General features: G+C 39.4%; 1 long non-coding RNA gene across 1 annotated transcript; it reads left to right on the top strand.

Annotated features, from left to right (window-relative positions):
* Positions 1–13,180: 13,180 nt before the first annotated feature.
* On the top strand, positions 13,181–31,653 carry LOC102010136. The gene is made up of 2 exons (XR_259928.1): positions 13,181–14,037; positions 31,337–31,653. It is a non-coding gene; the product is annotated as an uncharacterized LOC102010136 (long non-coding RNA).
* Positions 31,654–72,089: the final 40,436 nt, after the last annotated feature.

Genomic DNA, 72,089 nt, shown 5'->3' with positions numbered 1-72,089 from the left:
ATGATGGTTGACTCCATAGTGACCTCTTCCTGTAAACCTACAATAAACCTGTGAATAGCTAGGATGGCTGCAATAAAAAGTGTTCTGAACCACAGTCATCCACTCTCTTAAAATTGTGCTATGTGTTTTTTAGTTTAACCATAGCCTTCGTGGCAATGGTTTCACAAAGTTATTTCTAGCTTTTAACTGATAGTATTTATGGTTGGAACAATCAGACCTAGTCTATCCTCACTGATTTTTCCTCCAGGTATCATTATAGGATTAACAGTAAATTCTCCTAAATGATTGTACCTTCAGGAAAGAAGAGGGGGAAAAAGAAAGCATGAATTATACCACATTTCTATTCTAAACCCTCTCTTCTGGAAAATTTTAATTCTAACTTAGAACGTGTGAGGCTCTGAGCTCTGTATTCTATGAAAAATGTTATTTAATATGAAACTAATTAAAAATTGAAAACCAAAAGGAAAGTCTTCTTCCAAACAAATATGACATTGAGTAAGTATAGCATGCATGCCAAGCCATTAAAAAGCTATTTATGCCCATAGTTTACAAAGAACCCCAAGCAGAAGATGAACAAAATCTGAGAGAAGGAGAATTTCACTTGGGTATTTTTTCTGAGCTCCACTTTTATTCATTTACTCACAGTAATGATTCTACAAACTTACTTCAGTGCTCAGCCCTTAGGATAACACTCTTTACTGCTGGCTTTTCTACACTTCTGAGATGAAAGGAAGTGGGTCACAGGGAAATGAAGTCCACTTTCACAGCTAGGACAGCTGACCTGAGGTCCCTATAACTGCATATCAGATACTAGCTCTCTTATGAACAGGTTCAGTGATTCTTTTTCATGTAGCTTCTTTGCAATGACAAGTTACATGTGGGGGTGGTACTGTTCCTTCTTTCTGAAGATGTTTGCAGCACCCATAAATCTCAAAGTGAGAGAATTGTAGAAAACCACTGTATCACAGCTCCAAACTTTCACATCCAGTGATTAATGATCTTTCTTTTGCCAGTGACTTGTATGTGTCACTTTGAGAATAGTCAACACTCAAACCAACAGAGCCGTCTTCCATTTATTTAAAGAAAGAAATATTGCATAAAGTAGAAATTTTTAGTTCATACCCATGATTTTTCTTCCTATTCCTGAGTTGATGGCATTATTGATTTGCCCATAAATGACTTAAATCTGAGAAATTTAGGTTAACTATTGGGAAACAAGTGTCACATGACATGATCTCATACTAAGACTCAAAACTGACTTAATTTACAAAAGGAGTTATAGAACAAGGATTGAAAACTACAGCACATTGACCAAATCTGGTTGTTATCTCTTTTTATTTACCTGTAAACTAAGAATGACCTTTACTTTTAAAAAACCACCAGGATATCAACTATGGATTGCCGTTTGGCTGTCAACCATATAGGAAGGAAGCAGGATTGGGCAGCGTGAGAGGTTGAACTATGATACAATTCATATGAAGGCTTTATTGATCCCAAGGGAAGATCTGGAGCTGGGAAGAGAAGGAAGGGAAGAGCTCTTTGGAGTTTCCTTGGGTAGGAAAAGAGGAGCCAGGTCTCCGTACTCCCACCTTGACACGTGAATGTAATCTGTCTCAGGAAGATGGTGTAACATTGATCAATGCAATTTTCTCCAGCTAAGGCTGCCTTCAAAGATGGCTGATGATTAAAGATCATCTTCTACCAGTTTTCTGAGAAGCCCAGGGAACAATTCTTACTTCCAAAGCAGCTTCAGATTGGCCTCCAGTCTTTGGTGGCCTCTGGTCTTTGGTGAGCAGCTCAGCACACAGCTGCACACACTTTTCTAGCTCTACCCTGCAGTTATCTGATCTTATGACCTGGCCTAGCACAGGAAGAAGGTTCAAAGGAAAAACAGCTATAGGGAAGTATATTTCTTTTTGAGAGCTGGAGCTGAAGCTAAGCTCTTCACCTCATATCTACTCATGGTGGAACCCTCTCAATAGAGAAAAGAGAACAAATAATGAGGTGTTATCTATCTCAAGGGTGGAAGAGTTCAAAAAGGAACAGACCCCCAAGGGCACAGTGTAGCACTCATGTTCCACTGATCATGTCAAGCGTCCATCCTCAGCAGAAGGGCACTGTGAGCGCCTCACCCTGTAACCCAGAAGGTACTGTGACTGAAGAGGGAATTTCCAATTCCTCTTTAAAGCTGACTGCCTTTCCTTCTCTGTAACACTGAATTTCTGGGTAACCCTATAACCTCTTCTGCTAGAACAGAGATCCTTTCTTGTCTGCTGACAAACTGTTCTTTCCTGTACTACTCACTTCAGAGGTCACCTCTTCTAGCAAGCAGTCTAGATTAAGACTAGTCCTGCACTCATCCTGAACTGATTGTCCTTACCCTCCTACCCCCTTGTGGGTAGTCTGTGGATGTAGGCTGACAAAGAGAGAACACATTCTGAGGTGGCTTTTCTTTCTCACCTGTGGCAACTATACTTTGTGTGTATCAAAAGTCAGAGAATATTCAACCAGCACAAAAAAATATGAGTCAAAGAAAGGTGAACACTTTATGCAGAATTACATGAAGAGAGGAATTCATAAAAGTGGACCAGAGATCTTGGTTCCAGCCTACAACAGCACTTAGTTATTTATTTAATTTTAGTCTTTTTATTTGTTGTTTACTTCAAGTGTGTGAGTGTGTAAAGTCTAAGGCAGTCCCTTATTGGAACATAAGTGTTGTTACTAATTTTATCTAGAAAACTTGTGTGATACTACTTATGTTTCTCTTTATTCTTAGAGTTTAAAATCTAGCATTTTAAAGGACTTTCTGATCCATCAAATGTGTTTTTGTAGGAGAAGTTATCGTGTGTATATGGGTAAGTATTCTAAAAGCAAGGTCGATATGAAGGTCTTGATTTCATTTCCTGAACTATGGAAGCAACTTGGTTCAAGGCTTGAATAAAAAAATGTACTTGAAAGAGTTTTTTAAACTGTTGAGGAACTAAGAAAATATATTACCAATATAGAAAAAAGTTTCCTTAATAGATTATTTCTAATAATACTTTTAAAATGTACCACAATATATTGGTTAGGTTTAAGAAAAATACTTAGCAGATACTGTGAATTCCAAACAATTGTTTCTTAATCTGTTCAAATTTAAGCAGGATGTGCATGCATACCACAGAACACTTTATTTTTCCATAATTTCCATTTTTGGAAAAGTTGCAAAAATTTATGGAAAATTAGAAGGGGGTCACATGTGGAGTCTCAAACTACAATTTATGACAAGAATCAAATAAATGTAAAACAGTTGTGAAATCACATGGTTCAGATAGAAACTTACCTCAACACTGGTATGGAATTGAAAAGCATTATTTTTCTTAATAATACATAGTCATCACTCAGTACAGTTTTATGTAGTTGGCTTATTGAATAGTTTAAAATGAATATGTGTTTGAAATAGTTTGGATATAGTCAGAGTATTTCTTCCACAAAGGTATGTGTTGGAGGTTCAGCCCTTAGGGTGGCAATATTGGGAGATGCCTTGGACCTTTTAGAGGTGAGACCTTGTGGGAGATCCTTAGGTATGTCTTTCAGAAGAAATTAAAGAAATTCTTGTGAGACCCAAGTTAGTTTCTGTGAGATCAGACTGTCATAAGAGTGAGTTCAACTCCTGTAGAGCTGTCTGTCTGGCTATGTGATTTTATCTTCTCCACACACTCCAATTTTTTTGTGGGGAAAATGAGGGTACCATGAGGTCATTACCAGAGCTGGCCCTATGCTTTTGAATCTCTAAATGTGAGTGGTAAATAACCTCTTTACAAAATAGCCTACATCAGGTATTTCATTATAGTAATGACAAACAGACTAATAAAGGATGCATGTACCATTTAAAAATAACATTTCAAAAGCCCTCTAGATTGTTATATGCAATATATTTTTCCCATCTCATAATACCATCTTATCTTTACTTCATCATTTTTTGTCATTCATAGTTATTTTAAAACTCAGTCTGGTCCTATATGAAGTGAAATCCAGTTTTAAATCTGATTCAAATTTTACCTTCTTCCATATCTAGTATCAGAAGCTCTAACTCCAACTCCTCATCTTGGTCTGTCAAGAAAACCTCTCAGCCTTCTGTTACTAGGTCTTTTTACCATGGGTAACCCTCATTTGTGTAACACTGGAAACACATTTACTCCTGCCATCTTTTGTGTTTTCTATGTAACTACCAGATAAGGTTGGGCCTAAAGATAAAGGAATGCAATGATCCAGACAGTTTCCTGTTAATATTGGTAAAAGTCAGTGTCTTTAGGCCAGTGATATAGCTCAGTGGCACAAGTGCTTGCCTGGCAAGTGCAAGGTCCTGAGTTCGATTTCTGGTACCAAAAAAAAAAAAAAAAAAAAAAAAAAAAGAAGACATAGTGTCAGGCTATGTCTAAAGTCAGTGTCTTTAGTCAGGTTCCCCAGAAAGCCAATTCTGAGGCTGAGCTAATGTTTAGAATATTTATTATGGTGGGGGTTGAAGGGAAGACTACTTAGGCTGAAGGAGAAGTTGGGTAGAAGAGCTGTCACGCAGAAGTTGGCACAGTCCTTTAGCAGTAATGCCCTGACCAGGACTGAAAGAACTGGACATTCATACTACACTGAGCGCTCATTGTGTGTAGTCCTTGCAGAAAGGAATATATCTTCTAGCAGGGATCCTTCTTCAGCTGAGGCAGTTACCAAGGAGGGCTGACAGAAACCTTCCCACAAGGTGGAGGAATAAATCGTTTGATCTTTAACTGTGGTGTATTCATGATGCTCCATTCTTCGTGCGGCTTGGATCCATGGGGGCTAGCCCCTTAACATTCCCAGTGGGCCTCTTTTCCTGAAGGAAATTATTATGATTGGGACAAATGACTGCTTCCACTGTAGCTGATAGCCTCAAGGGCACAAATGATATGCATCCTTTCCAACCATTCCAACTTTGCCTGCTCCTTGGGTGGTCTATGGGGCTTTCTCTGTGGGAAATCTAAACTCATCCCTGAATTCAATCCCTGTTTTTAGGAGTGGCTGTTTCCTTTATCATTGGTAACATCAATGGGCCAGGAACTATGTTTTTTTGTTTTTTTTTTGGTTTTTCTCCTGTACCGGGAACTGAACTCACGACCTTGCACTTGCCAGGCAGGCGCTTTTGCCGCTGAGCTAAATCCCCAGCCCCTGGGCCAGGAACTATGAAGAGAAGTCCAGGTGAGTCACCTGAGTGCCAGACTTTCTTTCTGATATTCTCTGTGTTACCATAATTCTGCCTCTTCCTAATTGATAGTCAGGGTCTATTATCCTAGCCAAAATGATGATTTACTTATAACTACTAGTCCTTGGCATGACCTGCCCTAGGGGCTGACAGCAGGGCAAGCTTAGAATTCAGAACATTCTTTTTTCTTTAAATTTATTTTAAAAATAAAAGAAGGTAAACATATTAATAAACAGACATCCATTTACAAAACAGCATAAGAACAATACAAACAATACAGTTACAGACAAAGTTGTAGGAAATTAACAATGGTTGTTGTATTATGTATTGATATCTTCAAAGTGGTTTCTCAGGAAAACAAATAGATACATGCAATATTGATCAAACAAGTCATCATTAACTGTAAGGAACATTCTTACAAGTTCTCTTGATTGGCCTCTCCTCAGCTAGGACTCCTAATTTGCAACTCACAGAGGTTAAACTTGATGGGATCAAAGAACAATTTTTCAAAACAAATTTTAGGACAATTTTTTAGCCTCAGATTAATTAATTAACCCCTAGCCTGACGTCTTTTTGTGTGTCGCTGTGCTAGGAATAAGAAAAGATGGAATTTTACTCTCTATGAGATGACAAGTAAAATATATGAACAAGATCTAGACCCTAAACATTTGTAGATAGTGAGATAATAAAATATAAAATAAAGTAAATGAACCCACTATGCAGTGGCTTAATGCGGGGTTTATCATAAATAGATCTTAGAATAGACAAATTCGCATCACTTTAATTCCAGCACACTGAGACTTAGCTCTTCCATTACCTTAGGTCCCTTCCTGTGTGAGTAACCATTTTGCCCTGTATGAGATAAAAAGAGCCTGGAAGAATGTAATTAGTAGAACATAGGGTGTATTTGTTGATGTGTGTAACAAACACGGTTTTAATTATCATTAGTTTTTTAATTTGTAATTCCCTCTTGCTCACCTTACCATACTTTTCTTCTTTTTCTTTTTGGTTCTGCTGAGAGACCAACAGCATCTGCCCATACACTACAACCACCTTTGCATGCCAGAATCGACTCCCATTAATAGTGTACTGATAATAGTAAATGTCACTGTGGGCTGCCCTGAGCAATCTCTATACAAAATGTTCTTGAACCCACACGACACTGTGAGGAAAATTTCATTATAATTTTTCCTTTACAAAAAGATCACAATGTAACACAAAGGATATGAGGGATGCTTACTACCAGGAGAGAAAAAGGAGGCACTACAACATTTCTTTTGTAGCCCATAGCTGTTTCTCATTAGCTGAATTGCTTGAGTTCTTTCACATCAGTGTTTATTTTGTGTTCTTGTTTTTTTTTGACAAGTAGGCCTTGTGATGGTTTAGATCTAAAATGTCTCCCAACAGCCTCAAGTGGGGCTTTGGGAACGTGACTGGATAATGCACTGTATGCACCAGTGGACTGATGGCCGAGGAGTTCTCAGCTAAATGTGCTGTCAGGAGGCAGCCTGTTGGAAGAGGTGTGCCCTTAGTTGGCCGATCGTTGGGTGCCCATGGACACGTGACTCCTTCCTCACTCCTCTCTTCTCTCTCTGCTTCCTGTTGCTATGCCTTGAGTAGCTTTGCTCCACGGCGCCCCTCCTCCCTGCCATTTCTGCCTGGCGCCAGATGACTATAGACTGAAACCCTAAAACTATGAACCAAATTGAACCTCTTCGCTTTTAACTTGTGGTCTTCAGGTATTGTGCCGCAGTGACCAGAAAGCTGACTAATGCAGCCCTGTTACCCCATACAAAACACTTAACCCAAGGGCTCAATTATACAGTTATGGGTAGGTTTTGAGTTTTGTAACCTTTTGAGGATGACATATGAACTCTGGAAAAACACAGACAGTTTGATTGTTTGTTTAAATTTACCTCCAGGGAGCAACTCATTCAAGTCCCCTCCTGTCTCTCAGAAGCTATCTCTCTCTTAATACATTTTCCTACTGTTAAAAAAAATTACCTCCAGGGTTTTGCCACATATGTAGGACCAGCTCTGCGTGTGATCAGTGTGGTCTCTATACTTAGAATGTACTATGTAATATAGTTGCTATCTTGATAGTCTCAATAATTATCTTAATTTTATTTCGAGACAGGTTTTCTCTTAAGTTGCCCAGGCTGGTCTTGAACTTGTGATCCTCCTGCCTTAGCCAGGATTATAGACATTCCTGATGGTTTTATTGTTCAATTTGTGTGTAGTAAGTGAAGTCTGGGAGCCCATAGGATGTGCAGGGGCTTGCAATCTGCTTCACACACAGTCGCTCCTGCTGCCATATGCATGGGATAGGCCTCGGCTGCCCGTTCTTTTGTCTCTCCCTTGAGATCTGTCTCCCTTTCCCGGAAGGGATGGAACTGGTGCAGACTTGAGGAGTCAGAGGCAGCCTCAGAGGCTATTTGCAAATTTGGGGAGATTAAGAGGGGCCAAGGACTCCATTACTACAAAGATGTGCATTTTCCCAAATTGCACCCTGGTGTCCAAGGAGATGTGACATTAAACAGTAATTTAAAACGAAGAAGGGAGCAAAATATACGTCGACAGGATGACAGAGGGAACTCAGAAGACAATTTTCCTTGTCTTTTGAAAACAAAGTCCCACATTTTCATTTTTCACAGGGCTCTTTAAATTCTGTAGCCAACCCTACAGGTATTCTAAAGGAATTTGTTCACTTGTTTAACATGTTGTAGACAGGGTGACAACACCTTTGTGTGATTGTCCTCCAAGCAGAACTGAAGTGCTGGTCAGGGGTCTCAGCACCCCTGGAGGCTGTGGCTGGCCAGGATCTCCTGTGCCTCTGGAAAGCAGCAGCCTGTCCAATTTTAGGCCCTTCGACTCCCGTGACCAGGGCCCTCCCTGCTTCCTCCCAGCCCCGTGCACACTTTCCATGAACTTGAACTGTGTGTTGGTTACACCTACTCATTTTCCATGCAGGAAGGTATAAACAAGTCTTCACAGACTTTACCTGGGTAAGGCAAACTCCAAGAAAATTCCCAATGTCACAACCGAGAGGTGAAAACTCTAGCGAAATCAGTGCTGGCTTGTTCTAAGGATATGTTTTCTCCTTTTGTGTATAGTGTTTATTCAGCTCTAACTTGGTGCACCGATTTGACATTTCAGTCACAGTCTTTGGCATGGTCACTGCGTCCGCGTTGTGACTGCCCAGCCCTTTGGGGCAGGTTGGTAACCCACACCCGGAAGCAGTCTTAAATCTTTTTCAAGTCCATCTAGGTAAATATTTGTGCTCAATCTGACGCACGTTCTCCCTAGGGAAGTTAAGCTGGGTGGCTCAGTTGGATGCTGTTAGGAGGGGGTTATCATGAACTCTGGGTTGTTTCTCCTTAAGAAAATAGTCGCTTTGGACAGAACCATCGAGGTTGCTTATGCTCACTGTTCACATGAAAAGTCTCATTGTGTTCCATGGAGGAACTTCTAATTCCACACAATCTCTCTCAGAGAAATGAAAAGCAAACTGTTCTAGTTCTCAGTTTTACCAAATTGGTTTGTCTTACAAAACATATTACATAATGTCTACCAAACAGCGCTCAGAATGATTCCTAAATAAGGCCACAAGGCCGGTGTGGCACCTCCGTACTCCGTGTTTGCTTTGAAAGCCTGGGTTCTAACTTCTGCTTTGTTATTGAAAGCTGTGGGTGTAAAGAGATGATGTCTGAAGCAGAGTAAGATGTTTAGCAAATGCTTATTTTTAAAATGTATTAAAATATCTCATTGTTAATTTTTAAATTGACAAAGAAAAATCACATATTTTTGGTGTACAACATCTTTTGAAACATCTATACATTGTGGATGGGCTCATTCAAGCTCATAAACATATATATTATCTCACATGCTTTTTCTGTGGTGAGAACACAAAATATCTCTTGGTGATTTTCAAAAGTACAAGACAAAATTAATTATGCTGTACACAAGGTATATTGAGGTATATTTTTTTGTTTAGTGGAGATTTTGTGTTCTTTGACCAACATTTCCCCAAATTTCCTCTCCCTCCTCTTGCCTCAGATAGCTGCCATTCCATTCTCTGCTGCGGTGGTTTTGACACTTTTAGATTTCATATGTAAGTAAGGTCATGTGGTTATTTGCCTTTTTGTGCCTGGTTAAAAACTTTTATATGTGCTTGTGCTATAAAATAACCTCACTTAAATTCTTGTTGTCTACCAGAATGGAAAAAGCATATCCTTTACATTATGATATGATTAATGCCATATTAGATCAATAATTTGAGGGAGTCTAACTGCATACACACTTGCATAATGGATTCCCATTTTGCCACTCTCTACAAATTTCACAGACAGCTACTATGGAGGCAGATTTCCTGCTGGTACGTTCCAGGCTGTGGTGTAGCTTAGAGCCTTGCTCTGGAAAAGCCGCATGACTATGGATTCTCTGTGCTCCTAGGGGTGCTCAGCATGAAGGCTAATAGGCCTTCTCCTCAGATACACTCAGCTGCTGCCACAAGAAGACCCAGAAGCTGTAAGCCTGGAGAGCAAAATGTCACCTCTTCAGGGAAATCACAAAAGTGACTGCAGGAAAGTAAACATAGCTTTTTTCTAGTGAAGCCATTAGGGGTTCCAGGGCTTATGGTTCCAAATGGGTCTGCATGATTGAAGTATTAAGGGAAATGTTCACGAGTTAATTTGAATGACAATATGGCAAAGGTTCCATATGTTAAAGAAATCTCTGTTAATTTATAGTAGTTTGGTCCATACAAATTTGCCAGGATTCAGCTGTTTCTTATATAAAATATAGTAGGTTCACAGGATTCTAATATCTGTAAGCATTTACCGTCTAATAACTTGTTTTGTTTATCCTGTGTATCAGCTGTGTTCTGAAAGCATACATTATTCTAGCATAATTTTGGTATTGATTATGTCTCTGGACAGACTGTGCCACTGAATTTTGTGTAATACTATATAGCACGTAGTGCCTTTTGTCTGGAAGAGGTGTTAAAATCATTCTAGTTATTGGTTACTAGTGACTTGCAGTCAGAAGTCCTCTTATGGAATATGTCATTATTCACTATTATATTCAGAATACTATCTATAATTTGACCAGAACTCTTAATGCCTGGCCTTGGCAAATAGGGATTATTTTGAATACTGGGAATTTTCAGGCTTTAAGTCTTTGAAATGTTCCCAGAATGATGCTTATTTAACCAAGGACCACCTGATTTGAGGCTGTGCGTTACAAAGCTAGTTCTACTTGATTTTGCTTCTGATTCATGAGCCAGGAAAGATGATACCCATCTCAGAGAATCATTACACCATTAACCAGAAAAATGCAGGTACTCTTATCAGGATATTGGCTTATCAGGATAAGGGCCTTTATTTGATGCCATAGGCTAGGGACTCAAAGCCTCTTTGTGTTTTCTGTCCTGGACTTTTTTTTAGAGACAGTAATGCTTAAAGTTCCGCCCTGTGTATAAGCGCATGTCATCAGCATTCCAAATACTGGCCTGACGTTACCGGCAAGGTCTAAGGACAAACTGACGGGTGGTTTAGCTTCAATTGCAGCACTGTCGTAATCACCAGGTTACGTAAAGATAACAACTGTGATGTGCCATCTGGGCGCATGAATGCTGCATTGTTATTCGCATTGGGAAGCCCTTGATAAAAGCTTCATTATTTTATGCGGTTGCCGTCTGCTAGCTCGAAAGGAAATGGGTCCTCTAGTCTTTTCTTTCTGTGGCCCAATTTTTATTACATGTTTGATAGTGGCCATTTGTATCCTGGCCGGGAAAATGCGGAAGTTAGGGGCTGAGAAGGCTTATGAAGGTTTGGTAACAGGAGCAAAGGCAAAGCTACACCCAGACCGTCTCCTGTGACGTAGGTTTCAGCACGCTTCCACCCTCCCAGTGTCCGGGTGTCAGAAAGCAGGCTTGTGTAACAAAGGGTCCTTCTCATTAGTCTGTCTCTGAGCGGTCAGCCTAGAGTGGCTAAGATCAGGAGGGGAGGGATCTGGGCACGTTATTTGCATACTCAACATGCTCAGCAAGTTCAGCCCAGCCCCTCGATGAAGCAGGCCAGTTAGCTGCTATATAAACAGCACTCCTCAGCCACTTCTGGGCTGAAGTACAGGGTCTGTTAAAGTAAAGACTCGCGTTAGTGTTACAAGTTTTGAAAGAAAAAGGAAAAAATGTACATAAAGAAAATAATTTCCACTCTACTAGTCCCTATTATTTACTCTATACTAATAGAACATAGCTGTCTGATTCCAGAAAGCAGCTTAACCTCTCCTTGCTGCAATTTCCTTTGTCTTAAAATAGTGATATAATAGTACTACTTGATAGGCGGTTGAAAGATTAAATGAGTTAATATGTGTAACGTGCTTAGAACAGGCATCAGCAGACCGTAGTTCATGGGCCAAATTTAGTTAGAAGCCTGTTTTTCATGACTTATGAGCTAAAAAATATTCTTTATGCTTTTAAAATTAAACTCTGAGGTAGTTGCCTCAGTACCTAGATATATTTCAACTTTGTCTCTTGGTCCACAATGTCTAATACTATTTACTATCTGACCCTTTAAGAAAAAATTTTCTGACCTCCGTCATAGAACAGAACCTAAAATATGGTGAGTGCTCTTAAAATACTAGCTATTACAAGCAGCATTATTTACTACATTATATTATACCATACCAAAGTATACTCATATGTCTTAAATTAATTGCTAAAGCTGAAGAAAAGGGTAAAAGTTTCAGAATAACACTGCATCCGACTTATGCTGTAGGCTCAAGAGACACCTAGCTTTTGATCTCTCAAAAGATGCTCTGACACCATAGCTAAGGGCTACACTTGCAGAGCTCTCGTGAACAGGGTGGTGATGAGAGATGTAAATATCTACTTGTGTGTATGTGTATTTACATGAATTTATAAAATTGGCTTGTCTTGAATCTGTGCCGTATGCCAGATACCATGTAAACAGGTTATTTAATTAAACAGATGATTTTATTTCTGTAAGATAGCTTTTATTACTGTTCCTATTTTATAGAGGTGAAGTATTTCACTACAAGAAATCAAAGAACTGCCTCTTACATCAGAATGACTTCAGATCTCAGTCTCTTCTTCAAATAATTTACTAGTGCACATTAATAACAGAATAATGGGCTTTGTTTTAGCACATTGGTGTGTGCATATAAGTACTTTTATTATTTTCACTCCATGCCCCCTACATATTCCCTCCTCTCCCCGATCCCCTTCCTCATCTCTCTCTAATATTCTGCCTTCTACTTTTATGTCCTCGCTCCTTATTTAAAAATGTTTTTAAATTTACTTTCTTTTTTTTTTTTTTTTTTTTTCTCCGGTACCAGGAACCAAACTCATGACCTTGCGCTTGCCAGGCAGGCGCTTTTGCCGCTGAGCTAAATCCCCAGCCCCTTAAATTTACTTTCAATTTTTCTTCTTATTAGCATATCACATGGATCTGTTACAGCTGCGAAGATGTAAGGAGGGGTGAATAGTACACAGTAATCAGGCATCAATTCGAGACTTTAGAGAGATAGAGTCTGTCTTATTTGCCAACCTGTGATAGACATTATAGATTTCAGCATCAATACTAGCCTGAAAATAATAGCCAAAAACCTCAGTTAGTTGTTTGGACAGCTTTAAACTTTATTAGGGGATTTGATTATTATTTTTTTTAAAAAACCAACCTCCTCCAACATTGTGCTCAATAAAATAATGGTATTATAATTTCTGCTGCTTTTATTCAAGTTGTGTGTGTGCGTGCGCACATGTGTGTATGTGTGTGAATTAAATAGGGTTTTAGAAACACTGCATCTTGAAATTTTGATTGAAACATGTTGCTTTTTCCTTCCCAGTTTTATTCGTCACCACTAATGCCTTTTGAACTTGATTACAACACAGCTAACTTCTCTTATTTTCTGTATTCGAGCTTTGACTCCTGAGGGCCTTGCTGGTGCTGCGGGAACTGTCCCTTCAAACATCTGCCAGCTCCTAGAGACAGCGAATAACCCTCGCCAGTGAACAGAACTTCCAAACGCAAACCGACCAAGCCAGCCCGTACCGCCAACCACCTTCTTTATGGGACTCTACTCTGCGAGCCACTACTCCAGATGCTCCAATCACCCCAGGGCCAGCAATATCAGCCTGCTAACACTACTCAAAAAAGCCAGTCTTAAGTCTGCTTACTCTGCCTTTCCTGTTCTTTCTCACAGAACCCACAAGAAAATCTCTTGCTCAAGGCTCGCTGCCTTTCCCTCTGCCTCCCGACTGACCCTGATCTTCCTTGCTTGGTCCAGGGTACGGCACGCCCATTTTGCTTGGGTTCTCTGAGTAACAAACTACCTTTTCAATTCAGTCTTCTCAGCCATACCTAAATAATAATGAAATCTCTATTCTAAAATGCCCCAGTTGTCTAACCCAAACAAAGAGTAAATGTGCTGGGGGAAAATAACCTCCCCTGGAGCTTCCGTAACCGACAGTTTCCAGACAGCACAAGTAGCTGGCAGCCTGAAGAGGCGTGGAGACCTGACTCCTACGGTGCTACGCTCGGGAGTAACGATGCGCTGGATGAGATGAGCAGCAGGTTGGACTCACAAGAAAGAAGAACAAATGAAATTGAAGACAGCGTCACAGAAAATACCCGACTGAAGCACACAGAGAAAAAATAAGGGAAGAAATGGCACAGTCTAGAGACACCTGGGACCCAATCTAAAGATTAATCAGCAAATAACTGGAATCTCAGGGCACGGATGAAAAAGTCAAGAGAGGCAATATTTGAAAAGACAATGGCCACAACTTTTAAAAACCGGTCAGTATCTCATTAGTGAGATTCAACAAACAACAAGTGTAACTGTGAAATGGGTTGATTAATGGTGATATAGTAATACAGCAAAACAAGAGAATACATTGCATTATACACAATAACAGGGGTAAATTGCACCTAAATAACAAGTGAAATATAACTCAAATTCTATTTTTATGAATCACAAGAGTGGCCAAAATTATCATGCTGTAAGTCAGATTACTTTTTGAGAAATCTCAACACTGATTTCCATAGTGATTAGGCCAGTTTACATTCCCACCAATAGTGTGGAAGGGTTCCTTTTCCCCTACAGCCTCACCAGCATTTGTCATTTTTTTTTCTCGATAATAGCCACTCTTTCTGGGGTGAGACAGAATCTCAGTGTTGTTTTGGTTTGCATTTTTCCAGTGGCCAAAGATACTGAACTTATTTTGTGCACTTACAGGCCATTTGCACTTCTGAAAACGTCTATTCATTTCAGTTGACTGTTTTGTGACTGAGTCTTTAATTTGGGAAGTCTAGTTTTGTGTTCTTCATATATTCTAGGTATTAGCACTCTCTCTGAGGAGTAGCTAGAAAATTCGTTTGCCCGTTCTGTAGGTTGTCTCTGTACTCTGTTGGTTGTATCCTTTGCTATGTAGAAGCAGCTTTTTAACATGATCTGATCCCATTTGTTGGTTGTTGGTGTTACTCCTGTGCATCTGAGGTTCTGTTCAGAAATTCCTTGCTTATGCCTTTGTGTTCAAGAGTTTACCCATTTCATTTTCCAGATTAAGGGTTTCCACTTTAACATCTAGGTCTTCGATCCATTTTGATTTTGTTTTAGTACGGGGTGAGAAATAAGGGTCTAGATTCATTCTTCTGGACATGGATAACCAGTTTCTCCAGCACGATTTGTTAAAGAGGCTATCTTTGCCCCACTTCAACCCGGCTATATTAGGGTAGCTCCCCGAAAGAATTAAAGACATCATAGTACAGTGATACATGGATACTCATGTTTACAGTGACAGCACTCCCAATAACTAAGCCTCAGAAATGGCTTATATGCTCATCAACAGGTAAACAGATGAAGGGAAAGTTTATATACACAACGGGTACTCCTCAGTCATAAAGACAAATAAATTTGACTCATTTCTAGGAAAATGGGTGCCTCTTGAGACCATAATGCTAAGTAAAATAACTTGGACACGGAAGTTTAACTATCTCATATTTTCCTTATATAAGAAAGCCAAAGTATAAATGATTTTAACAGCAAAATAAAAGATAGATGGCAGGACACAGGGATGTAGACCTTATGCAGAAAGGGGTGGATCTACGCATGGAGGAAGAGGGGAGAGAAGAGAAACAAGCAAAAAAGATTAAGGTGTCATAGGTATAAGGGTCAACTCCTTACAGCAAATGTATTAATTATGGATTACTTACATGTACTAATTTTGCAAAAAAGAAATCAATTTAGTGGCTTACTCTGAGGAAGTAATGAATAAGAATGTTATAAAACATCTTTCTGAGGTGTTGGAAATATTTTACATCTTGATCTGGGTGGTGGTTCCATTTATGTATGTGCGTGTACATGTGTACATATATACATAACTATGTAAACATGTATATATGCATGCACTCTTAAAATTTTTATCTCAATTAAATGAGAAACTAAACTACATGGTCTGCATTGTTCTAAAATTGTGATGTAAAGCTGCTTATAATAATGCAAAGATATATACAAGTGATATGTTCTTAGTGAAAACAAGGGGAGTTAGCTGAGCAAATGTGATGCACGCCTATAATCACAGCACTTGGGAGGCTGAGGCAGGAGAATCCTTGTAAGTTTGAGACCATTGTGGACTATAAAGTGATACTGGGGATGGGTTCATTTCAAAATAACTTCTGGAGGTAAATTAAGCACTGTTTGTTGGGTCGAGGACTTTCATTTTTAAGACAGAAGGTATATGAATTATGAATAATTTCAGCAAAATCAAACCTGATTTGTCTATTCATTGATAGGCAATAGTGTAAACCGTATGGGACTAGAATGTAACCAAAGGATCACGCGAGCCTTAGGTGTTATTGCTTAAGATTCTAAGTAGGAAGAAAGTTGTTTTAGGAGACTGAGACTAAAAATTGTATGTTTTGGCAAATGATTTTATGTGTCTGTTTAAAAGATTTATTTTTATAAAGATAATCCTAGAAAATATTTAGAAGTATGCGGCATACGGCACTGGAAGATATTTTCATAGGTAGGTGTGAGGAAGAATCCGCAGAAGGCCAAGAGTCACAGTCAATAAGCCGGTTTCCTCCTTCCACACTGTGGTCAGCTGTGATCTTTCAGAAATTTTTCCTCCTCCTTTGGAGCCTTGCTGATATGCTAGTGTAGTGACTGCGTAGAGCCAGCTCTGTTTCTTAACTTTACATTTGAACCCTCTGTGACTATGCCACTGGCAAGCTTTGCAGTCTCAACATGTACTTTCCTCCCACACTCTAACTACACCACTTGGCTTGCAGAAGAGATGACATTCCTGTTGATTCATCAGTCCGCGTCTTCGTGCATACAGTTTATTTTCATCCCGGGAAGCCGCACACCACCTCATCTGTCTGGTGTCTTTCACTCGTGTTGTTCTCTAACTCCCCCGAGTTACCCCTTTCTTCCTCGAGCCGTGTCTGACCTGGTGAAATTCCTCTTATTATACTTTAGATATTTTGTTGAACACTTGTGTGTCTTCTCAGATGTGAGTTCATTCAGAAACTGTGCTTTGTTTATATCACTGCCTTGCACAGAGAAGATACTTAATAAACATTTATTTGTAAATGAACAATGGAATAAAATTCTCAAGATACAGAAGGGAGAAAGGTGAGGTGTTTTTAAAATTATAAACGTAACTATTTTTTTTGAAATAATGTATAACTTTTAAAGAAAGAAATGCAAAAAGTAAGTGTGTTCCATTTTTTCTGTTCTTTTAATCTCCTATTTAATGAAACTTCAACACTTCTGAGATTCAGGTTGGTAAAGCAGTGTGGCCTCATTCTTACAGTCTGGTTTTGTTTCATATATCTTACGTTTTCATTTTTGTCTTTGGTGCTAGGATTAGTAAGTCTACTTCGTATAAATAAGATGACCAAAGGAGTAATGTTTTGGAATAAATTTTTCCCAGAGATTATTATATCCTGAATGAATAAATGAACCAGCGACTAAATGCTACTAGTAGCTAGACTAGTAATGATTGCCTTCCCTAATTTTTTATATACAGGGTATTTTTTTTATTTCTATTTCCATGCACCCTTGCCAAATTCTTTCTTGTTTCTTCACAATAATTTCCACCCGCTGCTGGGAAGTTAACAGGTACGAGCTGAAATATAAACTGCAGTTTCTCTAGAGTTTTGTCCTGCCTTTTCACTCAGTGAGACATTACTTTCCAGCCCCAAGGGTCAAGATCATGAATCATTTTATTTCCTTTTTTTTTTTTTTTAAGAAGAAGCAATTCATCTGCGAAGGCAGCATACTCTGGGTAGTATAAAAAAGTACTGTTTAACAGCGGGCAAGAGAAGAAGGGAGGAGACGCTCTCAGCTGAGCAAGGATAGACTGAGGAGCTTTTTGGCCCGGACTGTAGTCTGGAAGAAAACAGCGACAGAAGCGAGTGGAAATCTAATGAGGAGGAGGCAGCAGTCAGACAGCGGCAGTCTGGAGGAAGGATGGTCACACGGGTAGCCATAGTCCTCATGGCAAGCCCGCTTCAAACTGTATTTGTTGAACACCCAGTTTCAGAAGCCCTGGACTCTTACCTGTCGGGCCTAACTCCTAAGAAAACAGCAGAAGGACAGAGTGACTGTTGCATGATGTCTTTTCACATCTCCTCCACTCTCCTTCCTAGGCTTGGAAAACACACTAATCATGACTGTGATGGGGAGGGGGCTACTGCTGCTTTCAACTTAATCAGTATAAAGTGCTTGAGAGCACTGAGGTGGTTTTTGATGAAAAAGAAGCCCGAGAGATTTATACCAAGAGTAGTAGATGACACAGAAAAATTAATAGAGTTCAGGAAAGGTGAAAGTTACTAAAGTGAATACATTTTTGTTTTCTGATATAATATTTGTTGTGTTCAGCTCGCATGATGTTCGTGTATAAGCCAGTATTAGAAGAGGAAATTTAACAATGCAATGAAGGAAGTGGGGGGGGGGGAGAAGGAAGGGGGGAAGGAAGGGAAGTGAAAAAGAGTTAGGATATGTTATATACATGTGTCAACTCCCCACAGCCCACGATAAATGGAATCATTGTATACTGCAAACCTATACTAATAAAAATTTAAAATTATAAAAAAGATTGAAATAGAGGGAAATAGTGTAAGGGGAAAGATGGCCTGTAAATAGAGTAGGACAAGTAATATTCATTCATTCATTCATTATCATTTATTCATTCATACTGTTTACCAGGCAAAGTACTCTATCTTGTTGACTTGTTTTCTTACCTTTCTCTAGTGTAAAGGCAAGACAATGGAGCTGTACCTACCCTTCGTTCTGCAGCTACCATCTTACTGGTGTCTCTGCTGATTTACATCTCATTTATTCCAATCAATTCCTCTATAACTTACAGGTTGGGAATAGAAAAAAAAATATGAAATACAAAATTAAAAGAACATGATAGAAAAGTGTGCCATATAATATGTAACCTGTTACATGCTTATAATAAATAACACATAATTAACATTGTATAATGAAATTTATATGTGTATATTGAGGAATAAAAGGCAAAGTAAAATATTCGATTATTTTCATCAAGTTTTCTAAGTCATATAAGTATCTGGGTGATTAAGTTCCCACAGAACTTAGGAGAATCTATTTAAAAATGTAAAAGACTCCTATTTACACTTGGAAGCAGCATAATTATTAATGGCATAATGATACTAGCAAACATATATTGTGTGTTTACTATATGCCAGGTATTATCCCAAGTACTTTAGAAGTATTAATTAACTTAATCCATGGAGCTTCATGAGGGAAGAATTATTACTAATCCTATGTTCTAGATGAGGAAACAGACTCCTGGTACTTAAATTACTTGCCAGAGTTCATAGACAGAGGTTCGCGTCTAGTTATATATAGCTGGCTGCTCAGAGAAGCAAATCCTTCACTCCTGCCCTCCACTGCATGCACGGAATTAGTGAGTTAGCAATAATGCTTAACACATGTGTAACTTTGCCGGCTTGTAACGCTACTTCATGTCAACCTGTCACTAGTACTTTGGGGGCAGATAGAGCCAGCTTATACAGTACCACAGGAAGAGCTGGAAAACCACCAAGTTTTTACACTGTTTTTGATCTTTCAACTCTAGTCATTTAGGAATTTCACCATTTCCTTCTCTGGCTTGTGCACCATTGTTATTTTTCATACTTATAATTCAAATTCCCACAAGAACAATATTAAGAGGTTTTTGTTTTCCCTGGTAGATAGCCAGACAGCTGACAGGAAATGCTAGAAGGAAGCGTAAGAATTTGAAGAAACAGTTTACACAGTTACCTACCCTTCTTTTCGGACAGTTCACTTGTTTACCTCTACAATTCTTCTGCTTCCCCGGCTCCTTCTCTCCTCTCGCCCTTTCTCCTCTACCCCTCTCCCTAAGTGGTGACGCAAGCTTCTATTTTCATTTCTGCAGTCTCCTGTAGACTCATCTCCTTAGTTTATCCTGAATATCATATTTCTATACTAGTTTTTCCTCTTTTCGAAATTTCTTATTTGTACCCGTTTGCAGTAATACTGATCACATTCCTTGTGGAGAGTTGGAACATGTAACTAACACGTCTTAATTCTTCCTTGGTCTCCCCTCCCACTCCTTCACTCCACCTCTTCCCCTTTGCAAAAGATCTATCTCCCTATTTTCTATTATCCGTCTTTTATTTTGCTCTTTATTTATAATTTGGGTTTCTTATATAAGAGAGAGAGCGAGCAATATTTTAATATAAGAACAATATTTAAGCTTGTGTGTCTGATTTATTTCACTTAACATTACGGTCTCAAGGTGTATCTATTTTCCTAAAAATAACTCAGCTGTCTACGATTCTGACAGAAACCAAAAAGTACTTAGTCTGTGTAGTGTAAATGCCAGGGCCATATTTTCTTTCAAATATCAGATGAGTTTATGAGATAGCCAAGCAGCCTCAGAGCGCGTGGAACTTTAATTGTGCTGGAGCCAGTCCTTAGCTAGGCATTTCTCCAATAGGCACCATGGACGTTGTTGTAGGCAGGGCCGGTGGGTGCCAGATGAGAGCTGGCTGCTTCTATGATGTGCATCCTTACTTCTGCTGGTAAAAGTCATCAGCGCAAAACATGCCTCACATTCACTGGACTGAAATATTCTTTCAGCTGTGAATTCCTTTGGATATTTCATTTGCACAGTGGGCTATCTACCTCTGTATCATCACCCACTTCCTCGTTTGCTAATTTCTGCACAAGCTGGCAGTCTGTCTTGAAGGGTAAAAGTGCAGACAGGAGAAGACACCTATTGCAAGTGAAAGGTCGAGGAGGAACAGCTACAGCGCGTTAGTGGCTTTCTCAGAAACAGAGCAAATATGAGCTCCATGTTTGGACAGAAGCCACGTGGGTAGCTTGAAGGCCCTCTGCATTCAGATTAAAAAACTAGATTCACAAGTCAATCGTTCTGCAATAGGAGGCTGTAGGTCAAATGATTTTAAAATTCTTAAATACTAGTTTTGATGTTGTCAGAGGGTCATCTGTTGTGGACTTTCCAGTGAATGGGATTTACTTCCAAAGTCGTATGAGGGCAACAATACTTTCTGTCACTTCTGCTCCAGGTTACTTTAGTTGTGTAGTTATAGACTTCATAAAGTCTCAGCCATAGCTTATATGATTTTTGCTTGGGGTGTAAATCCACCGTGTGTGTGTGTGTGTGTGTGTGTGTGTGTGTGTGTACAGTCAGTGCCTTGGACACAGGCTGCAGATTTTGTCTGAGAGCATTTCAAAGAAGTGTGCCAGGAGTTATTGCTGAGGAATTATCTCATTTATAATGTGGATGGGAAATGGAAATTCCAGTTCAGTTTTCACTTCAGGATATTTCTGCATTTTGGGGTTTCTATTTAAATGCTAAAGCTTTAAAATTCAAAACACAAGTAGATTCCTCTCTCCAGCAAACTTTATTTCATAGTTAGTTATTTTATTGCTGAATTATCTCTCCTCAGTAATATGATTGGATAAAGATAACACCTATGAGCTTGGATCAGATTTTATTGCCTGCTGAGATTTTACTGGGGTCAGGTGCATAGTATGAAGCTGAGCATTCAGAATAAAGTTTTGCCAATTTCACTTATTTATAATTTGTTTTTTAAAAGAACACGTTAGTGGTCAATATTGATGCCCACTAGTGAAATGTTATACTAGCATTTAGTTTCCCTCAAGGATTCTTCATGTCCTTAAAGAGCTGTATTTAGGAAGGGCTTCATGCAGCGTCTAGGTAGGTGTGCAGTGCTGGGTAACAGCACATGAGGAACTTGATTTAGAGCTCAGAGCGGTAATTGAGAAAGAGCCTGGTGTTCTGTTCTGAACTGAACGGGAAAGCGATGTGGGAGGCAATTACCCACTTTTGGATATTGTTTGGTTAAAAGAATTCCTGTGTTAATAAAAATGTAACCAGATCTGCTCCTCTGCTGCTTTTTATTTTTGTATATCTCCCCCAGGAGATACTTCCCATACAGCATGGCTCAGTGAGACCAGGCTTTCTCCTTGGCATTGTCTCAGGTAGAAGGTGGGCTTCTACTTCCTGCAAAATCCCGAAGCCAATGTTGAAGACAGTCAGCGTTGTACAAGAATCACAGGATAATCCCCCTACTACTTTTGGGATGGATGGGATACTTATGTCATATTCTGGTTTAACCATTACATTTTAATCTTAAGAGAGATTTGTGATTAGAGAACAACAAGAAAATAAAGGTTTTGAAATGAGATATAGGAAGGAAGCTTAAAGTACACAGTAGCTAGTTGGGGGGAAATCTTGTATACTTTTTGGGCATAAAATAAAAATGTATTGTGTAGGAATCACTTCACAAGACAGAACAATTGGAAATTAAACTGGAAAAAGTATGCACTTCCTGCTCTACAAACTTCAGCAAATAAGATAGCTTTATAGTAAAAGGTATTTTTAAGGCATAATGGATAAGGAAGTTGTTTTTGGTCAATTTAAAAAATTCTCTTTTTCTCTGAAGATGATTGGGAAGACTTCTGCCCTGGTTTCCAGTACTATAACACCATGATTCCTTGGGTTTTAAAAAAAATGTTTGCAGCTTATTACCCCCAGCACTACTAATTCCTCCTCCTCTTCCATCTCCTTCTCCTCCTTTTTCTCCTCCTCCTCCTCCCCCTCCTCCTGCCCCTTCTCCTCCTTCTTCATCTTCTACTTCTTCTTCTTCTCCTCCTCCTCCTCCTCCTCCTCCTCCTCCACAGGGTATTACTGTGCAGTTCAGGCTGGCCTTGAGCTCACTTTGTAGCCCAGGCTGGTCTTCATCTTGCAACAATCCTCCTGCCTCAGTCTCCTGAGTGCTGGGATTACAGGTGTGCACTACCACGAGCTGGCCTCCTTTGGCACTTCTAACAGTCCTTCACTGGTCTCCTATCCTAGCTTTCTCCTGATTGGTCCCACCATCCTTTTGCCATCCTCCTTCCCTGTGGACCACAGTCTCTTCCTTACCAGTTGACCATGGTTCCAGGGTCAGTTATCAAATTTCCTCATTCTTCCCAAGTGCAAACCCAACATACATGTATGTTGCTTTTTCTTTCAGTGTTAGAAATTTTTTCCCTGCAGTTAACATTTCATATTTTTGACACATTTTGTGTTAAGTCTTTTCTAAAGACATACTGTTTGCAAGTAGTTATTCCTCACGCTCTCTTAGGTCTACTTCTTTCAGGCTTTTCCTCCAAATAGTTCATCAGGAGAGCCCCTACCAAAGTCACCAGTGGCCTCTGCTCTGCTAAATGCTCTGAATAATCCCAGTCCTCACTGTATTTGTTCTTCCAGGAATTTGGCACATTTTTAATCTTTGTCATACTTTCTTCACAAGTCCTAGGAAAACACACTTTCTCTTTTTACTTTTTTCCTCTTATCAGTTAGACCTTTTTGGTTTTGTTTTTTACTTGTTTTTGTATTCCTCATTCCTCCTAATACTGCAGTACTCTGGATTCCTTCTAACACTGGAGACTTCTTTCCTCCTTTGCAGTTACTCTGCTCTTGATTTCATCCAGCTGTTAGTTTTAAATATTTCCTGTGAACTGAAATACCCTCATTAAGCCACAAGCCTACTCCCTCTTGACCTTCAGATCTCTCTGTAGAACTGCACACCTGACTTCCTTACTTGGAGGTTTCTTAGAAATCTCAAATTCAATATGATCCAAATGGATTCCCCTTAATCTTTCCTCTCAAATATGTTTTGTTTTCAACCTTTCCCATCTTTGTCAATGGTAACTCCATTATTCTATTTGTTCACATCCAAAGCTTTGGAGTCATTTTTTACTATTTCGTTTTCCTCATATTCTATGTCCAATCTATTAAGGAATTCTACCCTCTCTACCTTGAGAACATATCTAGAACCTATTTCTACGCCCCAAATTGCTGCAGAATTGTTCTGTGCTGCAACTTCCTTTCGCCTTCCAGGGTGCCACCTGGCTTCTACTTCCAGAGTTTAGGATTTATTTGCAATCTCAGTGAATTATTTTTTTAAAAAATTATCATTTAGATCATATTAATTGTCTGCTCTGACCCTGCAGTAGCTCCCATCTCTCATCAGTTATATAAAAACCTCATGAAGTCCTAGAGAGGCTGTATCAGTTTCTTAGCTGTAACAAATCACCAGGAACTTGGTGAGCTATCAGAATGGGAACTTATCCATTCATAGTCCTACAAGTCAAAAGTACAAAGTCAAGGTGTGACCATGCTACCTCTGAAGGCCCTAGGGGAGAATCTTCTCGGTTTTTTCCAACTCCTGGAGAGTCCAGATGTTCCTTGGCTCATTGCAGCACCACTCAAACATCTGCGTTCCACTTTAAATGCTCTGTTCTCTCTCGTATAAGGACACATCATTGTACTTATGCGCCCCAGGTAACCCAGGATGGTCTCAGTCTGACATCATTAGGTTGTTTGACTCTACAAAGTTTCTTTTTCCAAACAAGTCACATTTATGGCTCCCAGAGGTTAGAGTTTGGATATATTTTTTGGGGTCACCATTTATTATATTCCAGAGCCCCACCTATTACAGATCTCCATTATCTCTGGGATCGTTTTCTGCCACTCTCACTCTTGATCACCTTGTGAAGCCGTACTGGACTCCTCAATTTGTTCTTGTGAATACCAGGCACTCTTGCATTAGGGCCTTGGCACTGGGTTTGCTCTCTGCTGGGACCCTCTTCCTCCAGGTCCTGACATGGCTCACTCCTTCATGTTACATTCTAACGAGGTCTCCCCTTGACACTGCATGGAGAATGTCTTGCTTACCTTCCTTCTTATGCTGCTCTTATTTGTCACTTTTGTCCTGTTTTGGCCGAGTGGCCAATTCTTTTGCTTCATGTGACGCTGCCTGGGGTGCTAGTACGGCTTGAAGCTCCAGCTGGCTCAGATGCAAGACTGCGAGTTGACTCTGACTGCCAAGATGGGAGCATAGTTGGAGCTGTTGGCCGGGCACCTCAGTCCTCCATGTGAGTCTCTCTCTGAAGCTGTTTGGGCTTCTTCACTGGCTGGTGGCTGAGTTCCAAGAAAAAACATTCTAAGAGGAAAGAAGTCCAAAGGCGCCTCAGTTTACAAGGCGGTTACTACCCAATAAACTCGTCATAAGTTTAAAATATTGTTAAGTCAGAAATGTATGTAATATACCTAACCTGCTGGACACACCTTAGCAACACAATCGCTGGAGAGGACTGAATGTTTACCCGCGTGACTCTGTGGCTGACCGGGGGCTGTGCTCATGGCCGCCGCGGAGCACTGTGAGAGAGAAGCCCGCTGCTAGTCTGGGTGAAGATTAAAATTGAAAATTTGATGTTGAGTGCATACTAGATGCATATAATTCTCACACTATGATAAAGTCACAGAATCATAAGATAAACCACATATATTGGAAACTGTCTGGGCTCAGAAATATTATTTCTGCTATATTCTTTTGGTTATAGTAGAAGTTTAGCTTGACTCAGGAAGTTTGAGTTAAACAAAACTAAAACTCATCTCTCAGCTTGGGGCATGACATATTTGTACAGGGAGGGTAAAAGGAACTAATCATATCTGGAGACTATTTACCAAAAGGATCACCGTGGCTCTTTAGCACCGTGTGATAGTGTCACTGACCACCAGTGGTCATCTTGATATTAGTGTGTATTTTCTTTTTCTCCTTAGCTATATATCCTTTAGCCACTCTATTAGTGAAATGTTGGTTGCCTTGATCTTTGAAAAAGCCAACCAATAAGCAATATTTTAAAAAATTGCACTGCATGACTACATTATTTCATTAGTGATCCTCAAAGTTCTGTGGGTTAATTTATGAAAACGGAGTATGGGAAATCCATGTTTTAACAGTCGGTTCAGGTTTTGTTTAGTTTGTCTAAGTTTCACATTCAACGAAATCACCTTTTGACATTATTACTATTAGTTGATACAATCCTGATTTGTAACCATATAGGGGAGGCAATCATTATTATAAATAATGTCTTGAAAGTCTCAAAGGAGTCCAATGAAAACGGGATTGTAGAAAATCCTAGTATGTTTGGGTAAGATTTTGTTTACTCGTAGCTGATAAAAACTAGTGATTAAACAAGGCTATACTTAATGGGATCGAAAGTTACTGCTTAAAGGCAAAGATTATACTACCTCCATCTTGAAACTACATTTCCTTAGATTGAAACGGGTCTCTTTTACACATATCTACTTTTCTGTTTTAATCTTCTCAGGTTGCCAAAGAAAATATCACAGACTTGGTGGTTTAGTGGCAGAAACTTACTTTTCACAGTTTGAAGGCTCAAAGTCTCAGATTGGGGTGCCAACATGGTACGGCTATGATGAAGACCCTCTTCTGAGCTTGCAGACATCTGACTTTGTACAGTGTCCTCATGCTGAAAAGAGGAAATGGGGAGGGAGAGAGAGAGAGAGAGACAGGAAGGGAGGGGAGGGGAGGGCAGAGGGGGGAAAAGGAGAGGAGAGGAGAGAAGACTGGGACAGAGACAGACAGAAAGACAGAGAGATAGGTAATATTTCCCTGATATCTCTCAAAAGGATGTCGTGATCTCATCTAACTCTAATTATCTCCCAAAGGCCCAATCTGCAACTACGACCACACTGGGGTCTAGGTACTTCAACGCATGAGCGTCAGTTTATAGTACTGTAGTTTTTCCTTTCATCTTTCCGTGTAAATACTATTGGTAGCAGATGAGAGTAGAACATATTGATCAAGCAAAGAACTGCTTCCTTTTTTTTTTCCCCTGTACTGGGAATTGAACTCAGGACCTCGCACTTGCCAGGCAGGAGCTGTGCCACTGAGCTAAATCCCCAGGCCCGGCTTCTAATTGAAGCTCTATAAGATTCATTTTCCAGTTAGTGAGTTTTATTTATTAAATATCTTAAGATAACCTTATTTTCTTCAATAAAGGAAATTATTGTTCTGCCAGGGATATACTTGTATAAGATTGGCATGGTAGAAAGAATCATGATTTCCCAAAGATATTCATTCTATAACCTCTGGAGTTTATGAATACATTTCTCTGGATGGCACAAGACATTTGCACATGTACACTATGAGTACATACTTATTTTTTCCAGCTTTATGTATTTTATTTTAAAATTATAGTTATTAGTATATTACTTGTACAGGTTAATGGAGTTCATCGTGGTATTTGCATTGATACATACACTGTGCATGCCTTCAGGTCCACACACCCTCGTTTCCCCACTCTGTACAAGGGTGCAGATAGACCTTTAGTGGAAAAATTATTCTGTATCATCCAAGTGAGCTCAGTCTATTTACAGGAGCCCTTAAAGTTGAAGCGGATGAGTTGGTCAAAAGAGACAGCAGTAAAGAGACTCGCATTGCCATTGCTGGCTTTGATCTGCAGAAAGGGAGCCTCTAGCTGGGGGTTTCCTGTGCACACAAGTAGGAAACACTGTCCTAGAGCCTCAAGAAGGCGCACAGTCCACCAGCACTCTGACTTCAGCACTCCGACACCTGTTCTGGGTTTCTGACCTACACAACTCTAAGACAATAGACTTGTACTGTGTGAAGCCGCTATATTTGTAGTAATTTTTAAAATTTATGGCAGCAATAGAAAACTAACTTACTTGGCTATGACTTAAATACTTAAATACACCCAAAATGCAGTTTGGGTCATAATTCTGCCAAACAAGGCAGAATTCACACCTAGTAAAAAAGAGTAGATAATCCTACTCTTTTTTTTTTTTTTTAAGCTATTCTAGAACTCTCAGACACATGTTTTTGAATTAAAAATCTATCAGGAGAGAGATACTGTGTGTGAAAATAGAAGTATTTTCACAGACATAGAACGTTAGCAGAAAGAGTCATATTATAATCATCATTAGCACAAAAAATTTTTTATTATTTAATTTGGTAATAGAACTTTTTCTGGGTCTTCAAGAAAAAGGTGCATTGTTCACACATTTAATATTTGTTGCTTTTTGTAACAATAGAGTGTTACAAAGAATATACTTTCTCAATTGTGAAGAGGCCAAATAAATACAAGTTTCATGTATTGAACTATATGATGTTCTTTGTGAAACTGAAAATGTCTTCATGAAAATCCAAATCAGTCACATCCAATTTGTTTATTCTTTCATAACTGTGTTCAAGAATAGTACAGATACAGAAAAGTGCTTTATTAATATTGGATGGTTTCACTGTGGAATGAAGTCGTGCGAACAACAGCCAGATCTGAAACAAGAAGTCTTCTCACGCACTCACCAATTCTAACAGCGCATTTTACTTTTTCCAGTGTTATGCCTTATCTAACTGAAATCATATAGATTCTTTTATGTCTGGCTTGTTTCATTCAACATTGTGTTTGTGAGGGTCATGCACGTTGTATGCGTGTGTGCTTGTGTGTGTGTGTGAGTGTGCATGTGTGCTTCTCTGTGTGTGTGTGTGTATTACTGGGGAGTAAACCTAGGGCCTTTGCACTGAGCTACAGCCCCGGCCTTTTAAAAAAAGTTTTGTTTTGAGATGGGGTCTTGCAACGTTTCTAAGTTGCTAAGGCTGGGCTTGAATTTATAATCCTTCTGCCTCAGCCTCTCAGACCACTGAGTTTGCAGGCCTGTGCCATCCTGCCTCACTTACCCAAACTTTTATACGTAGTAACAGGTTGATAATTCTCATTGCTGTACAGTGTGGCTGTTAAACATTTTGGCTTGCCTGGACCACACTGAGCGAAGAGGAACTGTCTTGGGTTATGTAGAAAATATATGATATAGTTAGTGTATATTTGTAACAAAACTTTATGTTTTTATTATAAAATTACAAAAGAGGGCAAGCAGCCTGTGGGTACCAAGTGCAGTGTACAGTACTTTGCTGTGTGACTGTAACAAGGTTTTTTTCTAGTTGTACTTTGTTGGGTGTTTGGACAGTCTCCACTTAAGGGCTGTCACCATGACAGCTCCTGTGATCATCCTCACAGTGTTATTGCTTCATAGATGCACACACTTCTGTAGACCATACTGTGCACATATGCTCGGTCTGCTGGATACCGCCAAGCAGATTTCCATCCAATCAGTATCCCCTCCAATGGCATGTGCAAGTGATTCTCTCTTTTCATGGACACTTGCTGCTTCCTTTCCGTGTTATTGCAGGCATTCATTCTTGTCTGTCTCAAGCCGTATTTCATTACAGACTTACTTTGCATTTCTCTGCCCATCGAGATTGAGCGCCTTTTCATTCATTAGCACTCATCCGGATGTTCTGTTTTATGCAATATCTGTCACATTTCTACTCGTTCTCTCACTGTCTTTTCCTTGAAGATTTGTTGGAATTCTTCATGAAGTTCTACTATCTTCTCCCATGTGCAATTTTATTATTCACTCCCCTATTATGCCTTTTGATGAACACAGGTTATTTATTTATTTATTTCTTTGTTTGTTTGATTTTTTTGAGACAGGGCTGCACTACGCTATATAGTTCAGGCTAGCCTTCAACTCACTATGTAGCCCAGGCTGGCCTCAAACTCAAGCTGGTTCTCCTGCTTCAGCCTCCTAAGTGCTGGGATTGTAGGTGTGCACCACCACGCCTTTCACAAGTTCTTATTTTAATATAATGAAGTTTATTAATTTTTTCTTTTGTAAAATTTTTTTCATTATGAACTTAATTACCTAGCTCATCATCCTTAAAATATTGTTCCACTCATGGGATTTTTTAATCACTAGAAGTCAGTACTAACAGTAAAACTACATAAGGGCAAAATACACTCAGCTTTGTTAATCAAATGCAATTAAGAAATGACTAAGCAATGAACACGAACAGATGAATCTTTAGCTCCATAGTTAGTCATTTGCATCAGTCATGTCCAATTTTTCGGGTGATAAAAGAGTATTTTTTTCCCCTTTCTTGTTTATGTGATTTGGTAAAAGCAGGAGCTCCCCATTTTCGCAGCATGCCCGCCTCCACCCCACCGCACCAAGTTAATTTTTTACCCAGTTCTAGAAGATGCAATTTTCAAATGGTATAGTGTGAGTGAGCTCAGGTTTGGAACTGAAAGACAGGAAAGGTAGGTTGTGGTTTGTGATATATATATATATATATATGTATATATATGGAAGTTAACATATCTTATTGCTCCACTTTTACCTTTGGACAATTTTAATAAGTATTAAAGTCGGAGCAGTTGTTTTTTAGTGTGTAGTTTCCTTCTTTCCTTCTGAATGTCAAACATTCTTGAACATCAAACTGAAACATTCCCATCAATTGCCCCATAGCTCAATAAAGCCAGTGTTTTGCCACAAGTAGAGTTAGATTTCATAATTTTCATTTTCCCCCCTCAGGTAGGGTAATGAAAGTATGTACTGCAGTGCTTAAAGTTGGTTCAAAATATTCATAGTGAATAAAAAATACTTGGTGGATGGTAGGTAGTTTTTTGAATACAGATTTGTGACAGGAGAAAAAACTTACCTTGTTATTTTACATGAGAGATCCCAGAAGCTAAAATATACTTTTGAATTGAAGAGATTTTTGGAGATGAACTGCATATAAAATTCTTATACAGGTGTTATGGTTGTTATGGTTATACACTGTGTCAACCTGAGGAATCTAGAAGTTTAATTAAATAACTCAGCAGTTCTACATCCTGGGGTATAAAGGACATGCCTTTCCCGCTCTAGGACGTTGTTCATTGTGTCAACTTGACAAGTTTAGAAGGTTAACTATGTGACTCAGCAGGGAGCCAAGGTCCTTACTTTGTATTCATCCTGAGCCTGTGTAAGAGGAGGGCATGCAGACAGTGTGGACATAAAGGACCACCCTGCCTCAGGGCGGGTAAGCTGCATACAATAAATGGGAAATGAGGAAGGACTGAAGGCTGGTTCTTCAGAGGCGCCCCAGTCTTTGCTTTCAGCTTGGTAGTAGTTGTCTCTTGGCTTCTGGTGCAGACTGTTCAGCTTCTGCCTGGGACTCTTCAGCCTTCTGGTCTTGGCTCTCTGGCCTTCATTGTAGATTCTTCAGCATTCCATCACAGACCCATCAGCTTTCTGATACAGACTTGCACAGATACTGCAGTGAGCTCCAGGCCTTGGACTGGACTCTTCAGTCTCCAGTGTGCAGACACCCTTTGCACGCTTCCTCATCTGATTCTGTGGCTGACCGTTGTAAGCCAATCTTGTAATTTCTTATATATTTGTACACCTTATGTGCTGATACGAATAAACATGTGAGTAATAAGATTTTCAGTCAAATGGTTGAACTACCCCTGGCTGATCAGCAAGAATTTACCTACTTTGTTAACTTCTTTGATTCCCATGCTTTAGACCAACAGGCACAAAATGCCTTCAGAGATAAACTCAGTCTCTCCAGGACCTGGTACCCTCCATGTGGGACAAACTACTGTTCCTCGGCATCGTCTAATTTGCTGCTTGTTCTATTTCTACAGATTTTATGCTTTGAAAAATTTGGGAGGTTCAGTTTGTGTTCCATGGGGGAGTTAATCTGAATTCATTTCTGTAGAAGAAACTTTTTTCCTCTAAAACTTTAGGGCAACAAGACAAAAGTTAATTGACCCCCACACAGTTAGAGGAAGAAACAGAATCATAACAGACCTGGAAGACTCTAAGTTTTCCTCTTTTCTTTACAGGGTTGCTGAACGTGCCGGAGGAGAGCAGCCCCTTGAGGCTTCCCCGCAGCGCCATTACTGATCTGAATCTGAGAATCTGAATTGCACAACTCTCTCCCTCAATCTCGCTTGCCGCCCCTCTGGAAATGGACCTGGGGCCTTTCCTCTGAGCTACAGCAGTAACTTTAAAACTTTTTCTTAGTGTTGAGCAGGGTCTTACTAAGTTCTTCAGGCTGGGTACAATTCTTATATTACATACACCTTTGTAACTACTGTACTTGTAACTCAGTATGTCTTCAAATATGCATAAAATTAAAGATCACTATTTTTCCTCCTTATTGTAGCATATGAAATATGATAAACATTAGGATTTGCATTAAATTTTTTTTTTTTTTTGGATCTGGAGGCTACTAAGCAGCAGATCACTGAAGGGAATCAACCATAACAGAACCTTCCTTGGGAGTGTTAAGAAATAAAGTGTGAAGGAATTAAAAGTATAGTATTGGTGCTTTAATAAAGTAAAAGAAGTCAGTCCCTGATTTATCTTCTGGAGAATGAGTTTTGAGTGAATCCCTGAAGGTGTCCAGTCTGCACTCCAGTCTTGCTTCTCTTTCGCCAGGAACAGCAGAGGGTCCAGGCAGGCTGGAGCAGAGTGGCTGGGGGGCGGAGTGCGGAACTGTTGCTTTCACGATGGTGTAGGGACAGTTAGAGGGGAGATAGGCAGGGAGGTAGGGCATGAAGTGGCTGACACAGCATGGCTGGTGTGGCAGACAGTTATAGAGATGCCCCCTGCTTCCTGGAAATTGCCTTTGTGAAGCCTTTGCAGGCATGGAACGGTTATTCTTAGGGACCTCCTTGCTTACATTTACTGGAAGCCGCTAGACCCCCTGACCCTTAGCTCACCCTAGCAAAAGCTCACCCCAGCAACAGCTCACCTCAGCAACAAAGGCTCAGATCCTGAGTGGCCTGGAGTACACCAATCAGTGAAGACCTTGTACCTTTAACTCACCCCAGGCCAGCCCACCCCTGTAAGTATGGGCAGAGCAAAGACCTCAGGCTGACAAGCTCATTCCAGCTCTCCCTGCTGTGCAGCTTGGCGTTTGACAGCTCTGTTTCTGCTTTTGTCATCTTGTAAATAAACCTCTGCTCCACACTACTTTCATTTCTGACTTCTTTATTCTTCCCCAGATGACTTGACTTCCTCATTTTCTGTTTAAGGGATCTTGGGCTTTGAGTCAGTCTCACACTGCTCCTACAGTCCTTGCCAGAGTGACGCACAGCTCCAGAAAGGTGGAGGGTCTTTCTCACGGGAAGATCCCTGCCTTCCCAGATTCCCATTAGACACTATAATGGAAACATACTTGTGAGGATTTTCTGTATCCTCCCCATACCCCTCTTCATAAGAAGCTCTCATGCATACTTGCTATTTCTTGATATCACCTGGGGGTCGTGACATTGATTTAATTTAAAGTGTGACATGAAATAAAGGCTCCATCCACTTCTGCCCTCAATTCAAGGGCCATCTCCTTTGGTGGAGGAGGGTTGTGGGCACAGCCATCTAACTAGATGGGGGAATAGGTAGCACAACTCCATGTGGGTGTATAGATGTACAGATGTGGCTTAGGTGGAAGACAGGCTGGAGGACCACTGCTCTCCCTGAGTCCAACTATTCCCAATACTGATGACAGCCAAGTTGGCCTTTTTGAATCTCACTTTTGGGCATAGGGCAGAGAAAAAGTATTCCTATGCGGAAGTTTGTAGCTCTAAAGTGTGTTGCTAAAGTCTTGTTTTTCTGTCTCCTTCATATCCCTTTATCTGAATTCAATGTCTGACCTGAATTAGGGTTTTGAATATAGTAGGTGTTCATTAAATAACAGTTGGATGAAGAAACAAACTTTTCTTTGATTTTTGGATTGCTTGCTAGCGTGTGTCTTGGTACCAAAATAAAAAACAATGTGACACTAGTAGTCAGTTTAGCTATAGCATTACTAAAGACTAATAGTAGTTATTTATCTACTTAGCTTTTTAAAAATAAAAATATTTACCCAATTTAATATCTTATGTTATACTTCTCCCAATAATCCCAGCCCCCTCTACCTTACTTTACTTTTATTTTTGTAGCACTAATTCCTCCTACCACAAATATAATTTACTTCTTATGTTCACTACTGATTGCATAACTGCCCACCCCTGGAACTCTACTCCCTTGAAAACTGAGATCTTTGTCTTTTTTCATTAATTTATCTCAGGATTCTACACCAGTTTCTGGTTTTAATGAGTATTTTTAAATATGAAAATATCTTCTATATACAAGGCAATACGTGTGGTGTTGTATACAGAGATAATGAGTTAAAAATCATTGCGATGACTATAAAGGAAGTGGAATTGATACAAAGCTTTGTAGTAAATATTAAAACATACATATACAGAGTCCTAAACTTAATGATGATTTGACTTTATGATGGTGTGAAATTAATACACATTTAGTAAAATGTTCCTTCAATTTTTTTATTTTAAAGAGAATAAAAAAATAACAAAATAACAACAACATAGACAAAAACAAAACAAAGCAAGAACAATGAAAATTATACAGGGTTTCAAAATAAAATGATAGGGATTAACAGTGGATGTTACATTACATATTGTTATCTTCAACAAATTTGCTCAGATTACCAGATGTGAGAATGCAAGATTAGTCAAACCATTAAACGGAATTAAGAATAATAAATAAAAAAAAATAGAAACAATACAGAGCTTCCCTAGGCAAGATGGTAAGAATTCACCAATGGTTGTTATATTGAATATTTTGATCTTCAAATTAGTTGTGATAATTATATTGTTGATGTCTAATGGTTTATTGAAAGCAACAGTTAGTGTTTACACTTCTTTGAACAGTTTTGCATGCTTATATCTGGTAATCTGTACAGCTTCTTCAAATTTTAAAGTTTAATCTTTCCCCAGAAAAGTGTGGTGTTTTCTTGTGATGCTGGGTAGTGGTAGGAAGCTGAAGCTTTCAGTCATATAGGAGATACTGAACACTTTATTATAAAATAGGCTTTATTATCTTATTGGGCTGTGTAAGTATTCTAAATATACTTAAGGTAGGTTAGGGTACACTGATGTTTAGTAGATTAGATGTATTAAATGTATCTAGATTTACCATATTATCCATGAGTTTATCAGAAGGCATAGGTTAACGAGTCTGTCTGTTGTCTATCTATCTGTCTATCTATCTATCTATCTATCTATCTATCTATCATCTCTCTATCTACCTACCTATCATCTATCTATCAATCATCTATCTATCATCTATCTATCATCTATCTATCTATCTATCTATCTATCTATCTATCTATCTATCTATCACAGCAAATGGCTGTGAACAACTTGACCAGTTTTGCCATGGTCAAGGAGTGTCTTGCTTTCCTAGGCCCCTGGTAATCACAAATGACATCCTCTGGGGCTCCTGGGTTACTTCTTCAAGTCCTCACCAGGCTGCCATATGTCTCTCCCTCTTCCTCATATTCTAGGATGCAGCTTACAAACTAGAGTCTGAGGGCTGCATCTGGCCTGCACATGTGTATCGTTGGCCTTGTTGGAGGTTGGAAAATACTTTAAGTCTATTCCCAACATTTAAAAATCTGGAGAATTCACATAAGTATCCAAATTTCCTTCTACCTTCCCTTGCAAAGCCTCAGAATACATGTGATTATGGGGCAGTCATTTCCATGGGGCCTAAAATAGGCGAGGGCTGAGCAGGAGCCGGCCTATCAGATACAGACAAGGCATTTGTCCTTTGGGTCACTAGAGTTCTCAGTGCGCTCTCCTTGCCCATTCACTTCCTTCTTCAGCCCTTGGACAGCCTGAGTTTGCTTTGAGACTTCGCCCTACCCATTCTAATCTCCTGTGCTAGGAGTTTGATACTGATGAAAGCTGCTGGGAAGAGGTGAATGATGATGTCCCATTCAAACCGATTGGTCGCTACACACACTCTTTGCATGTAGAGTCCAACCTGTGTATAAATGGCTTCCTTCCAATGGGGAATTCACAGCTGAGACTGAAATAAGCTTTGGAATTCTTTGCTGCTTCAATATAGTGTGCTCCTTAGCTGAATAATCCCAGAAGCAGTGTTATTTCTTCTTGAGAAACACGTGTACCATTTGAAAAAAGGGACTCAGCACACAGCAGCACTCCTTCTTGAGATTTTCCTACTTTGAAAGACAAGCTTACCACTTGAGCTGGTCCAGGTTTTTCTGTTAGGCAAGTGTGCCTGTTTGCTTTTAAGATAATGCCCCATGTATGTGGTTTCTGGGGAAAATAACACCATCATAAAGAAAGTTTATTATCTAATATTTGAAGGCAATAAGACGCAGCCAGCACACTTGTTCAAAACCAAATAAAACACATCAAAAGAAAGACATCTTAACATTAATGGATAAAACATTCCTGATTTTGCTTCCTCCTCTCTGAAAGGAGAAACATGATATGAATAAATCTCCCTTGGTTATTCCCACATTCTTTTTATTCCCCTTCCTGCTGTTCCTGCTGACAGGGCTATAAAGTTAGAGCTAATTGTGGTGCTGAGCGTGTGTAGGAGTGTTTGTGGGTGTTGATATAAATTTTCATTGCTTTGAAACATTGCTAGGCAATTCATTAAAATATTGTCACTGATACCTCTGTCGCAGTTTAAATAACCCAGGGCTCCCTAAAGGGTAGCTGGTTTTAAATAAAATAGGAAAGCAAGTGACTGAAAACATATGAGAGAAAATAAAGAACAGGCCCATATGCAGGGAATTAGAGTCTAGGAGTCAGCAGAGTCTTTCTCTCATGGCGAAGGGGAGCTGATAGGACCAAGGCACACCAAAACTAGGGGAAACCATCCCGCAGTTGTCCTCATGAAAGTGACTCTGGCAGTTTAACCACCCCCCATGCTGAGAAATCCAATTTGGTGAGTGGATTATTGTAGTTGAAGCCTCCAGAAAAGGCTCATGAGCAAATGGACAGACCACCACTGGGGTCAGGACATAGAGTTTAATGGCTGGGGGAGGAGGGGTTCATTGGCAAGATGTCTCTGTTACTTTTCTCTCCGTGTTGAGACAAAATACCTGACACCCAGAATTAAAGAAGAAAAGGTTTATTTAGCTTTCAGTTTGTGGAGGTTTCAGTCCATACTTGGCTAATTCCAAGGCGGAGTGGCACATGGCAGAGAGCTACAGTTCATGGTGGTGGAGAACAGCAAAAGCAACAAGCGCAAAAGGGGAGGCATGGCGGCAGGCAGCCTCTTCCTCTCCCTTACATGTGTAAAACTATCTGCCCCAGGGCAGGTGTAACACTCACACCCAAGCAATCAAAACTCTAAAAGCCCGCCCCATGACTGCGTGAGGATGTGGGGAGGCCATGCAGACACAAACCATGACACAAGAGCTTGGCTGGGTATTAGGTCTCAGCTAAGGAGCATGAATGAAGCAGGGTTTCGAGGTTTGAATGCGTAGACCAAGAACAAATAGGGAAACTGAAGAAGCTGCCCAAACCTATAAAGTGTGCAGAGTAGGCACGGATGGTAGGTTTCAGTTTCAGGCACAGGAACAGAAGGCTCATTGTAGCAAGTAGCATGAACAGTAGCAAGATGAGTTTCAACCGCTACCATCTGGCAGCAGCTGTTTCTCTTATTGTTTCATGGTGCTGGACCCACAAGGTTTGGGTTGACCAGAGCTCATAGGCACCAACACTGGTAACACACACACACACACACACATCACCTTTTGGAAAGATATGGGTGGCAGAACTGTGAGTGGATTCTTTGTTGTATTTTTAAAGCTTATTTTCTGAACCCTCATTTTAATCAAAATATAAAACAAGTATGAAAACCTTTATAATGACAGTGGTCTTAAATTACACAACAGTGTATCTTTCACTTTAGGTGCATTTATACTTGAAGCAGGTTTAAAGGAAACCCACATTAAGAAAATAAAATCAAACAAAAAGGAATGAGGGAGGGTTTCCCCCCATAAATAGACCTTATAATAACATAATTATCATACTATGATATTCAAAGCCTCTCTTTCTGGCCTTGCCTGCATCAATGGGTATAATGCAAGTAAGGAAGAAAGACAGCACATAAAAACTTGAGTGTTGCTCTGCAGTGGGCTTCAAATCAAATTGGGGAATAAGTTAAATGCTATACTGTCTTAGTTACTTTTTCTTGTTGCTGAGGCAAAATACCCAACAACAAAGTTAAAGGAGGAACAGTTTATTAAGTTCACAATTTGTGAAGGTTTCAATCCATAATTGGCTGGCTCCAAGGCAGCCTGGCATGGCAAAGCGGCCTCCCAGAAGAGAAACAGTTTATGGTAGCCAGAAGGCAGCAAAACAACAAGCGGAAGTAACAAGAGACAATGGCAGTCTTCTTTCTGTCCTTTATATTCTATCTAGGCTACTTACCTAAACCAAATCTATCAGTAGACTAATTTAGTAATCACATACCTTTAATCCCAGCATCACACACTCAATCCCAGCATCATATACTCTACACTGAGTTACCTCTGAAAAGCCCCACCTACAACAGCCTGAGGGTTTAGTGGGACACTAGTGGATTGAACAACTGGCGGTCCACTTGTGAAACCCAGATGAACTGAATCAGTGTGGGGCTGGGTATAGGGGGCCCACTTTAGCGTTGTTGTCAACAAAATACAAAGGTGAACTGGAGAAGAGCTGTTGTTAGGGGGCTGTTGGTTCTTCTGAGGGCTGTTGGTTCTCCTGGAGGAGACTGTCACACTGGCTTTCCTGAAATGAACTTAGCTATTGTCATTGTAAAAGGAGCTCAGGACCTTGTTGTTGTTGAGAATGACTACGGTTCACTTTGGGGGAGTTCTGGTTCTTATTTTGAGCATCAGTTGTTGGCTCTGGAGAGGAAGATGGTGCACTGTTCAAACTCTGTAGAACCTTGTTGTGCTGGCTTACCTGATATGAACTCAGCTGTTATCATCAGAGGAGCTCAGGACCTTGCTGTTGCTGAGGATGGCTGTGGTACTTTTCAGGGGAGTTCTAGTTCTTACCTTTGAGCATTGTTTCCTGGCTCTAGTATGCATCCCTCAGTCTGATAACGCAGATCCTTCATCCCTCTGGCACAGCCTTTCTAGCTTCCATCACTGACCTGTGGGCTTTCCCAGCATAGATCCGTGAAACAGATTTGCATGAGACGTTGTTGTGAGTTCTAGGCCTCCAGGTGGATTCGTGGGAAGCATTGTCATGGGCTCTAGATCTTCAGCTGGACTCACACAAAATATTGCCCTGGGATCCAGGCCCTCAGCTGGATTCTTGGTGTGTGGACAGATTTCCTGCACTCTTTGTATCTGAATCTTTGTGTGACTATTACAGAATAATCTTACAAATTATATGTCCTGTATTGTTTTCCTTGCAAATCCTGACTACAACAGCCATCTACACACAAACCATAACAGCTATTAAAATTAGAATTAGAGCATTTATACATAGATTAAGAGCAGAATTTTATCAGTTAATGTTTCTACCTCTATTTCAAGAAATACATAGTTTTATTCCTTTTAAAAATTTATTCTTACATATTTAATTTATGGAAATGCATTTTCTTGGTAATAATAGTATGGTAATCTAGTTTTCAGGAAATACCATGTTATGTTTATTCACTGATTTGTAATCTGAAAAAGACTGACAGATACAAATGCTGCTTTCCCTGGGTCTCTAGCCAATTTCCCTTTATTCTTATGCTTCTTGTTAGAACTGCAGTGTTGAATTATAGAAATGACAATAATTGCTCATAACTGTGGCATTACATGCAATGAAAAATTGTAGGTAATATTAGCACTGCCTGGTTTCTCAGTATTAACTTATTGTCAAGGTTTTCTATCACAGTGTATTTATATCATTCAGTTTGTGTGTCCTGGCAAGAGACTGGGTAGGTGATAGATGAATCCCAGAGTTTTATAACCTGGAGAAAAACGTGTCTTGAACTTTTGACTATAAGTTTTGGTAAGTTTTTCAATATGAGTCTAGAACATCTGACAGAATGTAACAGCAGGAAAGTATAATACTCAGGATGAAAAGATGATATCATATCAAAAAGACAGTGGAGCCAGTGTAAGCAAGTCTGGGACAATGTGATGATTAGCAAGTTATAACTTATCAAATAAATACTTTACAAGTCCACAATGAGAACAAGTAGTAAGTAAACAGGAAAAAAGCAAACACTCTTTGTGAGAGTAGAATACTAACTAGGAAATGCAACCTTATATTACATAGGTGTTCAAGGGTATACTTGGGTTGCAATGAGTCTCTTGGAACCAATCACAACCTCAGACATGTTTTCACCACACCCTTTGCTCCAGCTGCTGCTCCAGTCACAACCCAAAGATGTTTTAAATTTCACTCTCCAACCCAGACCAAGTCATTCTCACTGAGGACACATGAGCACATCTGACTCCATTGACTGTCAGCACTGATTACATTCTGAGAATCCTTTGAAGAAGTGAGCTGCTAACAGTGCCCTAGCCCTGGCCTCAGTGATTGTGATTTTGGTGGTTGGAGGTAAGCATTAGCATTAAAAGAAAATCTTTCCAGATAATTCTTTTATATGGCCAGGTTGGGAACTGTAGAATTGGAAATAGATCAGGACAGAAAGAATAACATAAAGATTCATTAATAGTCAAGATCTTACTTTGCTATATAAAATATCAAAATCATTATCATGTATTGGAGCCTGATTCTATCCATGTTCTATCTGACTACATTTGCTACAGAAATTTAGATGGAGGTTTGAACTCGATCCTAATGAGTCATACAGACTGGGTTTTGGGAAGACTAAATGACATTAGGATGAAACACTCTATTAAACATTAACTTATGGTGCTCCTTCTAGTCCCTGTCAGAGAGCTCGGGGTCTGAGAATTCCACACAGTAACTTCAAGGTTGTCCTTTCCTTTATTAACACTGACACAGCTGCTTTTATCCCCTGCCCCATGACTGAGGATTGAACCTTTATTTTGTCTTGTGACAAGGTTGCCTTAAATTGCTCAGGCTGGCTTTGAAACTTTAATCCTTCTGCCTCAGCCTCCCTAGTGGCTGAGATACAGATAAGCACCACTTTTTAAAAAACAGATGTACAAGTGAGGGTAGGAAGGGGAAGGGTGGGGAGAGGAGGAGAGTGGAAAGAACAGAGGAAGAAGAGTATTTTTTCACCCTGTCATTGCTCTGCATACTGGCCTGGCAGGTATTGTTAGGTCAAAATGTTCTCTTTGCTATTTTTATCTAGAGTATGGAGGGTAGGGACTGATTAGAGATTGTTGTTTTTAAATCATAGGTAATGAAAAACATTAGGGATTTTCAAACCCAGGGTCTTTTCAACCCACACATCATCAAATGAAAAACCTCTCAAGTTAATCTTTGTGAACTGTCACTAGGAAACTTGTTATGAACTACCATCAGGGTTGATTTAGTTGCAAGTAGCAAAATAGAACACGGTAATGTAACTGATGAAAAGTGAGTGGTTTTTCTTGGTACCAGTCAGTAGGTGAAGTCTTGTCCTATTTATTACCAGGAGCTATCAGTTAACTTCTTTAAAATTTTGACCTCCATTCACATGTCTTCAGAATTTTTGGAGGCAGCAGAGATGGAAGGAATTGCCATATTAAATTACCCAAGTTAGATTTCAAATAGGACTTACCTCTGCAAAAGAAACACGAGTGCACCCTGAAAATCACTTTCTCACTCTATCATGGTAGTTTCTAAATAGTTTGCTGACTATCTTGTTAGTTCCCACATCTGGTTCCAATTTGAATACCTTCCCTTTCTTCTGTCTGGAGAAATTGGTTCTATTTTTTTTTTCCATGTTTGCCTTTCAGACCACTTTAGCCTTCTGTGTTCCTGTAGCATTTTAAGGCTTTTGCAGAATGCATTCCATCATTTATAACAAATTGATTACCAGTGCTTGTTGCTACTTCACATGCACATCTTGTCTTCCTAACAAAACTTTAAGCTTTGTTAAATGTAAAACTGTGTGAGAAAAGAAATTCTAGTTCTGAATCTACCCCACATGTAGCATAGTACTGAGCATATTCTGGCCATGATTACCTAAATTGGGGTAGAGATTTTATATAATAAACTGAGCATACTATTTTTTGTTGGAATCTAAGACAAAATGGTATCATATTTTAGGTAGGTGTATAAAGGTATGCAGTCATTTTTTAAAAAGATATTATGACCTTCACATTTAAAAAGCTAGCAATCTTTTTTGTAAAGTAGTTTTTTTTAAACCATTAACTTTTTCTATAAAACCAAGGAAAAATGAAAAATTAGCTAAAGTACACAGAAGGACGAAGTTTTACAGATTTCTTTTCTGAACACAGGTAGAAAGGCACCTGGGCTTGGCTGTGTGGTCCTGTGTTCTTTAATCACTTCCACCTCAACCCAGAGCTCCTGTCTGTGCTCACTTAGCTCCCAGGCCTCTACCCCAAGAACAGAGCTGCGATGGGAGCTGAGCACTCACTGTGGTTATGATATACTGGTGCCTCCACTGGTCTGAATGAGTCATTTCAGTCCCTGGTGGTTGAGTCAAGTTCGGATCTATGCCCTTTTATGGCACTGCTCTGTGAGATTCTTTAAGTGATTCCAGTTCTCAATTTTTTTCCTCTGAGTCTTTCTAATCCATTCAAAACCTCAGAAGAGATTCTGTTCTATAATGCTGAGTAACCATGTCTACTTAACTAAATATAACCCCTAACAACATAGAAAAAGAAAAGGATGTTATGTACAATTCAGCAAGTTATGGAAACAGAGGATTATAAACTGAACTCAGTGTCATAAGGAGTAGGCGTTGCCATGACTTGCTTGGAAGCAGCAGGAGTCAGTAGTACATCCTTGATCTACAGTCAGATCTGACATTGAGGTGACTTCATGGAGAATTAGGTGCCACTTTTAATTGTAAATCTTTGGAGCAGCCTGAGATTTTTTTTTTACCTATAAGGCTGATTTAGTGCTCTTTGTCCTTTGAGGATATCTTCTTACGAATCCATTTAATTGGGGAAGGACAAGAAGTTATCACCAAGAAGACAAAGGCTACAAAAAGAGCAACTAGTCAGTGAGACATTCTTATCTTCAATTAGAGGAGGAGGAAAGGATGAGGAAGAGATTTAGGGATCTAGTTTCCCATCCTGACATTTGCAATGGGATCATGTAATATTTTCAAACACTAGGATGGTAAGAGGCAGGAACAGCAGGTGCAGGGTCTGCTAGTGAGGAACGGCAAAATGTGTGTTCTATCACGTTGCCTCTAGAGTTCCCACCAGAGGAAAAAAATGCCTGGGAATAGGGTAGTCTGTTCCCATTTTTGGGGGGCTCTCATTATGGGTAAATGTTCCTTTATATTGGAATTTATATTTATTGCAGTGAAAGTTTCCTCTCTATGTCTGCTTCAAACTTCACACTCAGCTGAGAATATTTGAGAGCATTCTGCTTTGTATTTCACATAACTGCATTGAAATTTAGTCAATATACCCCTTCAAGTACTGGGGAAATGAACTGCTGTGTAAGTTTCGATAGCTCCAGAAAGTCAAGTGACTCTGCATCTTCTCAATGGTTATAAATATATGTCACCATGTAACAAAGTACTTTCTGTTCCATCCCAACAAGTACTTTATGACCATTTACAAAAGAATTAGTATATCAAAGTTTATGTCATAAGCAGGTAAAAGTAAATGTTAAAATACCAATAGAAAACCAAGATAAACAGGAAACATATAAATAGCACCCGTGTAAGGTAACAGTTGCTGGCATGGGGGTTGTGGTTTGCCTCAAAATTCAGGCATAACCAATTAGCAATTCTCTTAATTATAGAAAAGCAACAAAAATACTCCTTTAGGAGAAGCCAAGATTTTGTCTTTGCATGCGCTGGTGATTGAGCCTGGATTCTACCACTCTTAATCCAGAAGCAAAGTTTTTCTCAGCCTTGATATTAAAAGAGATTCACTTAAAATGCTACACGGGAATGCTGCATTATGTAATCGAAGACATCTTCAACAACAGTGTTATAGTAAAAAGAAAAAAATTAATGGCTGATTCTCAAACAATCTTTGATGAAACCTGGCACATTTATGTTAGCTAGTCAATTTTGAAAGGAGCTAGACTTTATCAAGTGACTTTTTATATAAACATTTTAGAGTACTACTTAATTCTGATAGTATTCATGACCCCTTAAATTACTTTTCTGATGTTTTAAAATAATACAAGGATACATTTACACAAATAAATGATCTTGAAATCCCTATCTCCTCTTCAGTTAGCTTTATTAAACAGAAATAGCCACATTGCTTTTTACTTCTTTGTTTGACTGCTATAATCTTCAACTACACTCTAATTTTTGAGTCATCAATGTCTTATTTACAGTTTCTTGTTGCTAAGACAAAGTACCTGACACATACAAGTTAAAGGAGGAAAAGTTTATTTTGGCTCACAGTTTGTGGAGATTTTAGCCCGTAGTCGGCTGGCTCCAAGGCAAGGCAGAATGGCAGGGGGGCATCACAGAGGAGAAACAGTTCATGGTGTGGCAGGCAGGAGGTAATGAGCAGCAGGCAGCAAGGCAGCAGTGTTGAGCTTGCTTTCCCTCTCTCCCTTTATACTCCATCTAGAGTGTAAATCTATGGATTGGTGCCACCCACACCAAGCGTGGGCCTTCCCATCATCCATACCCTGAATTATGTTAACCAACCAGCAGGCTAATTTAGTACCACACACCCTTAATCCTAGTATCACACACCCTAGATCCAGTCAGCTCCCTAAAGCCCTGCATGTGGGCACATAAGTGTCTAGAGGGACATCTAGATACAAGCTACAACAACAACTTCAGACTATATCTAAGAACCCATTTATAAGATGAAAAATTAAAATTTTAAGCAACTTCTGTACTTCCTTCTCGGCCTCCTAAGTGTGTTCGTTACAGTGTTACTTTTAATTAGTTGTCTTTAGGACTATATTTTGATTTGATTTATAAATTCCACACAGCATCTATTAGCTCTGCATAAAGATGAATTTTAGTGCACTTCTACTTTCTTGTCACTCCTCTGGCTCCTGATATTATTTATTATACTGTTTTTACATTATCAGTGTTTATAATATTCTCATCATATTCCTTGGTCATGTTTGACTTCAATTTTTCATACATGATTTCTAAATGTTGAAACTAAAGAATACCTTTTAATACATACTCAATTAATTTACTTTTATTTACATATATATACTACTTGACTCAAAGATAGTATTCATGATCTCTTAAATTACCTTTTTGATATTTTGCAGTAATACATGTATGTACACACACAGATGAATCAAATGATCCTAAAATGTCTAAAATTTGAAATAAATATCTCCCTCTCCCTCTTCACTTAGTTCTTTTAACCAGAAATACCCATGTTCTTTACTTCTTCTGCAATTGCTCTCTATGCTCTCAAGTTACACTCTAATTTCTTGATTTAATACTATGGTACTTTACTATGGAAGGAAGAAGCATCATCAGTCTCCTGGAATAGGAAATGTAAGTTTAGAGCAAATAAGCAGCCCCTCTCCACTGCTTTCATTAAAGGAGACTAGACGTCAGGGTTGCATTTATTTTCTTTCTATATTGGTCTTCTGTGAGTCATTCATAGGTGTCGCTCTGTCTTCTGCTCCCACTTCCCTGCTCTGCGGAAGTAGACTGCTCTGAGAAAGTGGTGAGAAGGCTTCCACCAACCCCGATTGCCACAGTTGCTCACTCTGTTTCTCCATCCACTTAGGGCACCTTTGTTCCCGTTCCTGGCTGAATTCTCAGTGCTTCTGGCCAAGTTTAGTCCTTCCCATTCTGCTTCAGGTCCTATTCCCCTTTCCTTCCCTGAAGACACTGCTCCAGAAATTCACCCTTTTATTCCTGCATCACCACTTAATTTTCCCCTCTGCAGAATCTTTCCATTGCCTTTTAAAGGCACTGTGAGTTTTATAACTTACCAAAAATCTTTCTCGACCCTGCTTTTCCTCTCCAGATATCTCACATTTTTTCCTTTTGTAAGAAGGAAACTTTAAAGATGGGCAGTGATTTATACTCACTGTCTTCAATATTATTTTTTGTCCTTTATCTTTATTGCTATGTATCTGGCCCCTGGGATAGTTCTTGATACAAAGAAAAAAAATATTTTTAAATTAATGAATTATTTTGTCTATTTTCATAAATTTCTGTTTTCAATTCCTTGAAATACATGCTGGGATTTTTTCAAATAAAATACATGGGTGGCAATGCCTATTTATAAAGGTCTCTATCTTGTTCTTAAATACAGATTACTAAGGATTTCACTGCTTAAAGAATTTTATGGTCAAGATAAATTTTGTCTCAGGAATTTATTATTCATGGTTATCTTCCAAACTGCAAAAAAATTTTGATTCTTTTAGGCAATTTTTATTTCCAATTGGAAGTTTCTTTATTCTTAGTTAACTCCTTTTATAGACTAAGAACCTAGGTTTGTGTTTTCAATCATTTTCTTCTCATTTTCTGGACTTCTCTGGCTACTGGTGAGCCCATTATATCCAAAGACTTGATTTTGTTTCTAGCTCAGAGAAGTTTTCTTCTATTTTATTCTCCAAATGTCTTTGAGGATGTTAACTTAGAGTTTTTTAAAAAGGTATCTCTGTTATGCTGTGTATCAAAAGGCTAGGTCTTTTGTAGTTTCATCTTGGACTTTTTAAAATAGTGTTAGTTTCACTCACTTTTTCTGGTAATCTTTTTTTAGGGGGGGTACCTGGAATTGAACTCAGGACCTTGTGCTTGCCAGACGGGCACCATGACGCTGAGCTATATCCCCAACTCTGGTAATCTTTTGTGGTCCATTCATCATATGTGATATAGATAGCTGGTAGTCATTTCCTCTGATACAGTTAATTAGGCTTTTAATAGTGTAACATTTAATGATTTTTGCTTATACAAATAAATGGGTTCCATTGCATAAAGTACTTAAAAAGCAAGAAGACAGAGTACATCATGCTTCTCTTGGAGATCACCACTGCTGACATTTTGGTGTTAGTTAGCTTTCTGTGAGTATGACAAAACACCTGAAATAAATGACTTACAAGGAAGAAATGTTTATTTTGGCTAACGGTTTCAGTCCAGGGTCATGCAGCCACATCACTACAGGCTTGTTGGGAGAATGTCTTGGCAGGGAGTGTGTGGTGGAGCAGAGTCGGGCACTTCACGGCTGGGAAGTAGCAGAGAGAGGAAGGGAGGGAGAGGAACCAAAGGCTCCTCTCAGAGGTACTGCGACCAGGGATCCCTTTCTCTCACAAGGCCCCACTTCCTACAATCCCTACCACCTCCTAATAGTTTTTGATGCACAAATGGATTACTCCATTCTTGAAGTCAGGGCCCTGTTGATCTAATCACCTCCTGAAGGCCTCACCTGGAGCCCTGCTGAGTTGGCAGCCGAGACTTTAACATTTGAGAACAATACTTGTGTATTTTCTCTTTCACGTTTTCTACCAGACAGCATACAAACATACACACATGCACATTCATCTGGGTGTACCTGTCACTGTTTCAAGACATGCTAGCTAATATTGACTGGGAAAGACAAGAGCTCTGCTTCCATGGTTACATACTCAAAACAGAAAGTGATGGACATAGTTCCATGCTTTCATACGGAAAGTGACAAAGGAGAAATGAGGTAACAGGGACTCCCCTAGGGCTTTGAAATTATGTCCTAAGACTTAAGTAGGTAAACAGAGGGGGAAAGATCATTTCAGACATGAGAAACATATAAGACTTTCCTGTAACAGGAGAGGAAAAGTAGTTTGGAAATGTATTTGTATTCAGGCTCCATTTAGGGTTTGTCCTTATTTTAAAAGCAATGGCAGGCTCTAAGCACGGATTGTGGTATATTTAAACCCAAATTTGGAAAAACTGAGTGTTTCTCCTGACAATATCATCAGAGGAATAGAATGGGTGTTGGGACATAAGGTGGGAGATTATTACTGTTGTCCAGGTGAGAAATGGTGATTGTTTCAACTCATACGGTAGTTGAAGAAGTAGTTGAAAGAAGAAGAAGTAGTTGAAAAGAGATGCCAAGGAGGCCTTGGAGATTACTGACCAGCACAACCTGAACAAGAGTGCTACACAGCAGGCATGGAATCCTCCAAGGGGACAAGCTTGTGGGAATTTCTGAGTTCCATCTTGAACATGGTAAACTTGCAGAACCCTTAAGGGGTCATATGAAGATGTCAACAGTCAATTATTTGTGTTTAAGGCTCAAAGGAAGTCTGAGCCAGAGGATGGTATAAAGTGGAGAATCACATTTCTGGAGCTAAAACTAAAGCTACATCATCAGGGAGATCAATTAACGTAGAGAACATCCTCCAACGACACAGCAGTGATGCCACTAATAATTTAGAAGGACCTATTTCTCCATATCCTTGACAGTGCTTTGCATTACTACATTTAATATTTTCTAAATCAACAGATAAAAATAAATGTTATTGTTGCTTTGGCTGGATTTTTAAATGATATGAAGCACATCTTTCTGTTTCGTAGCTATCATGTTTTCTTGAGACGCTATGATATGCAAGTATGTTTTATTCTGAAGGTCCATCGATCTGTTAGTTCTCAGACTGGCTCTCTAGAGATTCAGAACCACTAACTTGAAATTATTCTGCCGAAAGGAAGTTCAGTATTCTGCTTGTCATCGCTTGCCATGTTTAATCACTGCCAGTGAGGCTCTCTTAAGCTGTTTATTCCACAGGGTGTTTGGTAGGATCACTACACCTTGCGATTTATCTTCTAAAGTAGAGGCTCCTAAATGTGACAGTGATGAATGGCCTCAGCTTTGGGATTGCCAGCGCCAACTCCAGACTGAGACAGTCTAGTACATTCCACATGGGTCTCTGCTCCTTTTTATATATCTGGAGTCTTTCTGCTTTTAATGTTTTCCTTCTCATACGAGAAAGAGCTGGTGACATTTTAATTACACCGTAATTGACACTCATTCTCTCCAGTCTATTAATTTCTAGATATTTGGTTTTGCCAATTAGTTCTTTCTAATCATGGGGAGCAATATTGACAAATGTGCCTGGTGAGTTTTGGGGCAGTGAAGAGACATCTTCCATAATCAACATTTAGGATCGGACCTCTCTCCCTGCCTCCCTCCCTCTCTCTCCCTCCCTCTCTCTCTCTCTCTCTCTCTCTCTCTTTTCTCTCTCTCAAGATGTACTTATGACATTGAAAGGCATGCCTGAGGCTGTCACTAGGGGGAGTGTGAGACAAATGTTTCATTTAGGAAACGTTGGGGGATTGACGTGCTGAGGCATAGACGACACTGAACATTTAAAAAGAAATTGGTGGAGTTGTGTCCTGTTTCTTCTACTGAGTGTGTGTCTGGACCCTGGCGGGCATTCACCCACAGTCTGGACTCTAGGCAGGGCACAGAGTAGAGGCGAAGAAGGCAGAAGAAGGAACAGTGCTCCCTACTCTCCCAGGGACCTGTGGAGAAGCAGGGTAGGAGTCCTGCGAGCACTCTTGAAAGCTGGTCTGTGTCACTTGGGTTTTGATTTGATCTGTGCACATATTTTCTACTATAGTATGTCTTTGGGGAAGTCACCTGGCAGTTAATATTTAGTGAGGAAAGAGAAACCTGAAACATGAGCTCAGGCACGATGACATCAGAGGGTAAATAACCACCTGGCCCTGGGTGGGCCTTGCTTGGTGCAAACCAATATTCTAAACACAACAGACGGCAGATACAAAGGAAAAGAAAAAAAAGGAAGCTCTAACGCTTGCACGTTGCAGTTTTAATCTTATTTAGGAATTCATAGCATTTCCATTTCCCTCTTGCTATCCTTCATCCGTATCTCCTTTACTCAATGGATTTCATTATTTTCTCTAACTTTGTCTACGAACACAAACTCAGTTTATTCTCAGTCCAAAAAGACTTTGAATGCGACCTCGCCCCCACTCCAGGCCCTGCGCTGTCGCTCTCCGTATCTCTCACCAGGCATCTTGAAACCATTTTCGTGCGCTTTGTTTCCTACTCTATCTCCCTCCTGACCTTTTCCACTTTGGGCTCTGTTCATGGTGCTGCTTGGAGCGCTCGAGGCGAAGATCCAAAGGGATGGTGCTTGTCAGAAAGGGCTCCTTCCTCCCTCCCTCCCCGCCACGGGGTTCTCTTCCACACAGACAGTGACGCTCTGTGTGTGTCACCGCAGAAATATTTTGTACATATGAAATGAGATACGCCAATATTTCTTCTCTTTTTGTGTAAAGACATCGTGTGTACTTTTGTGCTTACGGTGTATCTCAGTGACCTTTTCCTATAAGGAAATTCCATTTTAAGAAAATGTACAAAGTGTTCTATCACATTGAACTGCTACCAAAATACACTTCGACCGCCTCCTTCTAATGGAATTTAATTATTTCTGACATTTTGTTATTGGAAAGTAATGCTGCAATGAATAAAGTACACGTCTCACTCTACAGGTGAGAGCACAATTGTGAGTGTTGGAATTGCTATCAGAGGTGTGTGTGTGTTTACGCTGTGGCAGATTGCTATCATGTCTGCCAGAAATACGAGCACGTGACTGTTCCTCCAGCCCAAAGGGTTTTCCTTTTGCCAATCTGATAGGTAGAAAAGAGCATTTCAGTCTCTTTGAAGATTTTTTTTTTAAAATCTGAGTACCTTTTCATATGGACTTATGAGAACCTTCTAAGAATGTTTTCAAAATATGAATCAGGTCATTGAATAACGCCTTCCTGACATCTCTGCTAGCGCCTCACCACCCTTGGGTGCAGCGCAAGCTCCAGAGATGGCTCTCCCTTGCCTTTAGCCTCCTTGGCCTCCTGCCCCCTTTCCCACTGCAGGTTCACGGGGCTTCTCTCTGTCCTGGGACACCGTGTTCCCTTCGGGCTCTATCTGGAGCACCCCTCCTCCTGGCCTCATGTGCTTCACCACCACGGCTCGTCAGGACTCAGCTCCTCAGAGCAGCCCTTCATGTGGGCCACTTCACGTGTCTAGGCCAGTGCTGGCAAAGTCGTAGTGATTTGCTGTCTGCACAGTAGTTTCCGGCAGAGTGGTGGCCCTTAGTACATATTTGTTAAGTGAATAGTGGCTGAATATCACTACAATAAAATCTTCATTGCAATTAAACACACACACACACACACACACACACACACACACACACACACACTTTTGGAGGCAGGATTTCCACTATCAAGTGAAGAGTTCCAGCTCCTTTTTGTTTTGGTTGCTATCCATGGATCCCCCTCCATGAAAGAAACAGAAATAAGAAACCCCTCAGAGCCCATGCAGTTCAAAGTTGCTTTGCTTCAAGATCTGATGGTTCAAGGAAAGTATGGTTTTGTTACTTATTTACTGAAGAGAAGGACAAAGTTTTGAGACACTAATTCTAAATTTATTTTATTCGGAATGGAAAATCGTTTCCTTCTTCATCAGTAGACGCCATTAATGCTGATTTGCTTGCTTTGCCTTCTCGGGGCTGATAGCTGATTCCCATCAGAACAAATGGCTGTTATCACTGTGTGTGGGTGCAACTGAAACTGACTTTTACCTGATGCTTTAGAGAGACTCTATCCTGATAAAGAGAGGGTTCCAGTCTTGGGCACCAGCAAGCCTGGTTGCTCCTCTCACACTACTGGAAAGTTCTCATATCAGCAAAGCCAAGAGTTCACTCTGCTATCACTAAACTGTCCTTTAATTTTGATATTCTCTAATTTTAAATATTTTTTCTATTAATATTTACTAGCAGGGGATGTTACTCTGGGAGGCTGAGGCAGGAGGATTTTAAGTTCCAGCCCAACCTGGACAACTTAGCAACTTACCAGGCCCTATCTGTGAAAAAAAAGGAGCAGGGGTGGGGGTACCTAGAGAGCTAGCTAAGTGAGAAGGCTGGATTCAATCCTCAGTACTGGAAAAAAGATGTATGAAAATATTTAACCTCTTACAGAAGAGAACACATTTTCTAGCATTCAGTTTTACCGCACTTGTTTATATATTAATTTCTCAGATTGCGCCTGTTGTGGTTTGTATGTTTTTGTTACTTCAAAATTTATGCTGAAACTTATCTGTCCCAGATGCCACAGGATTAAAAGGTAGGGATTTTAGGAGGTGATCAGGCCAAGAGGACAGACAAAGCTTCTCAAGGGGCTGGAGGGCGCTAACTGGGACTTGTTCAGCCTTCAGTGAAAATGCTGTTGCAAGGTGTCTCCAATGGAGTGCCTCTCCGCAGACTCTGGACCTGCTAGTGTCTTCGTCTTGGACTTCCTACACTGAGACTGTGAGAAATACTTTTCTTTTTTCTTTTTGTCCAAATCACCTACTCTCAGGTATTTTGTTACAGCAGCAAAAGCAGGCTAACTGCTGTACCTACCCTTGAACGAAATGATATTACATTAAATAGTAGAACAAAATTTATCAGCTAATAACATCCCCTTTTCATGTAAAAACTCCATTTCCTTGCAAATCCTCTGCGTACATTTCTGAGACACACTGAGATCTGTTTTCCACGAGTCTATGATCCACAGGAATCATTCCTCGGTCCCTGTGACATTCAAGACAGCTTGAATGCAGTGAGCTTGAGATTCTCCGTCTTACCTGCCCTTACCTTATCCAAGTTGGAAATCCTTTTCTGTAATTGTCTTTATTTTGCTTGGCCTGAATCCAGAGGAATGAAGATGTTGTGTCAGTTTCTTGAAGCAGAGGTGACATAGCAGCCCCTATCTCTCTTAGACCACCAGAATTCAGCTTCTTGCTGATGTTTCCAATCACCGAGTTTCTCATTCCTTCTGAGGCTAAGGACTAAAAGGTATTCTAAAATAAAGTGTTATATTCAGTGTAAACAGGATAAAGTTAAAGTTGGCCAGACTTGCCACCTAATACCTACTGCAATTCAGGTGCTATTCCATGCACTAGAAGTAAAGTGGGGATTCCAAATATGGACATGGTTTGATCGCCCCCGTCCTCACCCAAGGAGATTCTCACCCTCGCACAGTCTGGGATTACAGAATAGATATCTTAAATCTGCTGAGTACTGTTTTAAGTCACAGTAGGGAAAGTGGGAGTATGCAAAACACAGAAGCAGCGCTCAACAACTTGCGCTCATATAAACAAGCATAAAAATAATCGTAATACTTACATATGGTTATACATATATATAAAGTGAAAGTTGTAAAAACACCCACCTAAGGAAAGGTGGCCTCTACAGGCCAAGTAAGAGGAACTCCGTGGTGGCCTCCTAATACAGCTGGCTCAGGAAGAAGAGAAGAGCCCAGGGTTGTAGAAGCAAGGACCAGGGAAAAGTCAGAGTGTCCCATCAACAGACACGAAGAGGGCGGGAAGCATCCCAAGTGAGGGATGTGAAAGGGCCTGGAAGTGGTCCATTCTGGCTGAATGGCTCTAAGGATAAGGGCAAGACCTCCATGGGAATTCCGCATGGTACCAGTTATGTTCTACTGAAAACGATCAGTAGAATTTATTGACAACAGCAACGTCATCCTTAGACACTGAGAAAGAGGGAAATAGTACTTTGGATTTTATGTCATCAAATTAATCATGTTTAGAAGCATTTTATTACTTGCTTAATTTGTTTTTATGGAGCTCTCAAATATATAGGACTTCTAAAAATACTGATTATGTGGAGATTGAAAAGTATGGGGAACGATTAAATTTTAAAAAAATTATTACAGTACACATGGTCATTCGTCCTCCTCAAAGTATATCCCCTCACTTCAGACATACTGATATCACCCTTCTCACCACTTTCTTAAGCAGTCCTGGAAGTTCTCTTTGGTGAATGTCTTTGACAGGTGATCAGAAATAAGGTGAATGCTGTTGCTGAGTGTAATCTCAAGGAATGGGAGACTTATAAAAACAGTACATGTCCTCGGCCAGCTTATTTACCAAACCTGGCACCGTGAGGCATGACTTTTCTCCAAAATTAAAATGGCCACAGGAGGTAACGGTTTTAAATTGATTCAGCGGATCGAGGCATCCACAGCCATGCAACCAAAGACACTCAAAAAGGAGGACGCTAAGCATTGCTTCAAAAAGTGAGAAGAACAGTAGCACAAATGTGCTTGGAGTGAGGGGGCGTATTCTGAGGAGGATTAGTGGCAATGTGTCTTTCATCGTAACTTTTTTTTAGAAAATGTAACTGCATATCATACATTTCAATCACACCTTATATGTTGGGCTTTTTGCTTTACTATTTCTGGGTCAAACTGCCTTTTTTTTCTAGTGCATTTCCCCAAAATTCACATTTGCGGTACTGTATATCCCCTTGGGACTTTAAACAAGAGAGCGTCTAAGTGGACAGTGGCGTCTTGACCCACGCTGTGGGCAGAGGCTCGCAGAGATGAGGCATAATTGCGGTGGTCTGGGAGACACAGGCTGTCTCTTGTGGAAGGACTACGGCTATCACTTAGAAGTGGCATTCTTCCAGAAGTGCAACAGCGCTGCCACTTGAAGTCATGCATCTTCCAAAGCAATTTTGGGAGTATGAAGGTTCGCTTTAACCTAGGCCGCTGATGCTGTGTTTCCTGTGACGATTCTTATTCCCTTGGGATTTCTGTCCTTGCCTGCTGCTACCCCTCTGCGAGGTGTTGGTTTTTGCCCCAAAAAAGGGCCTTCATCAAAGGCTTTTCTTTTTAAAAATATTTAATTTTAAAGGGAGGAAAAACAACAACAACAAAAAAGGCAAAACAAAACAACAAAAACAATAAAAATTACACAGAATTTAAAAACAAGGTGATAGGAAATTAACAACGGTTGTTATATTACATATTGTTATCGTCAAAGTAAAAGCTTTGCTGTATAGTGGCTACTCCACACAGTAGTTACACTGAGAGCACATTCTTAGGACAAAAGGACACATTCATCAAATCCGTTCATCAAATATTTCTTATAGTTGCCTTTGGGGAGTTAGAAAGTTAAAATAGTTACATCATTGTATACATATGTGTATATATATATATATATATATATATATATATATATATATGAAGTTTTTATCTATAAAATCAAACTCAAGGGGATAGAGTCTTTCATTCCATAGTTGGAATGTTGGCTTCCAATATGAGGCTTCTTATGACTTACAAATGTGATACCAGAATCTGTTATGTTGTGAAAGGAAGTAGGTCAGAACACCAAGAAAAATTTCCTGGCACCTGCCTGGCTCATAGGCAATTAACTGGTCAGAAGCCCATGGGACCCTGTGCAGGAAAGATGGGCTGTGCGCTCCATCCCCTTGGAGCTTCCCAGCAACAGAGACCCACGTATGCGGACACTGAACATCAGTCCAACGAAGCGCAGATGCTATTTCAGAGTTTCTTTCCAAGAATGTGGTTTCTTTCCATACGTGGTTTCTTTTAAACGTGTAATACTTTACTTCCCAGGTTTAGTAGAAGAAAAAATAAAGATGGATACATGTAATTAAAATAAAACCAGGGCCATAGAAGACTGTTTATAGAACAGTAAAATGTTTTTACAGAAAAATATGAAAATCCTAGCCCCCAAAGGAGAAGCCATTTATTTTTCTTCTATATAATTTATCCAAGGCCAAAGCTGCATCAACCCTGGTTGTAGGCCTTTGAAAGACAGAGGCCAGCTGCACTGCCAACGCTGGACATGGCGCCTTCTGACCACCACACCTGTCAGAGTTAGGTGTGTTTCTTTCTTGGTCTTTGGTGAAGAGAATCATTTTCAGCTGAGGCTATTGACAAATTAATCCTGAGAACTGCTTTCTGCTCAGTGGTATGAAGCAGAATCTACTGGTTAGAAGTGCAGGTCACAGTTAACAAACTAGACAAAAAGTAGTTGTCATTATCTTGTATAACCCCAGCCCACCCAGCTATACTGTGGTCAATATCACCCTGTGGCTCTGAGCTAGAATACATTTCAAAGAGTTTTAACAACTGCAACAAATCAATAAGAATGACTTATTTTATCACTACAGCATCAGAGGATTAATTTGTTTTTCTCAAATGCTTTTCATCCAAGTGTCCAAGCCAATAAAATTCTGTTTTTCTGGACTGAATTTGTTGTCATCATTTGCAAGTTGAGTGAAGGTTATTTTTTGCAGAGACTTACAAAGGCCACTCGAGTTTATTTGCTGTTTTCTGGTCACTGGTAGATAATCTTTTTCTTCCTCTTTTTATTCCCTGGTCCCCATCCCACACTGCCAATAACTTTTTCATTTCCTCTCTCAAGAGTAAATCATTGCTTCCTCCCAAAGATGACAGGGTTTTCTGACCTCCAGGGACAGTTCAGTCCTGCAGAGCACTTTCACTGAATAGCAGATTGCCCTCTAGCCTACCTGCTCTCCCTATCGTAGGATGGAGCCCAGAGCTGGGCTCATCAAATCTGAGCGTTTGCAAAGTCATGTGAAACTCTTATAATAGGAGACATTAGCAAATGCTCAGAAAGTTCCACTGTGACCCTCAAGTCCCCCCTTCATAAAAATACTTTCCCTTAAACTTCTAGAGATGAGTCAGAGATAGTGATAGTGAGAGCTGGGAAAAATTAGTCTCCCAGGAGAACTGGCAGTGAAAGTCTGCTTTCAAAGCAAGTTCTTCATGGAAAAAGTTCTTTTTCAAGACTACTCAATTTATTAATTATGCAACACAACTTTGGATTGGCTATTGCTACCCTGATGTGTTAGCATCGGTCAGCTTGCCAGTGTGTGACTTTTGGAAATGCTCTTTGCATAGTCTGTTTTTCTCATTGGGCATGTTGACATACACTGCGGTAACTCTGTGGCCTTCTCAACTACGAGACATTAAATATCAGTGAAACTTAGTGTTATGCCTTGACCACATTCCTGTGAGTCCACCCATACGTTGGCAAAGGGGAGTGCAGACTTGGCCTACTGCTCCCTGCCTTTCTGTCAGTGCTGTCACCCCTCAGCTCCTCCTATTCAAACCAAATCAGGCCAAGAACAAGAGGGTCAATTTGGCACTAGCAAAATAAGAAACCATTCTGCATACATATGTTTTTTCTGAAATGAAATGCATAAGAGCACATCCAAGGCCCCTCAAGGGCCTTTGAATCCTGAGAGGAACAGTGCTTAGCTTTGCCATTGAGCGTATATATTTTGCATTCTTTGAGCTTGGATCATTCAGGTGTGACGCATAGTTATTTTCCCATAAAAGAGTTCCCTTGGATGCTGTTAAGAGGAATTTAATTAACAAAACCTGTGCTAGGTTTTTCATTCTCTCAAAATAGACTTTTTGTCTTAGTTACTTTTCTTGTTGCTGAGACAAAATACCAGATGCCCAAAGATAAAGGAGGAAAGATTTAATGTAGCTCACAGTTTGTAGAGGTTTCAGTTCGCAGTTAGCTGGCTCCAAGGCAGGGTGACTGGCAGAGCGGCATCAGAGAGGAGAAACAGTCCGTGGCAGGCAGAAGCAAGCAAAGCAGTGAAGTAGCAAAGCTGCAGCAAGCAATGACAGCAGCCACCTTTCTGTCCCTTATATTCTATTGCTAAATTTATTTTGTTAGTACATGTTTGCAATTCAGGCAGTTTACAGTCATCTTTGGGAGTGGTTACATGCTTACTCTGTTTTTCCAGTCCCCTTCCCCTTTCCTCCCCTCCCCCTCTTCCTACAGTTCCCTTATCACCTTGTACATATTTGTCGATATCATTTGTCTTAGCTCACATTGAGGCATATAGTGTTTGCATTACTAGGATCCCAAGCCTGGCACATCTTTATTCCTGTCATTTCCCCTTCCCCTCCTGCTCATGCCTCATCTTTGTTCTCTTGGACCACTCCCCTATGGGATGAGATCTGTCTCCTTGTTCTTTCTCTCCACCCATCATTTTCTTTGTTTGTACTTTGCCTCATTGAGCTCATGAGCTCATGTGTCATTTATTTCACTCAATATTATATTTTCCAGGTGCATACATTTTCCCACAAATGCCTCAACTTTGTCACTCTTCATACCAGAGTAGTATTCCATTATATAAATACCACATTTTCTGTATCTAACCATCTCTTTGATGGGTATACAGGATGCTTCCAAGATTTAGCTATTATGAGCTATGCTGCTACAAACACTGGTATGCGTATATCACTATAGTATGATGATTTAATCTCTTTGGGGAAGACACATAGCATAGGAATAGCTGGGTTGTATGGAATTTCTAATTTCAATTCTTGGAGAAATCTCCATACTGATTTCTTTAATGGTTGTACATTCCCAACAACAATGCAGGAGGCTTTCTCATAACAGATATCTCAGCATTTGTTATTGCTTGATTTCCTAATGTTTACCATTCTTTTGCCATAGTAAGATGGAATCTTACTGTTGTTTTAACTTGCATTTCTTTTTTGGCCAGACATGTTGGAACATTTTAAAAATGTATTTGTTGGCAACTTGTATTTCTTTCTCTGTGAATTATCTATCCATTTCTCTAGGCTATTTCTGATTGGGTTTTTAATTTTTAGTGGTTTAATCTTTTTTTGAATTCTTGATATATTCTAGAATATATTCTTGATATATTCTAGTTATCTGTCTGGGGAGTAGCAGGCAAATTTTTTTTCCCCATTCTGTAGGGAACAGTTCTGTTCTCTATCGATTGATTCTTTTGCTTTACAGAATCTTTTCAGTGTGAAATAATCCTATTCATTGATTCTTGCTGCTATTTCTTGTGCAGTTGAGGTTCTGTCTAGAAAATGCTTTTCCACATGTGTGTCTCAAAGTGGTTTACCTATTTTATCTTCCAGAAGGTTTAATGTTCCTATTTTAATGTTTTTTAATGAATTAAGTTTATTGGTACATTTTAGGTATATATAATGATCACATTCATCATAGGGAATTTGTACATCACATGAAATAACTTAATAGAAATGAATTAGTAAGAAAATGGGATTCACTCACCATCAAATGACAAGGAAAGACGGTCAGTCAGCAGGTCTGTGATATATATATATCAAAGGTGAATCTTTCTTGACATAGACACATGAATTTGTGAATGTCATAAATTTCCACATAGCTAAAAGAGACAAAATTATGAACAGGAAAAATATATCTGCAACAAATTTATTGGATAATTAACCTATTTTTTGTCCACTATCTTGCTCACTACAGAAATACTAAATATTCAAGTAAAACCAGGTATTTGTATTTCTAAAGTCCAGGGGTATCTGGTCCATTTTGATTTTAATTTAGCACCTGGTGAGAGACAAGGGTCCAGTGTCATTCTTGTGCAAACAAACAGACAACCAGTTTTTCCAGCACCTCTTGTTGAACAGGCTGTCTTTCTTCCAACATATGCTCTTGGGCCCTTTGTGTGGTGACCTGCATATCTTCTGGTTGTCTCAAACTCTGATATCTTAGTGTTTTCTTCTGTGGTCCCTGTCTGTGACTGGCTTTACCCATAGCTTTAATTTAGGTTCTTCCTATCTCTGGCCCAGCCTATCATTTTATCTCTCTCCCTTCCTCAACTAGAAGCACCTTCCTGAAATGCTGACCTGAGCCTATTGCTCAAATGTTAAAACTCTTATGGCAGGTCTTTTTTTTTTTATTGCTCAAAATAACCCCCAAAGCCCTTTGTGAGTTAATTATCTCCTTTTTCTGTTTTCTCTCTTGCTATGTTCTCCTTCTAGCCCATTGTTTCAGAAGGATTTAGCTGATTGTAATTTCCCAAAACTCTTATTTGTTTCCTGCTTCCACGGCTTTGAATATTCTTCTGGGAATGTTTCTCCATTTCTGTGCTGAATAAATTTACTTATGCTTTAAAACTCTGCCCAGCACTACTGCCTCATTAAACTCTTTTCTGTATATTGAATCATTTTGTCGTGTGTATTATTATGTATTATAAATAAGTGTTAAACATTCTTTAGATTTAAAATCTACTTTTCTCTTTAGGTTGAAAAAAATCACTTGGTGAAATTTATGGTAGTTGTCAACTCTGTGTTTATGTGACTATAGAATATAGAGAATTTTTATGAAATTGCTATTGCTATTGAGGAAGTACCTCAAAACTTAATAGTAAATCGTGTTTCCCGGAAGGTAACATTATTTGGAATTGGAAGTTCAACACATAGGCTTATACTTAAGAGTTTCTACACTTTCAATTATTACCAATCCAGTGTGCTGGGTGTGAGTGCATTTACAGAAATATTGGTAAATGGCTGCTTACAAGATACACAGTTTCACTGGTAACAAAACACTAGTATTTTTCCATGTAATAACAGAGTAGCTTATTAAAGATTTTGATGTTTAGGAAACAATTTTTGTAGTCATTTGGCTTATTAGCACATCCTCAGTCACAGTGACTATTGTTAATTTTTAATACACTGTTTTTGCTTCCAGTATTTTTAGCAGTGACATTGGCCATTCCTTGCATTTGGTCTTCTAGTGTTGAACTTTCCTATGCCTTTGGGGTGTTAAAATACTTCCTCACTCCCTATGTGTGGATATTCATTAGTGTTACAATTTTTCAGCTGGATGAAATTGTTAGAACATCATCTGATTCTTTTTTTCCCCTCTAAATAGCAAAGCAAACTGAGAAGCAGAGATGTATTTTGTGAAACCTTGTGCAGCTGGTTGGTGGCTGAGCCAAGCCCAGCTGGTCTTCTGACTTGTTCTGAACCTGGTGCCCTTTCCACTGCCCATGTGGTCTCCTTCTATTGGCCCATTGTCACTGGATTGCTTCCTTCCTCAAACCTCCTTCAGAGAAACCAGTTCATCTCATCACATTAATATCTGTCCTTCCTGTTTTGTCTATGCTCCTGGGTTTTGGGAAACGTTGGTGGAAATATTCTATTTCCTATTCAAGATTTCATCTTTCATATTCCTTCCATAAAAGTAGAAATAGTAGTTTATTTTAAAGCTCTTATGACTAGAATATTGTTTTTGCTTTGCTTTATTTGAACTTGTGATTTTTCTGTATTCTTAGTGTATATTTTTAACTGTGGCATTAAACTGTATGAGTCTTCTTATTTTTCTATCCTCCCTATTTTCTTTAATAGAAAACATACCTAAATTTTGGTTAGCACATTCCATTTCCTTATTAGAGATTATGGGTTGTCCAGGCATTAATATTCTTTACTTAAAAGAATTTCTTTCATAAAATTCTTTATCATCGTCTGAAGGCTCATGATCCAAGCTACTTTTTAATGCTTTGATTCTTCACTCTCTGTTAAGCCTTTGCTAGGAGACATCCAGAGGTGGAGATTTCAGTATTTTCCATAAAATTCCAGTGGCCTCCGGACACACTACCTGTTAGTCTTTTCATCCAGTTGACTCAGTCTCTCAGTAATATAATTCTGACCTCAGAGCCATAAGAAGCTCAACTGCATTTCTGCTTGCAGCCAGCTGACCATGTATTTGAGGCAGCTTTAATTTCCCCCATGCCTGTGCTTCCTCAGGCTAAACATTCCATTTCCTCCAAACTATGCACCAATAATGCGGTTTGAAATTTCTTCCCCAACCAGTTTCCTCTCCCCTGGATATGCTTGTCAAAGGCCCAGAACCAACCACAGATCTCCAGGTGTACAGCATTCCTTTCAGAGAGACAGAACTTTTCCCTTACTCCCGATGTAGGGAGTCATACTTTTCATGGTAGGCATATTATTAATTTACACTGAGTTGTTTTTTTTTTTTTTTTTTTTGGTTTTTCTCCGGTACCGGGAACCGAACTCATGACCTTGCGCTTGCCAGGCAGGCGCTTTTGCCGCTGAGCTAAATCCCCCAGCCCCCTGAGTTGTTTGTTATGGGTTGAACTGTATCCTCCTAGAACAATATGTTGAAGTATTGATCTCCAGTGCCTCACAATGTCACCTTATTTGGAAACAGGGTCATTACAGAGGTACTCAAAATGAAGTTATTATGCTGGCTATTGTGGCGCATGCCTGTAATCCCAGCACTTGGGAGGCAGAGGCAGGAGGATTGTTGCGAGTTTGAAACCAGCCTGGGCTACAAAGTGAACTCAAGGCTAACCTGAACTGCATATCGAGACCCTGTCTCAAAAAGACAAAAAAAAAAGAAAATGAAGTTATTCAGTTTAGGGCCCCAATCCAATATGCTTAGTGTCCTTATGAAAAGGGGAAATCAGGACATAGAGATTAAACATGCACAGAAGAAAGGTGTTGGGAACATAAAGAGAAGACAGCTGTGTGGCTGAGTAATTCATCTGCAAGCTGAGGGATCCTAAGGATGACCACAAATACCAGATTCTAGATGAAGCGAAGAAAGATTTTCACCTAGTGCTACCAGAGATAGCATGGCCTTTCTGACACATTGATATTAGACTTCTAGCTCTGGAACCGAGAGAAAATAAATTTTAAGCCATCTGGTTTTGGGTACTTTGTTATTGCAGTCCTAGGAAATTAACACACTGTCCTTTCACCAAAGTCCCCTGTTTTATTATATATTACTCTGTAATCTTTATTTTCCCTCTCTCATAATGGTCTAGTTCTTCCAACTCTTCTGAAAGGCTCTACCTATTTCTTATAGCTATCATTTTTGTTTGACTTGGCTCTACTTACACCATTTGAGATCTTGTGTATCTGTTTCTATCATGTAAGGGTTTGCTATCTTTCAGCATAGGCACTCACAGAGGTGACACAGAGCCTCATTCAAGTCACAGGTGAAATTGTTGAATGGGATGGGATGGATGCTGTTGGAATTCTCTTTTTGTTGACACTGACTTTATTGTCATCACTGTTCAATCCATTTTATACCCAACTAACTGTACTAGCTTTGTGCTTAAATTTTTATTTGGATGGGGATCAGTTGCTGAATATTTCTTTGAGCAACCTTTTTGAAGGTAAACTGTAATTTCCATTGCCAAGAAGTAAGGTTTATGACCATTTGATAACATTTCAGAATGTTCTGGAGCAGCCTGTTACATTTTGATTAGACAATTTTAGGGAGGGAAGAATATAAGTCAATACCTATGTATAAGTTAAATGTACTGTTGTAGGCGTTTACGGACTCTTCCACAGACAAAAAAATAGTTCCATACATACATAATATGCTAAAACACCTAAAGTAGTTGTTTAAAGACCATGACATAAAACTTGCTTTGGTCAAATAAATCAAGCTAAAAAATAGATGCCCTGTTAATAGTAAGACATCTGTAAGAGCAATGGTACCCAATAGTAGATTGTCCCTGTCGTATTTGGAAAAAGTACTCGTCAGGTCTGCTTGTCACTTCAGAAGATGGGGTAGTAGATGAGTTGGGACCTCACCCTAGACCTTCCACCATGGGTAATAGCCTGACTGTTAGGCAGAGCTCCAGGTAGGCAGGGGCACACAGAGGGTGGGTGGGAAGCATCAGCCCTGACAAACGTTAGTAGGTAGTTGTTATGGTTTGTGTCTAGATGTCTCCCCAAAACCTCATGCAGTCATAGATGGGGGTTTTCAGAGGTGGCTGGATCTAGAGTGTGTGATATTTGGATCAAGGTTGTGTGATTACTAGATTAGTCCACTGATTGGTTTGATTTTCCACTGTATGTGTGTGGATAATAGGAAGGCCCATCCTGGAGGTGAGTGGCACCCGCTCTGAGGGCGTGGAGCCTGGATAGATTATAAAGGACAGAAAGAGGGCTGCTGTCATTGCTTGCTGCATGCTATTTACTGCTTTTGCTGTCTCCTGCCTTCTGCCTTCCATGTTGCAAATTGTTTTTTCTCTTCTGCTGTGTACCTCAGCCAAGCAACTCCGCCTTGGAGCCAGCTGATTATGGACTGAAACTTCTATAAACTGTAAGCCCAAATAATCTTTTCCTCCTTTAACTTAGGTGTTTTGTATTTTGTCCCAGCAATAAGAAAAGTAACTATGACAGTAGCTCCCTAGGTCCAACATTGTGCTGAGAGTGGGCAACTCAGATAGGTAGAAGGTGGCCCTGGGCTGGGTTCAGGGTCAGAGTTTCATTGTCTTTCACACAAGCTTGGAAGAATAAAGGCAGGATTACAGGTTTCTCAGGAAGCTAGATCCCAGGCAGGTAATACAATAAATATTGCTGAGCTGGTCCCAGTGACAGACCTCAGGGGCAGAGCAGTGTCATCAGGATGAAGTCTGTGTTAGATGTATGTAGATGTGACTGTCAACTTTTGTCATCCCTATCCCAAGTTGCATTGTTGTTAGAGTTCTGGGCAAGATTGGATCTGGACAGACTGAATGGCAGTGTGGTGGAAAGTGAGAGCTGAGGTGGTGAGCACCGCCACATTTGCTTCTGTACTCCTTAATCTGCAAAGTGAGCTATAGTTTAAGCCTACTGGTGTTTTTTCTATGTTGTGTTGATGGTTTGCAATAATTTCTTTTGCATCTATGACATCAACTTGTTGGACTAAATGGCTGAAAGTTACCCACTAGAATCATTTATTTCAATTCCAAAGATACCCTACAACTGGTGGACAGAACAAAACAAATATCATTTTCCTTCAAAAAATGGTGGAAGATGTCAACCTTGTGAAATATAGATGCTCAATGGAAGACCAAATCATGTCCTTGATGTCCATCATGTCCTTGACCCTATGACTACAGTCACGCCTAGACCTCTCTGCTATTACCATGTCCTCTTCTAGCCTGAACAAGGCTGTGAACATTAATATCTTCTGATTGTTTAAAATGTATTTTATTGTCACACACTTGGCTCAACGATATTTTTAAAATATCAAACTATGTACTCATTGACCTGTCCTTTGATGTAAGATGATCCTTCATTTGAATAAGGCCATTTTCTTCTGAATTGAGACAATACATGGTCAGCAAAAGTACATTATCTAGTATTTCAGATTTCTCCAGTTTTATCAGACATTTCTTGACTAACTTGTGATATAGGTTTATTTTTGAACAGATCTTTGGTAATGGTAGTAAATTGTGACAATTTTCTTATCAATTTCACTAGCAGACATCTTAAAACTGTTGCTGCTGTCAGAAAGAGACTTACTCTCTCAAAAATGAAAACTTTATAGACACTTCATGGACTGCCTTTTATGATTTTTTTCTAGTTAATATACAATCAATGTGCTTTCAACATCTTCTTGTAAAGTAAATGAGAGATTTAAAACCAGTTCATGGTACATGACTTTCTACTGTAAATGTGTAGTTAAGTATTTGTCTTTTGATAAAGATCAACACTTTCAAAAAACCTTAATGACTGCATAATAATTTGTTCTGAGAAAAAGCTGTAAAAATTTATTATGCTCCCTCTTTCTTTTTCTTTTGTGGGTGTATGAATAACTATTTATTGAGGGTCGATTATGTGATTAGGTCGGGCACTCTTCCCTGCCATTATAGGGCTTACAATCAAGCAAGACAGTCATTTCTAAACAATTAATTATAAAAATTAATTTCAAGGAAATGCTGGCCTTTATTGGCAATGGGTTATCTCCCTGGTCATCTAAAGCCCTTCACTCTATGGCCTTTGCTTGTATCTGTGTAACAAAACCTTGAGCTTCTGGCTGGAGGAAGTCACAAAGCAAGTTGATCAAACCTCCTATAATTCACAAAACTTTCTTCCATCATCTGGGACCTCAGAGCTAATAACTTTGTGTTAGGGCTTTGAAAGGCATTTCCAGGGCAGCCTTCCTAACCCTTTTCACCCTCTGAATCACAAAACCTCAGTTCTGCACACTCTCTTCCCTTGTTCTTTCATTAGAGGTCAAGGTTGCCACAATTCTTCAGCTCTGAATTTCTCTGTATCCAGGCCATGTTTCTGTTCCAAAGATGATCTGCTGATTTTTTACATAACAGCATGTCTTCTGTCCTCCTCTTTTTGAATGAGATGTATCGTATCACTTTTCCTTCTTTGAGGAATTGCTTTGTCTATCCAATATTCATTGCTCTATTTCATGTTTTCCAATCTTCTCTGAATACCTGTTCCCAAAACTATGCTCCTCCATCTTTATCATTCTTTAGTTGTCCTTTTCTTACAATCTATAAAGGGGCTCAAGCCTCCTTCACACTTAAAAATAAAAGGATGGAACAAACAACAGTAGGATTGATCACTATTAACCCCAAAACAAAGTCCCTGCTGACTTTCTGTGCTATTAGTTTCTTTCACTATTTCTTTTCAAGCTATTTACTCTGCATTGATTACTACTGATTTTTTTTACCTCTCACTTTTACCATTCTCTTTGTCTTAAATTTGACAATGTTTTCTTTTGAAGATGATATCGAGCGACTACCTGGTCATTAACTGATTCACTTCACTTAGCTAAGAAATAACTACTTGGTTGTTTTCATATGTCAGGCAAAATCAGAAGATTGGAGTGAAACCCCTGTCCATGCCTTTGGTGAACATGTGCACTGCAGCTGAAGTATTATAGCAGATATGGTATTTAGGAGACATGATGATTCCCAAATACTCACATCACCTTTACTCATTTCTGCAGAAGCAGATGGTTTTGAGTACTCTGTTTTTGAAATACTACCTTGTACATTTCATGGCATCTCACTGCTCATATTTGTTCTTACCTTTGGAGCGCTCTACTTCTTTTATTGCATCTTTGATTTTTCTATTAGTTTTTGTACCTTATGTAGAGACACTGCAGGACCTACAGTTTTGTCTGTGGTCCTTTCAATACATGTGCCGCTATAGGCGTGCTAGCTGCAGTAGAAAGATGAAGATTGGTAAGGGTTGGGACCTTGTATTTTGACTAAACACTGGACTCAGAGGGACAGATCCAGTGGTACATCATGGAACAAGCCAAGCAGGCAGGCATAGGAGGTATATGGAGAGGAGATAGTTACCCAGCCAGACTATAGCACCAGGGCAGGTTACCCATGCGGAACCCGAAGGTTTTGAAAGACCCCCTTAACGCTCCTGAACCATCTAAACAGCCTCCTATTTTCTTTCTTCATACTTTATAAGTGAACAGCTTTAGTCGTGACAACTTTTTCCTAAAACCCTTCAATGTCTCCGAACATTTAACACCTCCCACAGTTTAGTTTTGAGACCTCCTTTCTCCATTTTCTTAGTTGAGTATTATGTGCTTCACCCGAACTCTCCTAATTGTTGCTTCATACTCCCTGAGTTTTTTCTCTTTGCATTTCCAATAGCTCATTTCTCTCTCACCCGCTACTTTCCCTTCATTCCTCATTGCATTTTATCCTTTTAGAAATTAGCCAAATGCTACTTCCTCCAACGTGCTCCACATCTGATCACTGAGAAGAGACTGCATCCTTCTCTAAATTTCATAGGCTAATTTTTCCTATTTCCTTTGAAATTGCTTACAGTAAAAAATACAATAAGAGATTTGTGTGTTCGTCTTTCTCACCAGGCTGCAAATTTCTTCAAGGAAGAAACCACATCATAAATATGTCTGTCCACATTGTTTCAATTCCGAGAGAGTACTTTGCGTATTGAAAGTGCTCAAAAATCTTTACTGAACAATGCCTTAAAATGTGCTTCCGAGGAAAGTTGTCATTATTAGTTTGTTCTCTGATTCATATAAATTCATCTTCCTTACAGGAAATAGATTTTCTAAAATCTGTGTTTTGAACTTACATTAAGTATATAATCCAGTGAATGACAAGCTTTGCTGGAAAACATTAAACTGAAAATGCTATGTTCCATCTTTTCAATCAAATGTGAATTTGCCACTCAAAAGAAAAATTATAGTTTTAGAGGGCTGAGTGGGATGGCACTTTTGAAAGCCTTCCAATTTCATAAATTAAGATCAATTCAAAGACATTTTCTAACAATGAATTCAGGGCTTTTTCATTTGTCAGTTGGAATATTTTCATTCATTGAAAGTGTTTTTTTCCAGCCCTATGATCTCTAAAATTAATTTTAGTACAGAAGGTTTAGCCCGCCCAAGGCTAAGATGGACAGTAAAAGAGAGAGTTAGGGCAAGTTGTGTCTGTAGTCTTGGAGGAATAGTAACTCACTCTTGGGGACCTTGAGGGATACAAGTAACTGATGATGGAGGAGGCAGAAATTGACAGCGAACACAAAACAAAATAGATTTCTTGATTTTGGAATACCCAGCTCACCAACAATGCTGAGTTATCTTTACTGGACTGTTCAAATCTAAGAGCTGGAGATACAGTGCAAACCAAAGGGAAATAGTTCTTGGTCAATATTTCCCTGAAACAAGTGTTTATTATGATCCTATCTTTAACTGCCATGGATACAAAGAATTACTGAACGAAAAAGAGGAGCATTGTTGAAGTCATTGAAAGTACTTCTACAGTCTCTAAATAGCTTCAAATGATTGGCAATACCCTCTGCTTGAACTTAACCTTGATCTGACTACAGAGATCATGGGCTTGCAAGTGTCATTCATTTTGTAAAGCTTGGACATCCATGACCTTCTTGTGTCTTCTGTTCTCTGCTCTGATCAGCATCAGCTCTGTTGATGCGATTCACTCTACAACTTTGGGCTCTGTTGTTCCTTTGTTTGTCTATTACATTGGAAACTTCAAGTAGGAAAGCTCAGCCTTTTGGGAAACATACAGTGTGCAAAATCAGTCAGGTTCTCCCATTAAGAGTTCACATTATGTGATTCCATTTTGCTCAGATTCACTGTTCTAATAAAAAATCAAAGCAGCTGTTTCAAAATTAATTTTGACAGAATCATCTAGTGAAATTTCTATTTCCTAAGTAAAAACAGCCTATTGCAAATTCACAAATCTCATTATTTCCTTTTAAATATTTATTTTATTTGGAAAATATAAATTATACATATTTATCATTTGAAAAGTTATTTTAGTATGTTTTGCTGAAGGAAGCACATCACATACAAAATTATCTTAAAGATCCACGCATATTGTAGAATAGTTGAATCTTACTAATTAATATAAGCCTTACCTCATATGCTTGATATACTTTTATGGTGATAAAATTTAAAACTTACTCTTTTTTTTTTTTTTTTTTTTGGGTTTTCTCCGGTACTGGGAACCGAACTCACGACCTTGCTCTTGCCAGGCAGGCACTTTGCCACTGAGCTAAATCCCCAGCCCCAAAACTTACTCTTCTTGACTTTGAGAATACAAAACAGTGTTAGTCACTGAAGTCACAATGATTGAGCTGTAGCAGGTGCTACCTTCTCACTTCCACGTACAGAATTTATAGCTGCCCTAATGGTTTCAGTCAAGGAGGTAGAATGTCAATTTTTAAATTTGCTTTTGAGTTCTATTCTCTTAACCTTTCTGGCACTTCCAGCCCTATTAATCTGCACTTCCTCTCACTTATCTATCCTCCCTGAGCTACAACTTCTGAGTCCCAAACCCAATCATGCTGTCCAAGAAATGATCATATCCAGGGTAAGGATAAGTTTTAGTTCTATAACTATTACTAGAGAAATCTCTAGTATTTTTTAGTTGCTGTATCCACAGTGATTAGGATATCTGAAATTCAAGGATAGAAAACCTAATATGTGCAATACAGTGGCACTACGTTCACAAAATCAATTTTCTCATGATTGTGGTTGCAAACCAACCTGGATGAGAATCAAATTAAATTTTTCTATAAGGTCAACATTGAACCTAACTACTGAATATGATTCAGTTCTCATGCAGGTCAGTTTGTGACTGGAATCATGGAAAGAATCAAGTTTGAACCAAGATGCCACTGTATTTACATATATAACACTTCTTCCTGTTATGCTATTTAATTTAACCTTAGTTGTATCAGAGTTGCACTTTGTTGAGGTTTCCCTATTAATATTTCAATTGTGGTGAAATGTTGACATCAGCAGTACTAGTTTGTGTTTCTTTGCCATATACGAGGCCAATGTAAAACTTTCTGAAATCCAAAGCTTAAACTATACAATTCTCTGCTTTGAAATTGCTACATTTCATTTGGAATTTCTGCTTTATTCCTGTGCACAGTTCCTGCGCTGGTCAACTTGTGCTCTGTTAGCAAATGTAACGTTAGTTGGAAACTGGTAAACCAATTGTCGAACGTCACATTCTAATCAGTTTGGAAGATGGGAGCAACACATCTGTTCATAACATTGTTTGGCTTATTACTATAAGATAAGAACCCAATGGCTGAGTTCCAGGATAAATTTCTAAATTGAAAAAATAATAAGTCTTTGCATCTACAAGGGCATACATTTTTATACCATATTTTGACCCATCACTTTTCCATAAGTCTTTTACACTCCTGGGATTACCATGGACAATCCCTGCTAAGCACAGCAGTTCTGTAAATGCTTCCAGTTCAGCTAGTGAGGTGTTATAAGAAATACATTTTTGAATATGGCTATTGGTGCATACAGAACATTTTCCTTATATTTCATCCTTTGTGTATTTCACAACATCTTGCAGCATTTTACCTGTTACAAACAATTTCCATCCTTGAATCGCAGTGCTGGCATTCTGTCCAATAGGTTTCATCCCTGCCAAGCTCCTCACTATATTATCAGACCTAGTTCTAACATTGGATTATTGCATTTGTTTGTATGACCATTTTGCACCATTTCTACTAATCAGATATATACTCACATTGCTGTTTGCTTCATCCTCTTAATCATGGAGGTCTGTATTCTCTGTGTCTGTATTGGCCAATTCTTGCTTCATTTCACTATCAAAGGAACTTGGCTCACATGGCCAATGTCAAGTTCATCATCATTATTGTCATCATCACCCCCACCAATCTTCTGTTATGAAAACATGTATTTTACCATAATGGATCATCTTCATCATCCATGCATGAGTAATCTAATGATTTACTTTTGACCTCCTCCAAACCTGAAGGCTTGGTTTTTCATGTGCCATTGGACTGAATTATGCTACTTCTACCAGAAAAATCCTAGAGTAGTGTGGGTGTATTAAACCCTCTGTGCTGATTTCCACAAATACATCCCTTACTCTTCTGCCATAAAATTTTACTTTAGCATTATAGTAGCTGGCTGTGCATCTCAGTACCTTTGCCTGAGGGATACAGGAAGCAATCTTTGTAGAGTAGTAGTGGGTGTATTAAATCCTCTGTGAGTAGTGTGGGTGTATTAAACCCTCTGTGATGCTCAGGTAAACATACACCAGACTTGTTAGATAGAGTATCACATCAGTGAATATCCTGGTTTGATACTTTTGCACATGTGGACACAGCTTGTCTTTCATCCTACCAAGTGGGTAAACACAAAGATTGCTTCCTGTATCCCTCAGGCAAAGGTACTGAGATGCACAGCCAGCTACTATAATGCTAAAGTAAAAGTTTATGGTAGAAGAGTAAGGGATGTATTTGTGGAAATCAATGTTATGCTTTCCAGGCTAGAGGCTTAAAGCAGCACAAATTTATTACTTTATAGTGATAAGATGAGAGATTCTATCTGAGTCTAATGAGAATGAGAGTCAAAGTGCTTATAGCACTGCATTCATTTCTGGAAGCTTTAGGAGAGAATATTTTACTTGCCTTTTTCAGCTTCTAGAAAGTGTGACTCCCCTTCATTTCAAAGCCAATAACTTTGTATCCTCCCTGACCCTTATTCTCTCTCTCTCTTATCTCTGTCTTTCTGTTTGTCTGTCTGCCTGTCTGTCTCTGTGTACCTCTCACTTTCTGTCTCTGATCTTATTAGTAGGAAGTTTCTCCACTTGTAAAAAAAATCCATGTGATTGGATTAGGTTCAGCTCAATAGTAAAAGAGCCTCTCTCTACCTAAGCTCTGACTACTTGAGTGAACCAACTACAAATTACCTCAGCAGCAATTTAACTAACATCTGAAAGTTCTTTTTGCTGTCTGGGATGAGAGATACACAAGTTCTGGGGATACCATTTTGTCTATCACAGTATCTTTACATCCACCAAACTCAGAAAGTTCATTAAAACCAATAGTTTCTAATAGTTTCCCTTTTCTACCACCATATTTCTTAATGATGTTCCTCCTAACTCTGTGCCTACATAAACATCAGTAAAATGTGTTTAACTGTCATGTTAGTCACTTAAGTTTGAGTCTTGAGTCTTGATGTTGGAAACTATCTTAAAATTCTAGTCCATAAAATACAGATTGGCAGTCCAAATACAGAATTTAGCTCTTTGATTTGATTTGATCATCATAGTGCTACAAAAATGAATAAATTCCAGTGCCTCCAGTCACATATATCCATTTCCTGACCATCCCCTTATTGTCTTCTACCTAGCCTAATTTTTTCATAAATATTAATCATTGCCTCATTCTTAAGGATGGTAAAGTATATGACACTTAATCTAGTGAGGGTATGAAACAGGGAAGAAGCAATCACTTAAGTAATATCCTGAGGTCTGTTAATTTAACTTCTGTATGAATATTTCCAATAATAGAGAACTTATTATGGCCTCAAATTATTTTGCTTGGGAGAAACCCTCTGAAGATGAATTTCCTACGTACTCTTCATGATTTTACTTATAGTTACACAGAATACAACTGATTTTCTGTTTTCCATGGATCACTTGAGTAACTGCAGTGATCAAATCGCTTAATTTTTTACCATTAAAATATTTCCTATCTAATTAACTTTTCTTTGGATAGAGCTTTTAAATAATTCAAGCTTGTCACTCTTATGATGTAGCAATCAGAAAGGATGACAGCACCACAGACATGGTCTGCTCAGTGGTAGCAGATACTGGAGAACATACTTGTCTTGGTTCCTTTTCTCTTGTTGCTGAGACAAAATACTCAGCGCCCAAAATGAAGGAAGGAAAGGTTTATTTAGCTCACAGTTTGTGGAGGTTTCAGTCCATACTTGGCTGGCTCCAAGGCAGAAGACAGCAAAGCAACAAGAGCAAAGGAGGGAATGGCAGTGGAACAGCAAAGCAGCCAGAGTAAAAGGGACAAATGGCAGCAAGCAGC

The sequence above is a fragment of the Chinchilla lanigera genome, unplaced genomic scaffold, assembly GCF_000276665.1.
Source record: "Chinchilla lanigera isolate Chin_1 unplaced genomic scaffold, ChiLan1.0 scaffold00010, whole genome shotgun sequence".
In the NCBI taxonomy this organism is placed as follows: domain Eukaryota; kingdom Metazoa; phylum Chordata; class Mammalia; order Rodentia; family Chinchillidae; genus Chinchilla; species Chinchilla lanigera.
The sequence above is the reverse complement of the archived record's forward strand: the minus strand, read 5'-3'. Positions and strand labels throughout refer to the sequence as shown.